This window comes from Telopea speciosissima, chromosome 5 (genome assembly GCF_018873765.1).
Source record: "Telopea speciosissima isolate NSW1024214 ecotype Mountain lineage chromosome 5, Tspe_v1, whole genome shotgun sequence".
Classification (NCBI taxonomy): Eukaryota; Viridiplantae; Streptophyta; class Magnoliopsida; order Proteales; family Proteaceae; genus Telopea; species Telopea speciosissima.
Window position 1 is genome coordinate 21,908,705 of NC_057920.1, and position 72,089 is coordinate 21,980,793.

Consider the following 72,089-nt stretch of genomic DNA (forward strand, 5'->3'; position numbering starts at 1 on the left):
ATTATCTTTACATAGACACTTAATATATCACATTCATCAAATTAAGTGTGTCTAATGCCGCAAATGGACTTACATAGGGATCAAGATATTTTTATATAAAATTAGTATCCAAAATGAATGTTTTTTCATTCATTTAAATAATGCACTCTTGCTATTGTAAGACTAGTTTTACAAGGAAATGAAATCTATTGTAAGGTTGGTTTTACAGGGGAATGAAATCATTTTCTATTTCATGCATTACATTCTCAATGCGACAAAGAGTAATGGCCTTACATATGAGACAAAGATATTCCAATTAAGCACAATCACTGTAAAAAATAAAAATACAAAGTTAAAATCTTAATATTGAATTATCATAAGATCGTCAAGATAAATTTCCATTTGAATACAATGTTCTTAAGGCCACATGACATGCATCCTTGGACTTTTATATGGATTCAATATATAACACATTCAAACATGATTCTTTAAATCACACAATTCTTTATCTTACATAAGAACATCAAGATAATCATCTTATTTAAACAACATTTCTACGATAAAAAATATCACTAGATTTACATAGGATTCATCCAAATTTCAACGTAAATCTTAACACCAAAATCATGCCATTACATTGAATTTACATAAGAATGTCATAGTGTATCCATCACATATCATGCCATATTCCTAAGGCCATAAGCATGGATTTTTATTAGAATATAAAATATTTCAACAAATTTCAATCAATATTCCAAAGGACATTAAGAACTATTATCCTACTGATACATGAGCAAGTTTCAAATCGAATATAGCCAACCATCCATCCTTGGACTTATCTAAGAACAAAAAAATGTATATATAATAATTTCTTAAGAATATTATTCTCAATGTCATACAGTAATATGCATCTTATCATGTAGCTCAAATTTAAAAGCAAGATACATATCATACTTTCTCATTATAATCCAACTTAAAACCAAAATAATAAAATTCTTATATTTAAAATTCTAATTATAATCCAACTTAAAATCAAAATAATAAAATTCTTATATTTAAAATTCTAATTATAATCCAACTTAAAATCAAAATAATAAAATTCTTGTATTTAAAACTAAAATATTGAGTTCATATAAACTAAGATCATAATCAGAATTGTAAAAATAAACTCACTTATATCTATTTAAAATATAAAACATAAGTTTTGAGATAAAAACATAGATAAGATGAAAACAAAATATAAATATTTCATTTACAAATCCTTTGCGATATAGAAATTACAATTATCATATTGTTCTTTTGCATAACTCCCTCCATTAAAGTTTTCTATTTCTGTTCCTTTTGTCAATCCTAGAAAATTTATTCTTTACTTTCTCCAGATCAATCAGGATAACTTCTATCTCTTCATTCATGCATTCATTTTAAAAAATAAGAGTATTATATTCATTTTCAAGAACTTCATTGCCTATAGCAAGCTCCAATTTTGCATGGTAAAGTCTATCCAAATGATTCATCATCCTCGAAATCTTTTCCCTTATTGTTCTATAAATGTTTAAGGGATAATTTCTTAGATCCACTAGATAAAAACGAAAATTATAAGATAAACGGGTTTTAAATTTATTTTACATCCACTATTTTTCATTTTGAAAAGATTTACTTAATCCCCAAAGTTAATTAGTACTCATCCAAACTAAAAGCAAACTTTCAAAATTGTCTTAACCTCATTTATCTAAAAGTAAAAAACTGTTTAAACCACATTAAAGAAAACAACCGTGAAGTCCATAAAAAAAGAGAAAGATTATAATAAAGTGGGATAAGAAGATTACGGGAAGAGGTAATACCTTTACTGTATAATGGTAATAGAAGATTTTAAAATTTAAGGTGGTAATACGTATTACGGTATTACCCAAAAAAGATGAAAACATATTTTATAGTGTCATAGTCCAAAAGTAATGGAATTAAAAACAAAGAAAACGCAATACCGAAATTCGAGATCATAAAAAATAAAAAATTAAAAAAAAAATTCTAACGTCAAGTCCAAAGGGCGTGTGGTGGTCAATGTCTCCATATGACGGTGAATGTGATCCCAATTCACTACAAAGCGGGAAAGGATAACAGAAGGGTATTTTGGAACATATTAAAACCCTGGGAGGAGTTTGTGAATCCTACGATGGTAGGTGAACCGTCCTCTATGGGTAGATGGAAACCTAGTCCTAAACAGAAAGCTTAATTTTTGTCCAAAAAAAAGAAGAAGAAAGAAAGCTTAATTTCAATTATTATATTACTATTTTTTAGAATATCTTTACAAATATCATTGGGTGAAAAGTGAAAGAGATACTTTGCAAATTTTTTAAAACAGTTTTTTATTTTCGATAAATGAGGTTGGGCCAGTTTTGGAAGTTTGTTTTTATTTTTTTCTTGTACTAATCAATTTTGTGGATTAAGTAAATCCTTTTGCAATGGTAAGTAGTGGATGTAAAACTAATTTGAAGCCTATTTATTTTGTAATTTTCGTTCTTATCTAGTGGATCTAAGAAATTTTCCCAATGTTTAACCCATAGCCTTGTAAAACACAAACTCTATTAATTATCATTTCTTTTAAGAGCAAGCTTTTTGAGTGCTCCTTCAAGTGTATTTTCATAAAAAATAATTTCATCAAGCTTATTCAAATCATACTCTTGTGATATAGTTGAGTCATTATTACTTTCAGAATCACTTTCTATTTATTGATGAAAAAATGCTAGGAAGAAGGTGATGAGAAGTGGTAAGAAAGGTAAATGAAGAATGATGACTCTGATGATTAATTTTAGATATTAGAAAGAGACATTAATAATTCATTCCTAGAGAGTAAGCAACAAATGCTTACCTAGAAAATATGCACTTTGTGAAGTTAAAAAGTTAGCTAAGTTTGGGAGACTAAAAATTCTATCAAATTTAAAATCTCCCGACACCTATTGACACATTCGATCGACTACCACTGTCTAAGAAGCATGGTTCAAATATTCTCCTAAAATAATTTTATTCCAAACATCATAATCCTATCCTTGAGCATAACTAAAATTGCTCAATGTATAAGATATATATATTCATAAACTCTTATTGACACACCATTAGTTAAAGTGATCATGAATCAATTTTATGAAATATTTAAATAATTGATTGGATCACTCGTAATGTACATGTATAAGAATGTATTATATCACATAAATGCATAGATTTTGCTAAAATTTCTCTTCTAGTATACGATGAACATGCGCATTCTAGAAATAAGCCCCTATAACATTTCTAATTAAATTGGAATGTGAATCATTCTCAACACCAATTCTTTCTCATAAATTTTCATTCATTTTGATAAATCCATTGTTATATACAAAAAAGGAGTTATGGCTAACATATCTTGTACCAATGTGTTTAACCTTAACATCAATCCTTTGCTTCGCAAGGTTCCTTTGATTTCTTTCTTTGAAATTTTTTTTCTGATGAGGCAATTTCTTATATGTTTTTTAGAATAACTACGATTCTATTTTTTCTTTGCTTTCATAAGATTTCTTCCATTTAATTTTTATGGTTCGACCAACAATTTAATTCCCTCTAGACAATGATTTTGGCTTGAGATAAATTTTTAAACTTGTTGAGTACACTTCTGAATTTCCTTTCTTATGCTAATTCTTATCTCTCTTACGAAACCTTATATAGAACAAGTCTGGCCTTTCGATACCTATTTATGATTGGGTCCTTACCGATTAACCTTAAGAGGATATTTATGCTTTGTATGTCATCCACAAGCAAAGCATACAACATATGGTACATAACATAAAATACTTTAAGTTTCAACTTTTTAAGCCCATCACTTGAACATAAATTCTAATAGGCTCTTATGTCATGCCAATTGAACCAAAATAAGGTCCATTAGGATTACCAAAGGTCTAAGTCAATGATCATGATAGATGTAAACTAATTTGGTCCAATTGATTTAGTCAATTTATACTAGAGTCACATATCTTAGGCTATCCAATTTAAGTCCATAGGTGATTGAGCTTAAGCATGAACATTTGGATCATCACATCCTATGTTCATCTAAATATTACAAATGAAACACATGACCTAGCATATATTCAAGCTAACTACAAATAAATCTTCTATTAGTTGTTTAAAAAAGTCATATATAGCTTGACTTGATCATTCAATTTGAGCTCCATCAATCCATGACAAAGTTTCTGGAGTAGCTTTTAGCTATTCTAGTATGATGCATGGGCCTAAGGACACACTTTTTCAATACTTAGAACCTGTATACTCATGAAAGCACAAGGAAGAACATTAAATCATTTTCATTTCATAACTACAAATAAATCTTCTATTAGTTGCTTAAAAAATCATATCCAGCTTGACTTGATCATTCAATTTGAGCTCCATCAATCCATGACAAAGTTTTTGGAGTAGCTTTTAGCTATTCTAGTATGATGCATGGGCCTGAGGACACACTTTTTCAATACTTGAAACCTGTATACTCCTGAAAGTACAAGGAAGAACATTAAATAATTTTTATTTCATAAATAGAATGTAAACACTAAAACATAATATCCATTTAAAAGATTGTACACATGGCATGGTTTGCCTCAACACTTTACAATATAATATGAATGCTTCGAATAATCATATATGGTTGAATGTCATTGTTTATATGTTCTTCAGAAGTTTTATACCCCACTTAACACAGATCTAAACCTGTCTAACACAGATCCTATTTTGTAACAAGAGACAAGGTCTCCAACAACTTTGAAAACATAGTATGTAGAGACTTCTGCTGATTTTAATTTATATTAATATTTAAATGTCACTCTCAAGAACTTTAGACCACAAATATGTGATCTTGTAGTTTTATTTTGGCTACTTAATGATGTAGTTGGGAGATTAAAGAATTAATAATCTCAGCTTTCTAGTTTGATTTTTGATTTTCTTAGGACATTTTTTCGTAAAACCACCTTAGCCACTCATGTTTGTTCTGTAGGCAAAGTTGAACTTCCATAATAAACTAGTTAAACTACGGACGAGACAATCAAGATAACTTTCCTTGGAGAATTGACCATGTTTTTTTTTTTTTTTTTTTTTTTTTTTCTGTTTTACTTATTTACAACAAGAGAGAAAAAAAGAAAAAAGAAAAAAGGCTATGAATGGTTCTGAATGGAAAATGTTAAATGTTTACTGTGAGTGTGATTGAGATGTTTCATAATTTTGTTCTCCACCCTCCTTGGCCAGAACCAGAGCTCACCCCATGATCAAATCCTTAAATTTTAAAAATCAATTTTTATGAATACAATCTGTTTACTCTTTAGCAGTATTTGGAAGAAAAATAATGATGTCCCACAGATTTGGAGCCTAATAAATCCGAATAGTCGTCAATATAGCTACAACTCCATTTGATGACATTCTTGCTTTCATATATGTTAAAGAATTGCTCTACTTTTTTTTTAGCTATGTTGATCATTTTTTAAATTATCCACAAAAGCATTGTGCTACCCTTTTTTTTTTCTTTTTTTTTAATTTTTTAAAGATTCTAGGTAACTTGTTATGCCTTTGAGTGTAGATTCAACATAATGTGTTGGTCATTCATTGTTTTTATTTTAATTCAATGTTCAATTGGAGAGATATGATTGACAAAACACCAAAGATGGAATTGACACAACACCACCATTTTGTGACTGTGGAGGTGGAAAGATGATTTATCTTATATCTCAAACTGAAAAGAATCATGACTGCCCATTCTATAAATGTCCTCAAGGTGGTCGACATCGAGGAGACTTCATTTGGGTGGATGAATATTGGGCAAAGGTGAAGCAAGACATAGATACTTATCAATTTCTTCTAGACCATCTCATCCAAAGGCCAACCATATCTGGACATCTATATGCACCTCCAAAGCAAAATGCGCCAACAAAGCCAGCACGAGATGTGAAAGAGGTGAATATGCCTTACCTTTATTTAGACTCATTTTTTTATTTTGATTTTTTTTGTGTATGTAAGATTTAATCATTCTTTGTATTGATTAATGTAGGATGGAACATTTGGTGAGGATGAGACACAGGAAAGCCGAGACAAAGTATTGGACAACACTATATAAAACAGTTTTTAGTGTTTAATGAATCAGTTCATTAGAAGAAGTTTATGGCTTAGATATTATGAACATATTATATATCTTGTCCTATAGAATTTGGACTCAAAGTAATATTTGAGTTTGTCATTCAAACACTGTTGAAATTTTGTAAGACTCCACCTCTTGAAATTTGGTATCTGCAATTTCTTTTGAGTGCTTGTCAAGTAGATTGGAAATATGTAGAATTCTCTTGACTTTTGGTACCTTTTAGATTGTTTTTAAATGATGATTTAAATATGTGAATAAGACTTAAATAAGCTGATATGTGCAATAGTTTTTTTTAGGTAGAAATATGTGCAATAGTTTGAGAGTTATATAAACATTGTGCAAATATGGATCACCTTTTCCAAAATTTTACGCTACATATGGATGAGCCCTCTTTGCTCGAGGATATCCAATATCATTAATATACTTCTAAAATAATTTTTTTCCCTTAAAATATTTTCATATCCTTACAGTACTCTCCATACATCTCTCTCAAGGGCCAAAGACTACAATGGCTTGCTATTTATATTCAGGAAAAAGAAAAATCAACCTATGAACCTTAGCATTCAATGTAGCCATTTCAAAGAGGTATGAAGAGCTCAGATTCTATTCCAAGTTTCAAACATTGCACACCCACAACCCCCCTCCAAAAAAAAAGAGAAGAAATAATAAAATCTGTCAACCATATTCATCTGAAAAAAAAAATCAACCATGACATTCATTACATATTCGGATGCACCTACCCACAAAAAACTACAACAGTTTTTTAATGGAACAAAGGGTACTCCTCCATAAACCATCACTTAGTTAAAGTATCATGTCGGATTGTTTCTATAGATGCAACATTCTCCGGTGGTCTTTACATTTCATAATACCCAGTACCTCAGTAGGTGGGCAGGCAAAAATGTTATCAAATTGACATGTAGAAAACACAAAACATAGAGTAACTATAAAGCTAGCCAACTGTCAATAGGAACTCTATAAGAACTCCCTTGACTGAAAAAACCTTAACATTAGGCCATGGCACATATAGGCTATGTATGCTAGTAAAAGATCCCACATTGGATAGGGAATTAATGAATAGAATAGATATCTTATCTCCATTTTTAACTCATGCAGGCCACAACTAATAAAAGTGAAGTCATCTAACTTTTGAAGTTTCAACCATACTAGAGACATGAATCACTTGTAAGGGTTAGAACTTTGTCCTAAATCCTGAATTATCACTCATCCTAAACTACATGGAGTTTCATCATTGACCATCCAATAGAGTATTTTCATTTTTTTTTTCTGATAGAAAACAGTGGACCACCCAATAGACTTGTGCATTAGTAGACTAACACTTGCAGTTTTGCATTATGCTTTCACATTTTCAGTAGAAAGAACTTCATCTTTGGTCAGTGATCAAATCCTCCAATTAGTAAACACGTATCAAAGATAAAAATCAAGCTATCAATGCCATGATAGCAACTGCTGCCTGGTGGTCTAGTTCTCTCATCATAAAATACTTGGTAAGAAAAATCAGGATCATAGCACAGGACAAGAAGAAGAAACAAAAAAAGTGTGCTGGCTGTAGAACACTGCCATATCAACTATGTCAAGAAGAAAATCAAGAAAAATAGAATCTTAAAACAAACCTTGGTTGGTTCCAAGAAGAACCTACATTGGAACCAAGATTATGGGCCTTTCCTTCACATATAAGATAAACTTCAACATAGAGGAAGGAACCATTTGATGGCAAAAGAATTCAAAATATGTCAGAATAACATTGGAACCAAGATTATGGGTTTTACAGATGCGAGAGACAGGATGAAGAGAAAGAATCGAACCTGAGAAAACTACTTCGCGTTCGTCTCTATCCGGAGTACCTGAGTATTGTGAGAGAAAGCTGTTTGTCTCTGTTGGGAGGAGTGGAGAGAGGTTCGCCTTTGCGTTGTTCTCCTTCGCGTGGTTTGCCTTCGTGTGGTTCGCCTTCACGTGGTCCGCCTTCGTTGGAAGTTGTTGTGAGAACGATGTAGCTGGAAGTTGCAGAGCTCGCCCAAGGTTCTTTCTTCGTTTTCGAATGGAGTGAGGAAAGTGGAGAGTGGAGAGTGGAGTGAGAGAGAAAGTGGAAAACAGAGAGAGGAAAGAGGAGAGAAAAGGCGAGTTAATGCATCATTTTTGGGGAAATGTGAAAAAGAAAATTTTAAATTCAAAGAAGAGAGAGGAGAGAGAAGATGAGTTAATGAGGAGAGAGGAGATGAGTTAATGAATGTATTTTTTCAAATTTCAACTTCATCCGTGGGATTGGAATAAGTCAAGTGTCATTCATCTAGCTAAGGAACAGGACGAACAGGACGGTGTCAGAACAGGAGAGGATAAAAATCCCTCCCAGGACGTATTAAAGGTAATTGAGTGAGGTTTTTTCATTAGAAACCCGTGAACAACACTCGTACTCGAAGTTGAAAACCCAAGAATTTCCACCTGACAACCTTAGGTCGACATTGGATAGAAGCCAGTTGATTGGCTGTTCGTTGACGACCAGTCAGTGGGCCCCTCTTGGGTGTCAACCATGCATAGACTCCCATAGTATAGTCCCATTACCCATGTTTTTGGTCGATTCCAACCCAGATTAAGTCTATACCAAGTTGGTATGCCAAAATTGAACAAAAATTATTAATTTAATGACATGAAACATAGATTAATGACCGACTAACTTGGCTTGGACCTAGCAAGAGCCTGTCAAGGGAATTTTAGGTTGTTGATATTATACATTCAGAAAGTGTTTCTAAGTGAAATTTAAGGTGTGAGAGAGCACAAAGTTACTTCACAAAGCTTAAACCATGTCCATGGGGACTCAATTGTCAATGCCATGCACGCCGTCTAGGGTGAAAAAAATGAGGTGTCTACACCCTTCCCTCAACTCCTCTGACTTATCTCTCTTATTTTGAGTTTGTCCTCTTTTTTATTGGATTGCTCTCAATGCCTCTCTCATAGACATACTTTATAAGTATCCATAGTTCATAATAAGTAGTCCCCTTGGGAATTCTCATATATAGCCACTTTGACTTTTGGTTCTTTAGGCTTATGGTACTCATCTGCTTTTTTAAAGGATTATAACAACTAGAAATTTCATGGTCCTACAGATGTGCTTTATGATTTGTCTAGCCATGGGTAGTTTTCTAGGAAGTGTTTTTTTTTTCTTTCAAAATTCCAGATTGAATGAATGATAGAAACCATCATTGAGTAGGTCAGTTTTATTTTTTTTATATTTTTTATATTTTTTATGAATTTATGGGTTTTATTTTAAGATATAGTTTTCCAATCTTTCTCTCTTTTTTGTGAAGTGATAGTTGGATGTTTTATCGATATCTGAAGAAAAATTATAGATGAACGGGATTAAGGATATTCATGAGGAGAAGTACTTGGGTTTTCATTAGCACTCCCATGAGTCTATCTTTTTCCTCATATGAAAAGACACCTTTGTCGAGAAGGAATAATTGAATGGAAAAGAAAACAAAATTTGAATTTCTTCCAAACCAATTAAAAATGATTAAATTTGGGAAGATGAATAAATGACTTTGTCATGTAAGACTAAATAGCCATGATTGAAGAAGGTTGAAGATGTTTTGATCAACGTCTCCCAATGAAAACCCTTTAGTGCTTAAGTAAATGAAGGCGTGAATCAGTCTAGTTTGAGAGAGAGAGAGATGCGAACGTCCAAGAGAAAAAGTGAGAAAGAATAAAAATTATATATCTATCTATTTATATACTATGATAGGATGAAGTGTGATGTGATTATTGGTTCTATTTTGCTTATGGGAAAAAGATGCTACTTGGTCGCATGGCTCTTGAACCCAGGTACAAGAGTGAGCGAAGGTACCATTTTTCGGGCGAGAGGATCATTGATAGAACCAAAATTCTTCTTCTCATCAGTTGGATGACTAGCCAGTCAAGACAGATTTGTCAATACCCATCCTCTCCCTTCCGAATTCTATTGTGTGGGATCTTGTCCACTATGAAATAAAAAAAAGGCATCTATATTGATGCCTATGTGTGCAGCATCATTAGCTCCTGCACTGATGCAAACACTATACAACTAGACAACGATCTCTTGCCCTTAGAAAATGGGTAGGGTATTAAGTTCCTTTATTAATCTAAGATTTCTTTATATCAATTTTTATATGATTATAATTACTTGTTACTAATAAGAATAAGACCCAATTCTTATGCATGACTGTATACATACACAATCGTGCCTTTCAACCGTTGGATAGAGTTAGGGGTAGAAGTGTAACAAATCATCCCCATCCATCGGCTGAAAGCGTATAAACTTTTGCCATAAAAATAATACTACATGCATGCAAGCAAGCTCAAAATGCGAAATGTTATAATGGATTCAAATAACGCTGGGCTTTTTCTTATGCCCAAGCCCAAGCCCAAGCCCAAGCCCAAACCCAAGTCTAGCCTAAGTTCGATCTAGATAAGTTTGGGTTTTGTTTACTTACCTTAGTCTAACCGTTTACACATAATTATGATGAATTGTGATCCATTGTTTAATTAGTAAAATTACTATTTTTATGTTGTCCAAAAGGAAAACATATCTGAAGATGTTTTTCCCACACAGGATCGATTAAAACCCTTTTTTAATAATCCAAAAAATTTGATAAGATGGTATATTAATATTATGAACAGTGACATGGTAGTTAGATCTTGAAATTTAAGATTATTAATGGGTCGATATTGGTCAAATTTTGTTCTAGAAAACAATCTAATAGGTTATAAGCCATATGAGAAAGAGTAGCCTTAAAAGTGATTTTGGTACCTTCTGATATTTGACTCCTTTTTTTCACCGTCAATATCAAATAATATTAATTTAATCAGGTGGTCTGTCTGAGAATCTGTGATCGTCCATCAATTTACTTGATAGTTCGAAGAATGATACTAAATTATCACAACCGCAGAACGTGGAGAGTTGAACATCCTCCTTTTTTTCTCTGACGTCCAAAGTCTACTCTCGTTAATTCTTCTCTTCTTTTTTTCTCTACAAAAATTCAATGAACAAATGAGACGGAAGGAAGGGGAGCTTCTCTGCAGATGGGCTGTCTCGCTTCTTACTCCTCTTTCTCCTCTTTGCTTTTGTTCCTGGTTCTTCTGCAACTTTCATCACTCGTTAATGGCAGAAATTTTTCTGACCCTTCTTTTACTCCTATCAGACACGATCTCTACCATTCGAGGTACGCTCGTCAATACCCATTTATGTATTTTCAAATAAGTTGCCGTTTTGCTGTTTCGGATACATTTCAAACTTTTTGTTTTTGGGAGTATAGAAGCGAAACCTGTTTCTTCATTCTGTTGCCCTTTATTTGCTTAATAGATTGAACCGCATTTCCTTTATTGACTATTGAGTTGGGTTCATCGTTGAGGTCGACAAGATATAGAGTTTATTTATTTATTTTTTAAACTTTCGTTTTTAACAGATCCTGGAATATTGTCGTGGAGAAATTTTATGCTGGCTTTTATCAAAATTTTCACTTTTTGGTTTGTTCTTATGTAATTTGGCAGTGAAGATTTGATTAAGGAAATTAAGGCTTTAGTGGGTCGTCACCCAGAGAGACTAAGTGTAAGTCATAGATTATTCATTAATTTATTATTGTTGTTCTAATGTTAGCCCAGTCATGTAGGCATTAGCTTTTTGATGGTACCAATGTATTGCTACTGTTAACAGATGGAGGCAATTAGAACTGGAAACAAGGGCTACCATGCTGAGGTCTTGGTAGTTACTTATGGACAATTTAGCAAAGAGATCAATGAAAGTTCAAAGTTTCGGATCCTTCTTGTAAGTTTTTCTAGAGCCTGCTTGTCCTGGATTACTATTTAGGCAGATCAAGCAGGATTTTTACTGCAATATGACATGGGGTGTTGGACCTCAACGCTTTCCAATTGTACAAAAAAACAGTAGGGAAAGAAACTGGGTAAATTATTTGCTTGTCTTCTTAGAACCATTGAAAAACTTTATGATTCTTGGAAAAGAAATAATTTTGATATTTATTTTACATTTGGTTGTATGTCTGAGATTGGTAAATGGCTGATGTTTTTGACAGAGGATTCCTTGTCTTCCAGAGTTTTGGTCAGCATGGAAGGGAGCTTATTACCTCTGAAGTTGCATTCAGGCTACTATCCATCATAAGCGGAGAAAAATCCATTCCCAAGATAGATCCAATTTCTTTAAACCGCACACTTGAGAAGCTTGTGATAAAGGTGGATGGATAACAATTCTTTACAAATTTTAATGAGTTCCTTTGAAAGTTCTATTCTCACCGAGTTTTACTTGCAATTACTCCATTTTTTCCATATCTGCTACCACTTGTTAGTAGCCTAGCTTTTTTTTTTCCTCCCCCCTCCCTTTTTTTTTTTTGGGGGGGGGGGGTGTTGAGTTGGAGTTAGATTTTCTGCTGCACAGGAAGCGAATAAATTCATTTTTTAAATATTGGTGAGCCAGCTTCAACACTGGACCATATTGGTCCCTTCGTGCCTGATCCTTTAATTCCTGATTAGAGCATCTGCCATGTTGCCTTCTCTGCACACTTCTTTTGCCTCATATATCATAGATTTAAATCACTTTATAAAGTTCATGTGATCATGAGATGTTACTCTGTTGTGACTGTTGAGCTTAGGCAACAAGTCCTCTTTTCTGTTAACTGCATTTGATATTGTTTTACCAATTTTCCTCATGGAAAGGATTGTTGGAGTATTGTCTTGTATATTATAGTTGCACACTTGCCCTATAATCTTGATAAGGATATGAGATATCGCACTGCAATTGTAGAATCCGACATACTGAGATATAAGTGAGTTAGATGATAATATTGAAACTCATGGTGCTGAATTTAGTATTGTGGAAAGCATTAGATGAGGATAACCAGTGCCTAGATTTGTTTCAACACATTGTAGTCGTAATTTTATTGGTAAAATTGAAAAGTTAAAGACTAGCCTTTTTAATATTTGGTTAGGGACCAACTAGAAGAATGCACTAGGTAATGACTTGCATTTATTATTTGATACATATGGAGTGGTAGTAATGTAATTCTAGATTGGTAGGAGACCAACTAGAACCAATAACCAGGATCTGCTATGGATTAGGGAAATCGGCTAGGTCAAAATATGTGAAATTGTGAAATTAGGGTTAGGGTTTGATGGTAGGGTTAGGGTAAGTTGATGTAGGGAAGTCTTCCAGTGAAGGTCTTGAGATGTTTTGTTGAGGTTGAGTGTGTAAACTAGAATGAACAATGAATTAGGTTTTGGGTTTCTAGGTTTTGGGAAAGTGGAAGAAGAGGGAATCTAGGGTTTAGGGTTGGAGTTTAGGGTAGGGTCTTGGGTTGAGTTTCCCTAAGGGTGTGATGGGTATTCGGTCCAAGTTTGGGTAGATTCTGATGGTTGGTTTGATCTGGGCAGAATTTAGGGTATGGGGAATAATGTTCAGATATGGGGGAATGTTAGGGTTTGGTCAACAGGATTAGAAGAAGAAGGGTTTGGGGATTGCGATGTGAACTTACTTGTTGACTGAAGGATTCTTGACCTTTACAGCAGAAACCAGCAGCTGATTATGAGTTTTCAAGATATTGGCTAGGGGAGAACTGGAACTAGATTAGTAATTGAATGCAGTTCGAAGGAGAGAGGCAGTGAAGGCTATCTCAGCCTGGGTATCTCACCCTCACAGCCTATCTCAGGACAGTGTTGTTTACAGAAGCGAAATTGTGTGGTAGTATGATTGGATTGGTACCTCATTGAGCAGCAGTAAGTGTTGGTTTGCCTCTACGGTTTGCCCTGTAGTTATGGCCCCAAAAGCCTTGCTACAAAGCTAGGGAGGGAGGCTTGTTCTTCTTTCAAGTGAAGAAGAAGCCCACCTCCCACAGGATAAGCCCCTTAAAGTACACTTACTGATTGACTAGCTTGAACTTCTCTTACTGCGGAACGCTATGCTCTCACTGCCAATCGCCTCTGGTTGCCTTGGAATTCCCGATAGCTTTTATCCGCGTCTCTCCCCAAACAAGCTAATTCCCACCAGCAATAGACTATTCGTGGGGGCTCAATGTGAGCTCTTAGATATTTATAGCCTTATGGCCAAAAAGAAAACAGACTCAAACTATGACTCAAAACAGGACTAGGACTTCTAACTAGGATTCAAACTTGCACTAGGAATCCTAATTAGAGATACAACTCAATAAAAGACTAATAAAAGAAATACCAAATGAAAATCTAATTAACCCTAACTTCAGTCCACAATTAATGCTGGTGTAGGGAATCTCTACACCTACCCGATGGCTACTCTACTGCTGGTGTAGGGAAGAATCCCTACACCTGTGGCTGGTTTTAAACAGCCAATTTACATCAACTCCCCCCTCTTAAAAACATTTGTCTCCAACAAATGGATGAAAGACATGTAATGCTCGTAGAGATCCGGATCAAGACGCTTGGAGTCGTTAGCGTGAATCCAAATACTCTCACTATCAGGGCGGTCCTTCCATTTGACATGGAAGGAGTAATAACTACGACCACCACGCATAGTAGTGAACTTGTTACTGCGGGAGCCAGAGAACATGCTCAGTGTTACCTTTGTCAGAATGGTGGCCTACATAAAGAGTGAGATCAACCACGTTGAAGACATTACTAATCTTCATGGATGGAGGAAGTTCAAGCATGTAGGCATTGGTCCCTATGCATTGCAGCACTTTGAAAGGACCCATCTTGCGGGGATGGAGCTTGTGATTGGCGCTAGAAGGAAGTCACTTAAGAGAAATTCGAACCATCACCAAAGCACCTGGTTGGAGCTCTACATACCGATGATGACGATCAGCCGCTGCCTTGTACCCTTCATTGTTAATAGCAATTCGTCGACGAACGTCTGCATGTACCTCTGTGATGTGCCTCTAAAACTCAACAGCTTCCACACTAACACGAACATGAGGAGGAAGAGGAATCAAGTCCACAGGGCATTTAGGTTGCAAACCCAAAACAATCTCAAATGTTGTGCGTCCAGTGGTACGATTGACAGAGCTGTTGTACGTGAACTCTGCAATATCAAGGATAGAAGCCCATGAATACGCACCACCACTTTGAAGAAGAGTTTGGCTATATGACACACATCAAATGTCTTCCGGCAGGGAATAAAATGAGCCATCTTTGAAAACCTGTCAAATACTACAAATATAGAGTCATGGCGCTCCCGTGTAGATGGTAAACCCAAGACAAAGTCCATACTGATATGCAACAAGGGTGCATGTGGCACTGGTAGAGGTGTATATAGGCTTCTATTTTGTTTATTGCCCTTAGCAAGCTGACAAGCACAACAACGTTGTATCACCTGCTGTACATTGAGCTATAGATGTGGCGAATAATATAAATCAGCAACTGCAGCATACGTCTTGCTGACCCCAAAATGTCCTCCCATACCAATGCCATGTAGTTCCCTAATGAGGTGCTGTCGAAGGGAAGTCTTAGGGATACATAAACGTGTCGCTAAGAAGAGGTATCCATCATTTAAGGAGTACTTCGGGTCAGTTCCACCTTGCTGTAACGTAGCATGAATAGGTGAAAAATTCAGAATCAGATGGGTATTCATCATCTTTAATATGTTCAATGCTGGCACTGTGAGTAGTGGAGCTGGACATGGTGAGTACTTTACGACTTAGCGGATCGGCGACCTGATTCTCTTTGCCTGCTGTGTATTTTAAAGTGAAGTGGAACTCCTAGAGATGGACAATCCATTTAGCATGCCAGTTGCTTATGGATCGTGAATGTAGATACTTGAGGGCTTCATGATTAGAGTATAGAATAAATTCCTTGCCCACAAGGTAGTGTCTCCAATATTTCAGGATCTGGATTGCTGCATATAGTTCCAGATCATGGGTAGAATAATGCCGCTTGGCTTCATTTAGTTTCTCACTGTAGAAGGCAATGGGGTGACTTGATTGCATAAGAACTCCTCTAATCCCAACATGGGATCTGTCTGTAGCTACCTCAAATATGATATCAATGTTGGGAGCCATAGAACTGGTGCCTCGGTCATCTTTTGCTTTACAAAATCATTGGTAGCAGCCGGTATCCAATGGAATTTGCCTTTGCCTTCCTTCATTCATTCAGTAATGGGTGTCATGATGCTACTAAAATTCCAAATGAAACGCCAATAGAATGATGCTAGGCCGTGGAAACTCCTGACCTTTGTAAAGGTTTGTGGTGCTGGCTAATCAACTATGCTTTGCACCTTCGTTGGATCAACTTCAACCCCTTATAAAGATATAATAAACAGGTAATAAGCAGTAATCACCCCAACGAAAAATAAAAGTGCAGCATCTAACAGTTGCACCATAAGCACTTTCCAATGAAGGCAAGTAGTAAGTAGTAATCTGCTCAAACAAAGACAGATAATAGTGCAGCTCCAACAGCAACATCAAAAGCGCTTCTCAAGGAAGGCACTTCAATAGCCCAAACCAAATGTCTCAACTAAAAAATTCCTTTGATAAATAGGCAGTATAGATTACTACAAACTAAGTAGCAGCATCAGGTTGTTGGGGACCAAACAGTATTAGGTTGTTGTAAACCAAATAAATATGCAGTGTTGTTGAATACCATCCTGTACGTGACATAGTTATCAAGGCGGGAAGGCGTCCATGGCGTTTCAGAGGGTAAAAAATCAAGGCGACACAGCCATGGCGCCAAAGGCGGCACCTTGATAACTATGGTACGTGACACTCTCATCACACGCTTCAGATGATCAAGATGCTCCTCAATGGTGTGACTGTAGATAAGAATATCATCAAAGTAAACTACAAGAAACTTGATGATGAATGGACGGAGTCCTTGTGTCATCACACGCATGAAAGTGCTTGGTGCATTTGTGAGGCCGAAGGGCATCACTTTCCATTCATATAGTCCATCCTTTGTCTTGAATGCAATTTTCCACTCATCTCCTGGGCGGATCCGAAGCTGATGGTATCCACTAAGTCAATCTTCGAAAAGATAGAAACACTAGTGAGCATGTCTAACATATCGTCAAGGCGTGGGATAGGAAACCTGTACTTGATGGTGATCTTGTTGATTGCCCTGCTATCAATACACGTAACACACCCGCCATGTACCATCTTTCTTTGAAGTAAGTAGTGCTGGAACACACAGGCTCATGCTCTCAAGTCTCAACAATAAATCCCTTTTGAAGCAGATTATCCACTTGCCTCTTGAGCTCGGCATGCTCAGTGGGGCTGAGGCGATAAGTGGGCAGATTAGGTAACACCGAACCTGGCACTAGGTCAATGGCATGTTGAATATCTCTCATAAGAGGCAGCTCATCAGGAAGATCGTTTGGTACTAGATCTGAAAAATCATCAAGTAGCTCCTTTATGGGCTTGGGATGAGTAGCAGTAGTAGCTGGCGGTACTTTTTTCATGACCAAGGCTAATATCAGTCCTGTTTCCTCGCTGGTAGTAAGGAAATCTCGGTGGGGTAAGGCAAGAAGTTGTGGCTCCATGGGTTTTGCCTTATTGGTACCTGTACTAGCATGTGGTACCTTGCTGCTTGCTCCTCCTTTCATTGGCTGCTTCTTATCAATAGTCTTCAAAATCTGATGTCGCTTCGGTTGGGCAGCTCTAAGCCTTGATTTCATCATTGGTATGTTGAGTGGATTGAGAACCAGTGGTTTCCCTTTGAATCGAAGAAACGCTGATTTTTTGTACCTCCTACCAACACATTGTTATATCATACAACCATGGCCTCCCAAGTATAACATCAGTCAAAATCATGGGAATCACATCACACCAAACATTTTCCTCGTAACAAGAAATCTTGAGTGGTACCGAGCATCGCTAATTAACCTCTAGAGTATTGCTATTGAGTAAAGATACCTTGTAGGGTTGCGGATGAGGTTCAGCTTTAAGCTTTCCTTCGATGATAAAAGCCTGAGAAACCACATTGACAAAACTCCCACTGTCCACGATCACTTATGATGTCGATGATCTGCTATCCATCAGTGTATAAAAGATACAATGTTGACGCCAATACTCCCCTTTAGATTCAGCAACCAGAATGCGTGTCACTATGTTCACCTCATAAGTATCATCAGTATCTTCCAGGGTGTTGTCATAATCTTCTCCCTCAAGGGCAGCATGAACAGCCAAATTGTCATTAAGCTGTGGTTCACACAGCTGGACATCTGGATTAGCTTCCATGGCTGCAACTGAGTTGGATTTTCCCCTTTGCGGACAGAACTTTGCATAATGACCCTCCTGTTGGCAATGGAAACACTTGTTGGTGGACTGACTACCCATGGGTGCCTTACCCCTATCCTTTGTGGTTGGTGGAGCTCAGGTAGACTATGGAGTGATCCTTCGTGGGGCAGCTTTGACTAAATCTTCAGCATCCATGGCCTTCTCAAAGCAGTGATTCAAGTTGTATATCTCAACCACACCCATCTTGTCCCTAATATCAGCCCTCAATCCCAATTTGAAAGGGATATAAGCTAATCATCACTCTCATCTACACCAGTGCGTGATAGCAAGTCATTAAATTTATCAAGATATTCCTCAACAGTTAAAGTACCTTGTCGAATAGTATTGAGCTGATCATGCAGGCGCCTCCGATAAGAAGGAGGCAGGTACTTCTCTTTGAGAATTTCTTTCATATCTGCCCAAGTAACTGGTTCCATGTGACGACGGATCAATCTATCTTCATGTGTACGCCACCAATCTCTAGCCCCTCTAGTTAGTCTAGTACTGGCCAGCTGCATCTTTCGGTCTTCAGACAACCAAAACCACTTTAAGTAATCATCTAAAGCACTCAACCAGTCATGGAAAGCAATGGGGTCTTTCCCATTATACTCTTTAAGATCCAGCTTCACCTTATGATTATCATCACAGTAATAGTGATTTCCATCATAGTCTTCTTCTTCTTCTTCAAAGGCAGGATTGTGAATGGTCCTATGTGTCTACTGTGTTGGGATCCTCTGTGGTAACCTTCGTGGATACCGATTGTCAGTGTGAGAAGCAACAACCTCAATTTGTGGCATCTGATGTGGAGGGTGAGTAGGACCTTGCTGTGACAGAATATTAACCTGTTGCTTCATTGTCTTCATATCTTCAGATAACCCTTTGACTATCTCAGCCAGTTGTTGAAGAGTGATTGGGTCACTTGTACTTGGAGTACCCATAGCTCTGATACCAAATAATGTAATTCTAGATTGGTAGGAGAGTTAGATTTAGGTTAATGAAGTAAGTGGAAGAGGAGAGGAGGTTGAAGGAAGGAGAGGAAGACAAGAAAAGAGGTTAGAGAAGGAGAGAGCAAGTTTTGGTTGTAATCGATTGTGATGGAGAGAGTTCTCCATTCACCTATATTGATTCAAACATAATAATAAAGAGAGAATTACAATCACCTCCCTAGGGAGGTACTAGAGAAATAAAGAAGAAAAAGAATTACATAATAAGACAACTAGTAAAGTAACTAGTTCCTAAACTACCCCTGTTACATGACTTCTAACACTTCTAACACTCCCCCCCAAGCTGAAGAATATATATCATGCATTCCTAGCTTGCTTAGGAGAGTACTAAACTGAGGAGAAGCAAGAGCCTTGGTGAAGATATCTGCCAACTGATCACCAGTCTTCACAAAGGGAGTGCAAATGCAGCCAGAGTCAATCTTCTCCCGAATGAAATGTCTATCAACTTCAATGTGTTTAGTCCGGTCATGCTGAACAGGGTTGTGAGCAATACTGATGGCAGCCTTGTTGTCACAGTACATCCTCATGGGTCCTTCAGTGTCAAACCCCAATTCTTGAACAAGTCTCTTGAGCCAGATGAGTTCACACACCCCATGTGCCATAGCTCTAAATTCTGCCTCGGCACTAGATCTTGCAACAACATGCTGTTTTTTACTCCTCCATGTAACTAAGTTACCTCCCACAAAGGTACAATAGCCGGAGGTAGATCTCCTGTCTGTAATGGAACCAACCCAATCAACATCTGTGAAGCCTTCCACTCTCAAGTGATTGTGTCTTGCATATAGCAGTCCTTTCCCTGGAGAGGACTTCAAATACCTCAAAATGCGATACACAACATCTAAATGGCCACTCTTGGGAGCATGAATAAATTGGCTGACAACTCCTACTGCATAAGAGATATCTGGCCGAGTCATAGAGAGATAGATAAGCTTCCCCACTAGCCTTTGATACTTCCCCGCATCAACAAGAGGAGGACCACACTCATCTCCTAGTTTATGATTCTGCTCAATAGGAGAACTTGCTGGTTTGCAACCTAGCATCCCTGTCTCTGTCAACAAATCAAGAATAAACCTCCTCTGGCATATGTTGATTCCTTTCTTGGTCCTTGATACTTCAATTCCTAAGAAGTACTTCAAGGGACCCAGATCTTTGATTTCAAATTGCTGTGCCAAATAGCTCTTCAAATTACCTATCTCAACAGTATCATTTCCTGTGACCACGATGTCATCAACATAGACAATAAGAGCTGTGATAGTACCATTACTCTGCTTGGTAAAGACGGTGTGGTCAGCTTGGCTCTGGGAATATCCATTCTTCAAAATGGCCTGTCGGAAACGCTCAAACCATGCCTTTGGTGATTGTTTGAGACCATATAGAGCCTTCTTAAGGAGACACACTTTCCCTTCAGCTGAAGGCATCTTAAAGCCTAGAGGGGTTTGCATGTACACTTCCTCTTCCAAGTCACCATGAAGGAAGGCATTCTTCACATCCAACTGATATAAAGGCCAATCTTTATTGGCAGGCAAGGATAAAAGAACTCTTATTGAGTTATGCTTGGCCATAGGAGCAAATGTCTCCTAGTAGTTAATCCCATAGACTTAACTGTATCCCTTAGCCACCAACCTTGCTTTGTATCTCTCAATACTGCCATCAGATTTATACTTGATTGTGTAGACCCATCTGCATCCAACTGGGACACGTCCCTTGGGAAGATCCACAAGTTGCCAAGTACAATTCTTCTCAAGTGCCATCATTTCCTCAGACATGGCTTGTCTCCACTTTGGGTCAGACTTAGCATCACTAACATTCTTGGGTATAGAAGCAGTAGAGAGGGCAGTAACAAAGGCACGACCTGTAGGAGAAAGTGCATCATAGGAGACAAACTGGGATATGGGATTAGTATAAGTTCTCTTCCCTTTCCTAACAACAATAGGAAGGTCCAAATCAGGTGGAGGAGAAGGAGTGTCACCTGATTGAGAGGAGTGGATCTCAGGATGTGGATCTGGATCTGGATCTGAGGAGGACTCTTGGTAGGTCTTCTTCCTTGTATTATGCAAGCCTTTACCCTTTTGGTATGTAATGTGGTAATCCTTTTCCTTACCAGAACCACTTTCAACAACCAACTCAGTATTTCCCCCTGGTTGATCATCAATCTCAACCACATCTATAGTCCTGTGTTTTCCAATGTCAAGCATAAAGGGAGATGTAGATAGAGGGGAAAGAAAGAAGTCATCAGCAGCCTGTTCACTCCCACAATGCTCCCCCTGAAGAGGATGCTGGGAAGGGACAAAGAAAGGTACAGACTCAAGAAAGGAAACATCCTTAGAAATGAGACAGCGCCGGGAGGATGGGTGATAACATTTGTAACCCTTGGTAGTAGAAGAGTACCCGAGGAAGAGACACTTGAGAGCTTTGGGATCAAGTTTGGTGCGAGCAGATTTATTGACATGCATATAACAGACACAGCCAAAGACTCTCAGAGGAAGAGAGAAAGCAGAGACCTTGGGAGATAAGGTGTCCAAGGGAGATTTGAAGTTAAGAAGCTTGGTAGGCATACGATTGATGAGAAAGGAGGCAGTGAGAAGAGCCGCAGACTGAAGGTCTTGGGAACATGCATGCCAAATAAGAGACTACGGGTAACTTCCAATAAATGGCGATTTTCCTCTCAAGAACCCCATTTTGTTGGGGCGTGTCAACACACGCTAGCTGATGGATAATGCCATGAGTAGTAAAAAAGGATTGAAGACCACCAAACATGTACTCCCCCCCTTTGTCAGATCTGACAATTTTAATTTTCGTCTCAAATTGGGTAAGGATCATTTGATAGAAATTCTGAAAGGCTTCACAAACATCACTCTTATGTTTCAGAAGAACAGTCCATGTGGTACGTGAATAATCATCAACAAATGACACAAAGTAATGATAGCCAAATAGAGAAGTAGTAGGGGAAGGTCCCCAAACATCAGTGTGTATAATATGAAAAGGAGCAACAGTTCTATTACCATGATAAGGATAGGAAGACCGACAATGTTTAGCAAACATACATGGTTCACATTGAAAAACATGAGAGGGGGCAATAGAAGAAAATAAGTGAGGTAATTGTTTCCTCATTACAACAAAAGATGGATGGCCAAGACGCCGATGCCATAACATAACAGAATCCACAGAACTACTATCATGACGGCCACAGACATAGGATTGAGCTGTGGGCAAAAAAGGGTAAAAAAAAGTAAAGGCCTTGCTCCTCATGTCCACTACCAATAATCCTCTTTGTCACCAAATCCTGAAAAAGGCAATGAGAAGGAAAAAATGTGACACAACAATTGAGAGATTTCGTCAAATGACTCACAGATAAAAGGTTCAGTGTAAGGTTAGGGACATGAAGAACAGAATTAAGAGAAATAGATGATGTCACAGGGATATTACCCTTACCAGAGATGGAGGAAAGGGAGCCATCAGCTACCCTAACCTTATCCTTACCAGAACAAATGGTATAGGAATCATGATAACAAGATGTACCAGTCATGTGGTCTGTGGCACCAGAGTCAGTGACCCAAGACGGTGCGGCAGAGGAAGACGAAGTGGAGACCTGTAATGCTGAGGAGGATGAGGAACCAACCACACTAGATGTAGAGGACCTGCTCAACTGTGAAACAACCCTGCGGACCACTGCATCCATAAAGGTAGAGTCATCCTGTGGAGCATCAGCCTCAGTCGTCGCAGAATGAGCTCGAGCTCCCCCTCTACGGCCACCACGACCACGGGTACCGGGGGGGCGACCATGAAAAGACCAACACCTATCCTTGGTGTGGCCAGTTTGCCCACAATGATCACACTTGAATCTGTCTCTGCCAACTCCACTGGCACTAACTGTCTCTACAGTACTGGCTTCTTCCCTGTTAGGCCCTTGGCCTCTACCACCTCCACGGGTGTCCCGAAGAGAGCTGGAATTAAGGGCAGATCTCTCATGAGAAGAAGCAGGTGCTGCCATAGTAAGCCGCCGTGTCTCCTCACTCTGTAGGTGACTGCAAACCTCACTAAGAGAAGGGAGAGGAGACCGGCCCAACAGTTGGAGTCTAACTGGCTCATAATCAGGATTCAGACCACTAAGTAAAGAAAATACACGCTCTTTTTCAAGTGTCTGATACACCTTAGCCTCATCTTCTGGGTTGGTCAAATGAAGGTCCTTGTAGTGGTCATACTCCTCCACAAGACCAAGGAACATACTATAGTACTCAGAAATAGTCCTATCACCTTGCTTCAAGGAGTGAATTCTTTGATGGAGCTGATAGACTTTGGCAGTGTCACCAACTCTATCATAGGCTACAGAGACACTATCCCAGATAGCTTTGGCAGTCTCCTTCCTTATAAACCTTCTCCCAATCTCAGGCTTCATGGAGAAGATTAACCATGTCATAACTGTGGAATTTTTGGTTTCCCATTTCTCAAAGGTGGGTGAACTAGCCTCAGGAGCCTTGATAGTACCTGTGATATATCCAAGTTTTCCCCTACTCCTAAGAGAGAGTCTCACAGAGTGTGACCAATCCAAGTAATTGGTACCATCGAGCTTCACAAAAGAAATCTGTTGGTGAGTGTTCTCATAAACCAACTGAGGAGCTATTGAAGGGGGCTGTGAATCAGCCGAACCAAGCTCAGAAGACTCAGTACCAGGCATCATGTAAGGGAAATGGTACTTGACCATAAACCAGATAAACAACAGCAAATGGGGAGTATAAACTCAACCCAAAAAAAAAGTTCCCAACACAAAAAAGAGGACTCCAGCCAAGAAGAGCTTCACCCTAACACTCTCTCCAGAGTAAAATAGCTCACACAAGCTTCAAGATTGCAAATACAGATGTGCATAATCATCTCTCAAACCAAACAAGGAGTCCAATGTACCCTAAATGTAAGAACAACAGGGTTTACCTGAGTAGAGGAAGAACACCATAAACTGAGTTGTGCTCAACAAGGAGATACAACCATCAATGAAGGACACCAGAGGCTGAGAGAGGATCCTTTTACGATTCTAATAGGCCACTCCAATCACCAAGTTCATCCCCAAATAAGGAGAAACCAAGGTCTGCAGCCTGCAGCAGCGGAAAACAGAGCAGAAACTGGATCTCGCGAAAAGGAGCTGTGCTCAGATTGGGTCTTCAAGCAGCAAGAGGAAGCACAAGGTACTTAAAGAACATCCTTGGGCGATTCTAGAGAGCTATTCCAATGCTCAAACACATGCTGGAAGAAGGAGATACAAAGGCTGCAATGGGAAGCTGGCGGTAATCCTAGAGCAGGCCAGAAATGGCTTCAAATCTTCAAATGAGCTGCATCAAGGCTTAAACAGCAGCTGTAATGGCTAGAATAGATCACCCTGAACCTATTCCATAGTATTATCACAGATTCTTTACATAAGAGGCTTCTCCTTGAAATCCTTTATGACCTAGGATATCAAAGAGAAGGAAAGAATGGAAACAGGGAGGTGGATTCGACTCTCTGATACCAAGTTAGATTTAGGTTACTGAAGTAAGTGGAAGAGGAGAGGAGGTTGAAGGAAGGAGAGGAAGACAAGAGAAGAGGTTAGAGAAGAAGAGAGCAAGTTTTGCTTGTAATCGATTGTGATGGAGAGAGTTCTCCATTCACATATATTGATTCAAACATAATAATAAAGAGAGAATTACAATCACCTCCCTAGGGAGGTACTAGAGAAATAAAGAAGAAAAAGAATTACATAATAAGACAACTAGTAAAGTAACTAGTTCCTAAACTACCCCTGTTACATGACTTCTAACACTTCTAACAAGGAGACCAACTAGAACCAATAATCAGGATCTGCTATGGATTAGGGAAATCAGCTAGGTCAAAATATGTGAAATTGTGAAATTAGGGTTAGGGTTCGATGGTAGGGTTAGGGTATGTTGATGTAGGGAAGTCTTCCAGTGAAGGTCCTGAGATGTTTTGTTGAGGTTGAGTGTGTAAATTAGAATGAACAGTGAATTAGGTTTGGGGTTTCTGGGTTTTGGGAAAGTGGAAGAAGAGGGAATCTAGGGTTTAGGGTTGGAGTTTAGGGCAGGGGCTTGGATCGAGTTTCACTAAGGGTGTGATGGGTATTCGGTCCAAGTTTGGGTAGACTTTGATGGTTGGTTTGATCTGGGCAGAATATAGGGTATGGGGAATGATGTTCAGATATGGGGGAATGTTAGGGTTTGGGGATTGCAGTGTGAACTTACTTGTTGACTGAAAGATTCTTGAACTTCACAGCAGAAACCAGCAGCTGATTATGAGTCTTCAAGATATCGGCTAGGACAGAACTGTGGAACTAGATTAGTACTTGAATGCAGTTCGATGGAGAGAGGCAGTGAAGGCTATCTCAGCCGGGTATCTCAACCTCACAGCCTATCTCAGGACAGTGTTGTGTGCAGAAGCAAAATTCTTAATTCATTAAATCGTGGGGGCTCAATAGGAGCTCTTACATTTTTATAGCCTTAAGGATGAAAAGAAAGCGGAAAAGCGAACTCAAACTATGACTCAAAACAGAACTAGGACTTCTAACTAGGATTCAAACTTGCACTAGGAATCCTAATTAGAGTTACAACTCAATAAAAGACTAATAAAAGAAATATACCAAATAAAAATCTAATTAACCCTAACTTCAGTCTACGATTGATGCTGGTTTAGGGAATCCCTACACCTACTCGATGGCTACTCTACTGCTGGTGTAGGGAAGAATCCCTACACCTGTGGCTGGTTTTAGACAGCCAATTTACATCAGGTAGATATAATTTGCTCACTAGGCTAGCTTCTGATGATGGCCCTGGAGGCTGGAGCCAAAAGAATACAACAGCAACTTATCTTTTTTGACCCTACCTTTTCGTAAATTTAACTTTGCAACTTATCTTTTCTGACCGCACTTTTCCGTAAATGTAATTTCTTGTCAACTTTCATTTTCCTACTCTCAGTTCTTATGAAGGACGTCTGTTGTTTCATTTTTATTCAATTATCTTATGTATCCTGCTTGATTCTGTTTCTGAAGCTTGTTCAATTCTTATACTTCAGTGTTTGACAGTTCCCAAAATAATTTGTGACATAAAACATTTGGGTGTGGCTGAACCATATCTGGCATGGATGCAGTCCTGTTGTTTCTTGTCAATACAGACCATAAAATTTGAACAATTTCTGTGCCATAGTCTATATTTTCTGTCATTTTATTAAAGAGTATGCTTTAGGGCACACAGGTGCTCCAGGAATCCTCATATCTTTCAAAATTTCAGGTGGTGCCAATGGAAAATTTGAATGGCCGCAAACTTGTTGAGGAAGGTGACCTTTGTGAGAGAAGAAATGGTTAGACAATCCATTTCATTGATTTAAATACATACAATATTGTGATTGCTTGTCAAGATATTCCAATGCTTAATTTTCTGTTGTTTCACAGGAAGGGGGGTTGACCTCAATCGAAATTGGAGTGTAGATTGGGGAAAGAAAGAGAAGGTTAGTTTTGCTCTATTACAATCATTTTCTCCAATTGTTTGCTTGCCACTTGGGTTGGTCCTACACTTACGTAACAGGGTGTTTCATGGACCAATTGACTTGAGCTACAGTGAGCTTGTTATTTGCCACTTGCTCAAGAACTGAATATTTTCCCTCTTTTGCTTACTGGTCCACTTCCTCATTTGGATTATTTTTTTCATTTCAATACAATGGAGGAATTATTGAAGGCAATACATTTATTTTTCCTTTTTCATCTTTTGATTTTATTTTTAAAATTATATATTTGTTTTAAATTTAGGATTATGATCCATATGAAGAAAATCCAGGAGTGGCTCCTTTCAGCGAGCCTGAGACTCAGATAATGCGGGAAATCTCCAAATCATTTAATCCACACATTTGGATTAATGTGCACTCTGGAATGGAAGTAAGTAATGCTTGCTTATCTTATACTCCTTTTCTACTGATTTTGTTACATGTTTCTTACCGGTTTTTTCAATCCAACTCTTGTGAGACATTGAGTTACTGAGTTAAAGTTAATGGAGTTTTGTAGGTTAAACCCATCACATCCATTGCTAGAATGTACTGTAGATATGAAGCAAATTTGGGGATTTATATTCATAGTTGTCATGGTATCTCAGCGACCCAAGGCGTTGGAGAGGGTCCAAATTTTAGGCAACCAAGGCATTCATGGTGCCCGCCGAGGCGACCAAGGCACCCAAGTCGGCCAAGGCGCCTGGACGCCTAGGCGACGCCTAGGTGATGCCTTGACAACTATGTTTATATTATCTGAGTCCTCCTCCCCCCCCCCCCCCCTTTTGTTTTTCCGTTTCTCTTTTTGTTTCTCTTTAATTTCTGCACTTGTTTGACTTCTTTAATCATCACAGATAATTCATTGTTTAAATGTGCTCTCTCTCTCTCTCTCCCCTGATGAATTTCTCATTTTTCTTAATCATGACAACCTATTTGGAGTTTCCAAAACACAGAATGGCTCAAAACAAGAAAAGGGAAGAAGAAACTTTTTAATAAAGTGTCAATGGAACGGGATTTATTCCCAAGCCTCCCCCCTCCCCCACAAAAAAAAATGGAAAAAAAGAAGCATTTATTGAGTAAAGATACCTTAGTGAAACATTATAGGTAGATGCATTTGTATTTTTAAAGATAGGTTCACCAAGATAGGTTGATGAATGAGTACCACCAATTGTTTCCTTGAAGCTAATATTGTCTGCCTACTATAAATTTCTAATGTTCGTATATTCTATGTATTTTTTAGTTTTCAAATATATATGGACAGTAGTGTTAATGGTAGCATTGCAACATATGATCCAACCAAAGATCCTGCTAAGAAGGCCAACTCAAAAGATCCTAGCTGGAAGTATGGATATTGACTAGATGTTACAAACAAGAACTTAGTTCGATGTTTACTTTGTGGGAAGGATGTCAAAGGAGGAATTAAAAGATTTAAGCAACACTTGGTTGGTGGCTTTGGAGATGTAGCCAAGTGTACAAAAACAAAAGCAGAGATTAGTAGGGAGATGCATGAGGCTATAGTACATTATCAGAAGAGGAATCTAGATCTTTTAGATTATAAATTACGATGTTGATCTCCATCACCACCAAGGAGAGTTACCTGTAGAGCTGGAAAGTGGAGGGGAAGTGCAGTTTGATGCCAGTAAGCCCCCAACTAGAGAGTCCTAAGCTTTTGGAAGATGTAACCTTATCCCAAGGTCTGGGACAGCAGCTAAAAGGAATAAAACTGCCGTAGATACATCAGTTAGGGGACCCATGGATGCTTTTTTAGATGGACTCCTGTAGAAGTGGTTACTGAGAGGCGGTCTAAAGGTCTTACACTGACAACAATAGAGAACTACTTAAGATCCGATGCAGAAAGAAAGAAGACTTCTTATATTGCAAGATGGTTTTGTGAAGTTGGCATCTCATTCAATGCAACAAAATTGATGAGCTTTGAGTAGATGGTCGAAGCCATTGGGCAGTTTGGGTCAGGACTTAAGCTTCCTTCTATCATGAGTTGAGAGTATCATTTTCAGAGGATGAAAAGAATGGAATTAATGAAATCAAGAAGAAATAAGAAGAGTATTGGAAAAAAGTAAAAAATATGGATGTACTCTCATGTCTGATGGGTGGACTGACAAAAAAGGAAGACACCTGATTAATTTTCTTGTCAATTGTCTGCTGGAGGACTTATTTTATGGGTTCTGTAGATGCATCTAGTGAGGTTCAAAATGCACATATGTTATTTCAGTTGCTTGATAGCAAATTGAAGAAATAGGCTAGGACAATGTGGTATAAGTAATGACAGACAATACAATTAATTATGTTGCAGTAGGTAGATTGTTGATGGAGAAGAAGCTGTATTGGACATCTTGTGCAGCTCATTGTTTGGACCTGATATTGGAGGACATTGACAATTTGAGAACATATAAGGGAGTAATAGTGAAGGCAAGAAGAGGCACAAGCTTTATTTATATGTATACTAAGCTTCTTGATGCTATGAGGAAAAAAAACAAATGGGATGAACCTAGTGAGGGCTTACAAGGTTTGCCACTTCATTCCTAATACTACAAAGTTTGTTAAGACAGGATGCCTTAAGGCAATTGTTTTTTTTTCCTGCTGATTGGAAGAATTCCAAGTTGTTTTTGATTCTCGTTGCTTATCAAGAATCAACACTTTAAGAAACATTAAGAGACCAGAATAAATACTTTAAATTCTTTCAATCATTATAAACAAATTGCCAATGTCCTAACACAAGATGCCTAACTACCTATACTAGGCGTCCTAGGCACCCAAGGCGGGCGCCTTTTCATGTTAGACCAAGTTGGCGGTTGCCCAAGCTTCAGACAACCACCTAGACACCTTGGTGACGCATTGACAAATATGTTCTTATGTCTTGAATGTTGCTTAAAGCGTTTATTCTTGTGTCTTGATGTTGCGTAAAGCGTTGATTCTTGAAAAACAACGATAATCAGAAACAACTTTGAATTCTTCCAATCATCAGAAACAAACAATTGCCTTAAGGCATCCTTGTGCCTAACAAATTTTGTAGTATTAGGAATGAAGTGACAAACCTTGTAACACTAACCTTCACTAGGTTCATCTTGTTGGGGAAAATGCAATCCTACCCATTTAAACCTCTAGTGATGTTTTGATGACAACAAACAAATGAATTGATCTAACGTATGTCTTCAAGAATGCTTATAATGCTTAAACAAGTCAAATCAAGGAGACAAAAGAAAGAAGGCTAAACAAGAAGTTCAAAGCCAAGTCAAGTCAAGATTTGCAAAGACAAGCCAAGACAAACCAAGACAAGGCAAGACAAGCCAAGACAAGAAGATTGAAGAATCAAGGCTTAGCCAAGACTCAAGTTAAGAATGAAGATGTCCGAGTACACCTAGCTCACACAAAGCATGCTTGTAATTGCATACATATTGCATTTAATTCATGATCATTAGAGACCATAGGAGGTGACACTTTAACCTACAAATTGACCTTAAAATACTGGGTTTTTATTTTAGAACCAACGGCCGAAGACAGACTGCCAAAAATAGTCAAAACAGTCTGACGGTCGCACCTGATGGTCAACCATCAGAGATAGGGCTCTGCGATAGGCAGTTACAGAAAGCCTGACGTTTTAACCGTTAGAGCTTAAGGTTGACTGGGAGCTGACGATCGCCAGTTGGTCGACTATCAGTCAACCGTCAGACTCCAACGGCTAGTTTTTCCCAATGGTCATATTTTGAAGGTCGACCGTCAGAGGTCAAAAAATAGCCGTTAGAGCTTTTTGTCACATGCTCAAATGCACACTTTTTGAGGCCTATAAAAGAACACCTTGCCTAGCCTTAATGAAATGGACTACAGTCCAAAAGAGCACTTTTTGAAGTGAAAAGAAGTCAATATGAAACACAATTCCCTATGTTCTTGAGTCAACTTTGAAGAGAGAAGTCTCCATCACATCATTGATTCAAGCTTTCAAGTCTCATATTCTCCCAAGGAGTGCATCATCAACTAAAGCTTTACTTATCAAAGGAGAATCATTTAGAGTGAGCATTCATTGCATTCATCTCATTCTCACTCGCAAGGAGTAAGTGTCACACTCCTTGCTTAGGTAATCCTAAACTTTTTATTGTAATTGTTTTTGTTTTTCTTACTCTTGAGTTTGGTGAAACTCTTGATGAGCAAGGTTTTGCATTGAACCTAGACTGTATTTTTTTTTTTGGATGAATAAATATTAAAGTACGAAGAAAAAAGAAGGAATATACAAGCCCAAAGGCAAAGTTGAAGCTAGGAACTAGCTAGGGCGCAAAATGGATAGAGGGAGACCCCAGGAGACAACAATGAGCCTGTTCCTTGGGGTGTCATTCACATCCGAGGGGGGGAGGGATTTGATCTTAGATGAAACATCGAAGAAGATGGCTAGACTGTACTTAGGTTGTGCAAGGATCCTCTTATCCTTAAAAGAGATAGGATTCTCTTATCCTTAGAATAATGATTGTTCTCCACCTATTGTACTGAAAGGGAAGCTCTAGTGGAATTCTCTCAAGGTTGAGAGGAGTGGATGTAGATTTGAAGAATCGCATCACTATAAAATCTTTGTCTCTATTTGTGTGATTGTGTTTATCTCTTCACTTGATTTACAATTGTTTTATATTCTAACTTCAAGCAAGTCTAAATTCACAATTAATTATAAAGAATCGAAAAAGAGGCAAATTCCGCTAGAATTAATAGGTTAATCTACACATCTCATTTGTTTTTTTTTCTTTCTTTCTCATAGTATCAAAAAGCTTAGTGTGCCTATAAATAAAGCTTGTAACTCTTCTTGCCTTTACTATTTCTCCCCTATATGTTCTCAAATTGCCAATGTCTTCCAATATCAGGTCCAAATATTGAGCTGCATAAGGTGTCCAATACAGCTTCTTCCTCTTCTCCATTAACAATCTACCAATTGCAACATAATTAGTTGCATTGTCTGTCACTACTTGTACCGCATTGTCCTTTCCAATTTCTTCAATTTTGCTATCAACCAATTGAAATAACATATATGCATTTTGAAGCTCACTGGATGCATTTACAGAACCCATAAAATAAGTCTCTCAATGGACAATTGACAAGGAAATTAATCAGATGTCTTCCTTTTTTGTAAGTCCACTCATCAGACATGAGAGTGCATCCATGTTTTTTCCACTCTTCATATTTCTTCTTGATTCCATTAATTCCATTCTTTTTATCCTCTAAAAATGGCACTCTCAACTCATGATAATGAGGCTTAAGTCCTGACCCAAACTGCCTAATGGCTTTGATCATCTCCTCAAAGCTCATTAACTTTGATGCATTGAATGAGATGCCAGCTTCATAAAATCATCTTGCAATATAAGAACAAGTCTTCTTTCTTTCTGCATCAGATCTTAAGCGGTTTTTTATTGTTTTCTGAGTAAGACCTTTAGACTGCATCCCAATAACCACTTCTTCAGGAGTCTGCCTAACAAAAGCATCCATCGGACCCTTGTCTAATGCATCTATGGAAGCTTTATTCCTTTTAGCTGCTGTTCCAGAGCTTGGGACAAGGTTACATCTTCCAGAAACTTGGGACTCTCTAGTTGGAGGCCTACTGGCATCAGACTGCACTTCCCCTCCACTTTCCAACTCTACAAGTAACTCTCCTTGGTGGTGATGGAGATCAACATCGTAATCATCATCTAAAAGATCTAGCTTTTGATTACGTATTATAAACTCATGCATCTCCCTACTAATCTTTGTAGTTGTTTTTGTGCACTTGGCTACATCTCCAAAGCCACTGACCAAGTGTTGCTTAGGTCTTTTAATTCCTCCTTTGACATCCTTCCCACAGAGTGAACATCGAACTAAGTTCTTGTCTGTAACTTCTGCCCAATATCCATACTTCCAGCCAGGATCTTTTCACTTGGCCTTCCTAGCAGGATCATTGGTTGGATCATATGCTGCACTGTTACGACTAGCACTACTATCCATGTATATTTGAAAACTTAAAAAGGAAAAAAAAAAGAGCAGAGAACAAGCATATGAATGTAAGAAATTTATGGCAGGCAGACAATATTTGTTTTGAGGAAACAATTGGTGGTACTCATTCATCAACCTATCTTACTAAATACAGATGCATCCACCTATAATGTTTCACTAAGACATTACCAACAAACAGAGGAGAGAATACATAAATTGGTAGTCTAGTACAGAGAGGGTGGGTGGGGAATTTCTTTCTATTTTCTGTTAAACAAGTTTTATAATAATGAGGAATCCCACGCCAAACAATAGAAGTTGTAATGAACTAATTAAACAAAAATCACCAATAAGAAGCAAACAGAGAACACAGACAATGACAAGAAGCAAGAAATAAAGTCATACACACATGGGGGTGGGGAGCACTGAGAAGAAGGAATAAATCAGGAAAAAAAATGACAGTTGAGAAAAAAAGACAAATAAAAAATAGGGGGGAGGGAGCATTGTGAAGAAGACAAGAAGTAATTAAAAAATGGAGATGGGGACGCGGGAGAACAGACAAGAAGGAATTAAAAAAAAAGAATCGAGTTGGGGAGAGCTGACAAGAAGAAAAGGAATGAATAAAAGAAGGTGGGGGGGGGGACACTAAGAAGAAAAGGACGATGAAATTGAAGAAGGTGGGGGTTGGGTCTGTAGGAAGAATGAATAGAAGGGGAAAAAACATGGGTGGGACTTGGTACGAACATAAACGAGTTGAAGAGCAGAGGAAGAAGCGAAAACAGAAAAAAAAATAGGTCCAACCTGTGAAGAACCGAGAAGAACAGCAGCAAAGGAGGAAGAATAAAGAAAGAAGAATGAAAAAAAAAAAAAAAAACTACTGTTAGAAGAAATGTGGAGAAAGAGGACAAGATGTAGCTCAGACTTGGAGGAAGAAGACAACGCCGGTCGGAGAGGACTCTCGGAGGAAGAAGATGCCGCTGGACGGAGGACTCTCGGAGGAAGAAGATGCCACTGGTAGGAGGAATCTGAATCGCACAGACGCAGTTAGGGTTTTCTACTTCTCAACTCCCACTTCTCACTTGTACTGTTTCTTCATTCTTTTTCCTCTTTTTTAGGATTTTGTATTTTTTTTCTATTGCAGTTGATGATTCAATGCTTCTCAGTAATTCTACAACCTGTACACAAACCAATAGAAAACTAAGAAACAACATTAATAATTATCACACAAACACACACACACAAAAAAAAAAAAACATAAGAACAAAAGATCCAATACATCTCAGAGCTTTGAAAACCTGTATGTAAAACCAATATGAAAATTAGAAACATTAATAATAATTATTACCCCCCCAAAAAAATTACCAAATAACATAAGGCGCCCGACTACCTATACTAGGTGTCGTAGGCACTCAAGGTGACACCTTGGAGACCAAGGCATGCGCCTTTTCATTTTAGAGCAAGTTGGCGGTTGTCCAGGCTCCAGAAAACCGCCTGGACGCCTAGGCAATGCCTTGACAACTATGAACTCATGATTTAAAAAGAAACAGTAGATATATCATGTGCAGGAAAGGTGAAACAGGAAAATTGATTTGGAGAGAAAAGGAAAGAGAAGAGTAGAAGAAAGGTAAGATTAAGAGAAGAAGATAAGAAGAAGGGAAGGCTCAAGGGATATGAGGATATAACCTTGGAATGAAGACCAAGGCCTGCAGGAATGGCTTAGCCACCAATCCCAACCTGTTGAATCACCACAACAAGGATGGAGCTTCATCACCACTGTCCAAGGAACAGCATCACCGCTCTACCAAAGTGGCAAAAACCAAATTTCTCAATACTCAAATTTTATGGGAGGTATTTGGCCCCTCTCCTTTATAACTAACACTAATCCCGTATAGACCTTAAATCCCTAATATTTGGGCTTCATAATATTGGCCCATTACAATGGTTAACCCAAAAATACCAAGTCCATGACTCATATAATCTATTAGACACTCAAAATTAAACATATTGGTCAGTCTTGGACCAGTCCAATGTCCTGGTTTACTGCTGGCCTTTTTGTTCTTTTTGAACTGCATCAATTAAGGGTGACAACAAACATATTTTTGCATGAGGTTGAAGGGTGAAACGGGTCTATATATCCTTGACCGCATTTAGTTGGTACAAGGCTTAATTGAGTTGGGTTGAGTCAAGTTCATTAGTAAGTAAATTCTCAATTTGATATCCTATCAGTACTTGGATATGGGTCAGCTAGTATTGCGAGTTTCTGATAATCCAGTTTAAGATTTCACTGGCAAGAAACCAATGCAGGGGTTGGTATGAATGAAATTGATTAAAAATTGTTAAAAAGATGGAGAAAAGAATATCATTAATTGAGAGCAGAAAGTAAAGGAAAAAAATTGTTTGTGGAAGGCGGGTTGCATAAGCGTGAGCAAAGTGAAAATTTAAAATATAGATTTTAATAAAAGTCTGATGAAGAGAGAGAAAGGTGATCAGTTTGGAAGAGGACAGTGCTGGTGAGAATGGGAGAAATCACATTTGTGGAAGGAACTCTATGATTATATAAATATAAAAAGGAAATTTAGGGGATGCATACATGTGTAGTCCCCTTATTTTGATATGGATTCTGAATATAACTGTGTTGCTCAGAGGTTCTTTATTTCTAGATTTTCTCTTTGTTTCTTGTTATTCTTTCTCTTTCTTTTTCCCTTTGATTCTCTTCTTGAGATTATCTTTGAATGATTACATTCTTATGTCAAAGTTGCTTTGCCCAGGCTCTCTTCATGCCATATGACCACAGAAACACAACTCCAGATGAATCGAGTTCAGATATAATGAGAATGATGCTCAAAGACTTAAATCGTCTCCACTGCCACGACCGTTGCATAATTGGGTCAGGAGGCGGCTCTGTTGGGTTGGTATCAATTATAATGAGAATGTAGATAGTAAGATGATATTCCGATAATTTAAAGTGATTATTGAATAAAACTAATAATTTGACTTCCATTTCCTCGACTTCCCATGATAGTAAAATGATCAGAATGGATCCGGTGCTTTGACCATTTACTCAAAAATTTGAATTTGTCTTAGCATTTGAACAGAACCGAAACCCTTTTGAAGAATCCTTATTCTTCCTTTTGGAAAAATAAATAAATTTAAGAGCAGTAGAAGACCATGTTCCTATTTATTTATATTTGACAAGTATTTGTTTTTTTTCCTTAATTCAAGATTATTCCAGATTTTCCCTCTTGTTTTCCTTAAGCTATGCCTCCATCATTCTTCTTATTTCTTTTCTTATCAAATAAATGGAAGTATAGAGTTCGGCATTCTTTTCATACATTAGTGTAAATCTGTCATTCAAGTTTTTGTTCAACTGTATTAGCAAGTTAGCATTGCAGGCCTTTCTAAAATTTTGCCAAGAATTGGAATTCAGAAATAATGGATAATCCTAAAAACAAAAACAACATAAATATCTCGAATAGTGATGTTAATAAATTCAAGTTTCAGGTCCAAGGAGTCAGCAATCCGTTATGTTTTAACCAGGTTCTATTTGCAATCAAGAGTGTCTACATTGTACACCACTGATTGCAGGATACTAGGTCTTGAACCCTGGAGCTACCCCTTGGGTACCCAGTTCCATTATTTTGGCATTTTGCCCTCAAGTATTTCTTTCTTCATTTTCATATATATTTGGGAAAAAGAATGCTGCTTGGTTGTGCGCCCCTATGCCCGGATACAGGGTTGACAAAATGACCACCCCGCCCCCCCATGTTGGATGCCTGGGCATGTGTTCCTATTGGCCCCCACAATGGCGCAGGAGCTATGCGACCAAGCATTGTTCGCTCTCCTTTCATAGTTTTAATGGATTCTCCGTGGGCATGTGTTTCTAAGTCCTACATAATTTCAGGTATCTGGCTCATGGGACTGCCACAGATTACATGTATGACATAGCCAAGGTGCCCATGGCATTCACGTTTGAGGTCAGAATGACAGGCACTTTCTACTTAGTTGCTCCTTGAGGGATTCATCCATGGAGAACTTATCTATTTATGTCTCTGTTTTACAGATCTATGGAGATGGAGAGGCCTCATCAAAAGACTGCTTTAAAATGTTCAACCCAATTGACCTGACCACGTTCAATGTATGTGATTCATTTTTAAAACAGATGCTCATGCTTTCCTTCTAATTGCCTAACAGTCTCATCATATTTTCCTTTGCGGCTTCATGGGTTTCAGAGGGTTATCAACGATTGGTGTGCTGCATTCTTGACGATTTTCCAGAAGGGGCCGCGCATTCTAGGATTCCTTTCAGGGTCTTCAGGCAGTAATTTAGAGGAATGGATATCCATAGATGATTATTTAGATGGGTACTTGATGGAGAGGAGCAGTAGGTATGGGAAGAAGAAGGAGGTTCTTGAACTTGGGATGCAGGAGATAAGGACTTATTTCAGGCTCTTTCTACTATCTTCAGTGCTCTTGTTGTTCATGTTCTGTTCTAGGATTTCAAAGACAAAGTATAGCAGACCAGTAGTTTCTGGCTTACCACTCTGATTTTTTCTTTTTTACACAGGCTGATTTATTTGACTGATGACTTGGATAGTGCAGGGAAGAGGTGGGAAGGGGAAGGATTTTGGTAAAGTTTTTTCTTTTTCAACAGTAGCAGAATCTTGAACTTAGGGCTCTGCATGTTAAGTTCATATTGTTGTAGCTTACACACCAGATATTAGGATAAACAATTGTTCACCCATAATGAAAATATTCTGATTTTGTGTTCATAAAGTTCAAAGCAGGGATTGTTGTCTATACTTGTCAATAACCCAAGATTATCATCCCATTTACATTGTTGTAAAGCTTTTACAAACATGATCTGCAAGCTTAATTGTGTTCTTAAGATAAGCTCATTAAGTAAATCAATCTTGGCCTCTGGGTTGTATTTCATAGCTTATTATACCATTGTTTCCGAGGGCGGGCCTTGGTGCAACGGTAAAGGTTGCTCCATTATGACCAAGTGGTCATAGGTTCGGGTCTGGAAACAGTCTCAATGCGAAAGCAGGGGTAAGACTATAGACCTTTTGACTCTCCTCAGACCCTGCAGTGGCGAGAGCATTGTGCACTGGTTACGACATTTTTTATTATATCATTGTTTACATGAATTCTTATACATTTGGGGGAGTTTCTCTAGTTTCTGCTTGTCAGATTCTGAGTATCCAGTTCTTCAGATTTTGCAAGTTAAAAAGTGCATCCAATAAGATTTCGCAGTTTGGAATCTTGGGCTCCAAAATCTGGAGAAGCTGGAGAATCCCCCCCCCCCCTCTGTTCTTGTGACCCAAACCTGCCTTTAGTAATAAACCAGGAAATATACGGCGTTATAGGCTAGGTGCTTGGATTTAATCTGTTATAATTTTTCTTTTTCGTGGTAGAGATTTTCAACACAGGAGAGAGAGAGAGGTTTTACGGTTCTCCTGTATAGGTTTTACCCTTATGCTTTTCTCGTTTCTTGTATCCCCCAACCCTAATAATATTCCATCCACACATGGTTTGAGGTATGGGTGCTCGATACGTAACGGTTTTTTAGTTGCTGATCTTGATACCGTGTGATCCTGACAGTATGAACAAGTAATATAAAACAGTAAAAAATCTTGTTTTTTAAGGAATGTCAGAGCCATAAGTGTTCCATGCGATTGATCAATGCTGATACCATGTCGATATCATATTGGCTTTATAGGTGATCGATACCCAATTGGATACCATGCAATAAAATATGTGAGAGATTTCTAATTCACATCCTTCAAGGCGTTAAATAATTTATAATTTTTACACAAAAAAAATAATTTATAATTTTATCTTTTTGCCAATTTAGTATTACACAGTTTTTTCCAATGAGAGTAAATATTATTATTTCACATGTATACTCAAAATATGTACATAACAATAACATCTTTTGATAATCACGTAATGATGTCACTTTCAAATTATTTTTAAAACGCCTTTTGTACCTTTAATTTAAAAAATTTTTAAGAGCAAAAAATAAAGAGACATTAAAAAAAGAAGTTAAATTCTAAATACATATATAGAGATGCCATTTAGACACTCATGTACATCTAAATGGAAAAAAGAACATTGCATGGTCACATGGTCCTACGTCAAAAGCCCCATGAATCCCCACCCCACCCCACCCCTACAAAATTAAAACCCCACCCAAAATCAATGTTCCTTTTTCCCATGATTTATGCAAGTTGGTTGAGATGGAGTCGGGTGATGTAGGTGAATTATGAAATTATTATTTTACTTTTTTTTTTATCCCTTGTCTTAGTCTTAAAAATTATTTAATGAAAGAGTAATGGTGTCATTTCATATTGATAATGACAATTTTTGAAAATATTATATTGATAAATCAATTTTAATTTATTTTGAAAATTCATTTTTATCCGTAACTATAAATAATTTTTGAGAATAAGACAGAGACAAAAAAATAATGTTACAATTGTATTGCAATTCACTTGTAAAAAAGCAAAGACTACTTACAATACTGTTTCACAGAAGATGAAGAAATCCTGATTGGGCGAGAGGACAACTCCAGTGGCAAGGTAGAGGTGGCGTGCAAGCACTCGGGTCTCATTGATGGACGGATCAAAGCTCATCAGCCTACCGTAGGGTCTACCCTCAAGGACATCCACCATGAATTCTTCTAAACTATACTTGTACGATATGTTCGTGAAGTATATCACTCCATCTCTCCCCACATCCACGCCGTCCGTAAATCTAAATTTCAAACCCTCTGCCTCATCTGTCAACAGCTCCACCTCTGCTCCTCTACTCATTCTCAATAATCCCTGCCATAGCAACAGTTAATCTAACTGTTTCAAAGAAGATACATGCTTGAAGGATTTTGACACCACTGAATCTACGGAACTCCCCATGTAGAACAACAACCCAACTTTGGATTGGGTCTCAGAGATTGACATATTGGTATGGAGATCCGATCCCGTATCGATCTGGATCAGTCAATATTGGACTTGATCGGACAATTTTACCTTTACTTTTTATGAAGGGATTTTGCTAAATGACAATATAGAGATTTAAAAATCTAGGACTATGAGAGAGTGCACAGTGGTGACCAGAGTAATAGGTATGCATGGATATATACATGGGATGCATATCTACACATAGCAGGTATTTGATTGAACAAAGCTTTGAAATTTGATACATGGTTAGTTCAGATCATATCCCTTCTATTCAATGGTCGGAATTGGTGCATCGTCTACTTGTGTGACTCAAAAATGATTGACCACATAGGAAGCCCTTCCAAAATGGGGCTTCTGTGGCAATTTTCCCATACAAAAGACTTTACATTATAAATGAGGCTGTATATGTAAGATATGAATTTACATCATGGGATAGGGTTCTCAGAGCAAGCAACATAGGGAAACACACCAATCGAGTGTGACAAAACGGTATCCTACATTGGAAGATAGTAGCTAGGGTCATTTCATGTGAATGAGGAGACAAAGATAGAGGTATCGCGGAGAACCTTTTCCCTTGCATTATAAAGCAAGGTTGTATATTATATTATATGGCAGAAAATTCTCTATGGGAGAGTGCACATCCTGCACCCAAACACAAGGGGGGGGGGTGTGAAATTATTGCCCTACCTCCATAAAAGGTGGTAATGAAGGCCCTATTGATACATTTATAAAAAAAAGGACCCTATTGATACCAGTGCGTGCTCTCATTGACCCACTGTACATGTAGGGGCTACGCTGCCACAGTAAACTCTTGGCCCATATTCTATAAAGATGTTGACTACCGACACCGACACCGATACCGACACCGACACAATCTATGTGGGAGAATCTCATCCATCACATCAGTCGCATTAATATGTACAGAAAACAATTTTCTCAGGAGGGAACCCAAAGCATGATCACAAAAAAGAGAGTGAAAAGGAATATGAGAGGGGCATGGGAATCCACCCCTACCATGGTTTTAGTGCATGGTTTCGCATAGAGTATCGGTCAACTGCAAATACTAATACGGTATCGATATCCTGGGTATTGGAATGGATTGGCCATATTAGACAGATTTATCCGAGTCTTCTTTAAAAATGGGGTTTTGATCATTTTACCCTTTGTCCATACTGTGTCACCGATATAATATCGGCACAGTATCAAGATCAATTACTTACAAAATTGGTATGAATCGTCCCGATACCTCAAACTATGATCCCCACAATGGCATGGGGAATCTTTTTCCCGTTATATAAAAAGATATCCTGTAGAATAATGTGCAAGTAAACATATAAAGCATGGGGTGATTTCAAACTGGTTTGTGCTGGCCCAGTTATCAATTAGCCCAGTCGAAACCTAAGCTTCCGTTTAAATCCTTGAAACGGAGTATATCAGATTTAAGGCTATACAAGGAGCATCGATGATTTGGAGTCGGCCATGACTACTAAGGATTAACTGATGGATTAGATTAGGTTAGAAAGAAACATCACTGAAGAATCAACGGAGTAGACTTGAAATTCTTCCCAGATCCCAGTTCTCAATTATAAAAGAATATTCTATTTTTTTAATACGAATTTTTTAACTTATTTTTATTAGTCCTAGATTCTTTTTTTGGGGGCAGGAATATACATAGATTCATTTTAAATCACACAAAATATGGGAAAAGGAAACTGTGTGTGGGCGTGTACCTGCGCCGAGACACATACACAGACACATCACCAGTTATAAAATTAAGAGAAAAGTACACTCCCCTCCCTTGTACTTTGCTTGAATGACACCTCCCTCCCTTACATATTGACTAATGACAACAATCTCTCCTAATATTTAAATATTCTATCAACTGTACCAGTCCGTGAGAAGAACATTGTTAAGTGATTACCTATTTTGTACACCTTATAGAGTGGTGAAGGTGGGTCACCTAGCCTGATGAGCAGAGTTAATGCGATTTATATTTTAAAGTTGTAAAGACAAACATGCCGGCCTCAGTGACTAAAGGTTATAAATAGAAGCTTGGACTCAAATTTCATTTCATTTCTATCCTAATTTAGAAATTGAGTTGTGGACAAGAAGGTAGAAGAGAAAGGAGGTGATCTGGAGAGCTGAAGTGAAGGTTCATGCTGCCATCAATTGCTACCGGCTATCATCAGTGCTTGGCAAGAACTCTAAACTCCAGTTTAACTCTTTCTTTTGCTGTATTTCAAGACCTAAAGTGTAGGAACTTAGCTATCGTTAGTTGAATCCCTGCATGTAGAGCCAGAAAACTCAATGTGCTTCTTCCTTTGTGAATCTTACACCAAATGAACCTAATCCATATGCGTCTAATTTAGGATCTATGGGATTTATTGTACAAACACCTCATAAACCCAGATTTTTGGTTAACTTGTCTAATTAGATGTTAGATCTTATTAATCAGTGGGGATTAGGTTAGAATCAACTATTCATAACATGTATTTGATTTCCCCTCTGCTATTCCTCGAAGTTCTGATTCTTGAATAAACTTGGGTGAATCAGAACTTCAAATCTGAGCTGTGCATCGACCACCGGTCGATCAGAACGATTGATGGGACATCAACCAGTTAGACCATCCGATGACCCCTACAGACTCTGTTTGTGTTGATTTTGTTTGGGTACTTGGGGTTCAACCTTACACTAACAACGCTATACTTACACTCATATTTCATTAGAGATAACTTGATCGACGAGACCTATACGGGTTTTCTTATTGGGTTTGATTCCAAGATTGTTCACTGACTTTGCAAAGTTAGGTGAGTGGGAAGTCTGGTTTCTTTTATGAATGTTTCTGAATTTTTATTTTATTGAATGTTGCATCTATATGCTTATGCATCATGTGTAAATTGCACATCATCTTTAATATTGTAAGTTATGCTTGATAGTTGAATAGTGAGTATGAAGTGGGAATGTATGAACTGTTATGATGCATATTGGGATGTTGATCACTATCATGTGTGTTTGTATGACCGTAATATGGACACAGATTATACCCCCACGCATGCGCATTCATCATGAATAGGAGCATGTGTTGGATATGTGTGTCCATCAAATCCGGTTCAATCCGGTTCGACCCAATTTATTATGTATTAAACATTTCATACATTTTTGTTTGATATGATCACATGTGATATAAACTTTTGAGCAATGTATGGCCATAAGTATTACTTTAAATTGGTAGTCACGACCAATGTTCTAAAACTCGGGTTTCGACTAGGTTTCGACCAACCAGAAATTAAGTTTGTCTCGGTTTTGACCATATCTCGGTCGAAACCTAGGACTTTCTCCAAGCTAACTCGAACCTTGGTTTCAAGTTCCAGAAGTTATTTTTTTGCCCTGATTCTTGTTGTGTTGCCTATTTTTGACATTTTAAACCCAATCCATGCATTAGTTTCACATAGAGAACACTAAAACTATTACTTGTGATTTTGATCCAAGTTTGATACTGTATACTGTTCTTGGACATGATATCGAATAAGGTTTGACCGGAACATAACTTATTCAATATAAATTAGATTGAAGCAATCTTGGATTTGTTAGAAAGCTTTGTTTTGATAGCTTTCCAACAAGTTCAAGATTGCTTAAATCTGATTTATATTGAAGGAGTTATGCACCGGTCAAACTTAATTTGGTGTGCGCAAATGCTGTCAAAATCGCTCTAAATGAAAATATTTTTTTGGATATCAAAACAAATGAATATTTTATTGCACCTTTGGTTTTTAGCAATGTTTTACCATATTAAGATTTATGAAATTTTTAGATTTGAGATAAACCCTAGCATAATAAAGTTGAAAATTGCACTTACCGGCGAAAATTCAGTTTTTGTTCTTTAACTAGGGGGTTGATTTTTTTAACTAATTTTATTGGATTTAAATAGGGGGTATTTGCTTATTTATGAATAATATCTTAGGCTCTCTTTGGTATAGTTTAAATTTATGTTTATCTGACACATAAACATAAATAGATGTCTTTGGTATGATTTATGACCCCTATTTCTCATTAAAATAAATCAATATAAGCATAAATTTATAAACAGCTCGAGAGTTATTTATGATTTATCACCGTAAATTGTTAATGTTTGTTTATGCGGCACCATTAATGACCATGTGCAGAATTGCTATTTAACTGGAGGGTAAAATAGTAAAATTAACAAAAATTAGAACAAAACCTCTTGTTTGCTCTCTCTCTCTCTCTCCAACCCCCACCCCATGGTTTTAGTGCACAATATCAGATCAGGTATCAGTTACTTGCAAAATCGATACAATACTGATACGGTATCGGCATGGATCGGCAGTATCAGACAAATTTACCTGTGGTTTCCCTTAAAAAATAGTTTTTTTTTTTACTATTTTACCCCTTGTTCGTACCGTGTCACCGTACAGTATCGAGATCGAAAACTAGTAAAACTGTCACGTATTACCCAATACAGGTGATACGGATACCTCAAACCATGCCACCGCACCCTCTCTCTTAACATATATCATATTATATATAATATAAAATAATATAATATTTATTATTATATATCATATAATATATATATCTTATGAATAAATATAATATATAGGGTATAAATTACACGTCACCCCCTGGTTTTCAAATAAAACTTAGATCACCCCTGGTTTCTCAAAAAACTCAAATAACCCCCTGGTTTAGACCCCAATATGACAAATTAGTCCCTATCGTTAGTTTTATGTTGTTAAGTGATGATGTTAGCCAATAAAATAAATTTAAATCCCTAAACTACCCTTGACCAATGTTGAAGATGAAGGAAGGGTAGTATTATAAATTGGGTAAATTACACGTTACCCCCTGGTTTTCAAATGAAACTCAAATCACCCCCTAGTTTTGAAAAAACTCAAATCACCCCCTGGTTTAGACCCCAATATGACAAATTAGTCCCCACCGTTAGTTTTATGCTGTTAAGTGATGATGTTAGCCAATTAAATAAATTTAAATTCCTAAACTACCCTTGACATCCAAACATAGATTTTGAAGGGTAGTATTGTAAATTTAATTATAATGTTTTAGTACAAGGGTAAAATAGTCCTTTCACACCAATAACTAACAGCAGACTAACACCGTTACTGTAGAGGGGGTGATTTGAGATTTTAAAAAACTAAGGGGTGATGTGTAATTTACCCTTATAAATTTAATTGTAATGTTTTAGTACAAGGGTAAAATAGTCATTTCACACCAATAACTAACAGCAGACTAACATCGTTACTGTAGAGGGGGTGATTTGAGTTTTTTCAAAAACCAGGGGGCGATCTGAGTTTCATTTGAAAACCAGGGGTGACATGTAATTTACCCTAATATATAATATATTCTTCTCTTAAGCATACCAAACATATTTTTCATTATATAATCTATTATGTCTAATAGTATCCAAATGATTATTGTTTATAGCGCATAACCTGTTATCTTAATTGATTATTCATAAATAGGTCATAAATATAAATATAAACTATGCCAAAGAGAGCCTTAAGTAAATGAAATATAAATACAAAAACATTTACTTAAATGATGTTAGGCATAAATAACTGTTTGTCCTAGTTTCTGGCCAGTTACTGATATACTTAAGTATCTATACTGGTTTCGAGCCAGGTTTCCTCAAGTTTCGATGGGCATAAGTGTCGAAACTTGCAAAATTACCAACATCTCGTCAAAACTAGTTGAAACCATCAAAATTTGATCGAAATCCTGGATTTTTTAAAATCATCCTTCAACTCGTCTCGGAAACCTACGAAATCGAGTTAACTCGGTGATTTCGACAAGTTTCGATTGAGTTGTTCTTCCATGGTCACGACTAGGGTTTGGGTTGGGCAGCCCTTATCACATGGTAGTCGCATTGGGTATGCCTAGACAGGTTTGATGTTGGGGTACGAATGCGAGTACGCATATGTTGATGTGTGTATTGGCGAAGAATCTTATTTTGTAGATTCCCTCATGTATTATTACCAGATGTAGATTTGGGATAGACATGTGTCATCGAGACCCAGTACCTGAGAGGGCCTTATAACTGCATGATGTGAGCTTATTCTTTGGTTCACCAAAGATTACGGTTCAAGAGAACTAAAGTTGGTGTTCTGGGAATGCGTAAATATTATGTGAGTAAAAGAGTCACTCAACATGGTCTCCACTGCTCGATTCAAGAGAACTAAAGCTGGTGTTCTGGGAATGCGTAAATATTATGTGAGTAAAAGAGTCACTCAACATGGTCTCCGCTGCTCGATTGAGGAACATTAAAGGGAATTAGTCTGTGGATGGTCGGATTTGAATCAAGATCCTATACCATTTTGTTAAATGGTTTTTACAAAACATATTTTCACACAAAATGATAATTATAATTATGTATTTGATTAAAGAGTTTAATCGTGTTTTGCGGATTCCGATCACATACACAGATGCTCCAATACGAACATGTTCCATGGAATGGGGTTTAGCGATACGAGTGTACATGCCCTAGATTCTATGACGATGATGTTGTTTAGTGGAGGGTTAGTGCATAAATTGATATGTAGGTGTATTTCTAGGATTTACTAATTAGTAATTAATTTATTTAAACTAGTATGGCTTGATGCTAATTAATTAAATGCTCATTAATGTTTAAATTAATTAATTATAATTCTTCCCTTTTAGATTCTACTTCTTCACTAATTAGAAGCCCATCACATAAGCCCATTAGGGTTTTAAGTTAAACTTGTCAGACTCTCACTGGGAATGAGGAGGCTCTTTAGAGCCTCACTTATTTAAACACACCAGGGGGTGCAGATTCTAATCCAGCCTTAGAAGAATTTTTCTACCGCCCCCTCTGAAAAACCTGTCCCCTAGCACTCTCTCTTCTCTTCTCGTCTCTCTCTCTCTCTCTCTCTCTCACTCTTCTCATTTGTTCTCTTGCTCTCTGGAGTTGTGAGATCGGTTAGGGTTTTGGAAACCTTGGAATTTTTTATTAGATCTAGATTTTGGAGAAGAAATTCTGGTTTGGCTTAGGATCTTCTACTGCATCAAGGAGATCCAGATTAGAGCTTGGTTGATCGGCTCGTTAAGGGAAGAACCATTATCTGGAGGAGGAGAAACACTTGAGGCTCAATAGGTTAGCAGATCTTGATGTTTATATTTACGTTAAATGTTTTTTAATTATTTGATAATCATGGAATGTGAAAGAAATTCAAATCGATCTATTTTCCACTACGCATTCGGGTATGAGATGGATCCCTCTTTGCATGGGATGGAAAAGAGATGACTTGCTCTATTCTTGTGGATCCCATAATTATATGTGACAAGAAAAGAGCGAGTTTGTTAACAATTTTTTTTTACCAAACCCTAATAGGGATTCACTAGGGTTCCCATGGGCAACCATGAGATTGCTTTAGGGTTACCATGGGAGACCATGAGCTGACCCAGAGATTCAGATGCTTGTGAACCCAAGATGATGATCCCATGGATTGTAATTTGCCAAAAGTATAGTATCAGAGCCACCTTTCTTACCCATGGATATCATATAATTAATATTTTGATGCAATAATTATGTATGAGATGCAATTTGTTAAGATTCTTTCTTGAATGTTGTTATGGTTTCTTGTTTTTCTTTTAGAATCAAGATTTCTTTTATGGATGGTTGCACATGGGTAGTTATTTTTCCAATGATTAGGTTGTTATTCTTTGTAACAATTTGCCCATGTATGTTGGTTAGTTTTAACCATGATTTTTGAAAAACCTAGTTTTTCCAAATTTTGAAATATTGTACCCAATGCAAGGGAAGAAGAAAATATTTTTTTGGAACATGAGATGTGGGGGTGGAGTGCACACTGCTAGCCACCCTTGCACGCCCTGCCCCTTGCCCCCTGCCCATGGCCACACCCGCAGCTTGTACGTGGTATGCAGCCAGCAGGCCACGACCAACACCACACACGAGTGCGGTCTACCCTACGCAGGCCGGGCACAACCCGTGGGTGCTGTTCACGGCCCCCTTGTGATTCAATTTTCATATGTTTTATTTTCTTGCATGGTAGTACCCATGAATAATGTTGTATGGATTATGTGATTGGCTTTCTAATAAAATTGATGGCGTGTTTATGCATGTGATGTATTGGTTTTTTTATGGGATTATGGGTGGATGTGATGCTTCTCTCTCTCTCTCTCCCTCTTTCTTATTTATAAACAAATATACTCCATCCCATGGGCAACCCAAATGGTTGGTTGGTTTCTTCATGTGAGATTTCTTTATTATGGAAAGAAAAGTGTATAGAATTTTTTCCTAGGTTTCAATTGTACTTTTAGCGGAGTTAGGACTCCCAGGACATGTTGATGTTGATTCACATGTGGTGCTCAAAGCTTATGGAGATGCAAATCACCAACTTTGAAGACTTGATCGGGAAGAGGAGATGGACGAGGCATGGCATCTGGAACATCCTGGCATGATGATGCACCCATGATTCATAGAAAGTTATTAGATCTATTTTGATTTTTTATGGGAGGGTTTAATTATCGCTTCAATTTAAAATTGTTGCCATCCCATAATCACTTTAATTGTTGCTAACGGCATATTGCTATCCATATATGATGTGAGAGTTGTTATTATCTCTTTTTAACTGTAATACATGTATGATATAGATTAATCTAATCTGGTAGATCAAATCCATGGTCTTCCATTGAGGATATATATAGAAGTTGTGTCATATCGTCTCACTGATGCCGACAGGATAATGCCCTGTTAGTGTTCGAGGCAGTGTTGTCATTGTTGGCAACAAGGTTTGACAGTGGCGGTCATCATCATATGGTTGTAGGCATAGTATTATGTTGGTCAGCAGGGTGTAATGCCCCCAAGAGCCTTGCCCGAGCGGGGGTAAGGCGGTTATTGCGCCTGACCTCATTAGTGCACTGCTATGGCCGTTACGGGCAGGCAGACCATAGACGATCTGGATACACACTCCCATAGTCCCATGTATCTATCTTTCTCTTCCTCAAAACAAGGGGCTGAGATGTCTTTTCACTTAGGAGGAGAGAAAGAGACATGGGAGCCCTAGCAGCTAGCGTAAGAAAACCCAGTATTTATTTATGAATCTTGTAGCGCAACACCGCCAAGCAAGACTCCCGCTACTTCAAATAACTTGAATCCACATTATCTTCCAAACACAACAAAAACCCTAGAAAAAATCTCTCTTGAATGCAACAACCAAGGAAGTAGAAGAAGATAAAGAATGGTTGAGATACCGAACCTCCCAGTCGATATAATCAAGGATATCTTCTTAAGGCTACCCGTGAAGTCTCTGGTTCGATTCAGGTGCGTATCCAAAGATTGGTTATCTTTATTTAGGGATTCTTTCTTCATCACTCTTTACAACAATCAATTAACAGAGAAAAACCCTTCTCTCATCTTAACTAATGGAACAACCTTTTACACAATAGAGAACGAATCAAGCAAAAAACTTGATTTGCCTTTCTTGTTTAACAAATTGGAGAATTCCCAGTATAAAATCTCAATCTTGGGTTCGTGTAATGGGTTGTTATGTTTTCAATTGTCACCACCGCTTCTTAAGAGTCATTACAAAGACCCCATATACCTTTTGAATCCAACCACTCGAGAACTCAAGAATCTTCCAAATGCTCCTCGTGAAATAATTCATTTCGTTGCCACAAGTGTTGGATTTGGATTTGATCCCATCAGTAAAGATTACAAAGTTGTTATGCCTGTACCTTATTATGAATATGGAACTGGAGAAAAATTAGAGATATCCCAGTCCCATGCCTCTCTCATGAATCACAGCAACCAATTGTCAATGCTGCTATTCATTGGATTGTATCGAAGAAGAAGAAGGGTTTAGATTCTTTATTGTGTTCGATCTTTTGTTTTGATCTAGTACATGAGGTGTTTAGAGAGTTACCGCAACCTCCTGATTCTGAAAATGGTTGTTTTGACCAAGATATTGGAGTGATTGGTGGATGTCTTTCTGTTTTCTGTAAATTCAGTGAAGGATTTTATGTTGGCCAAACAACGGTCTAAGGATCAAACCATGGTTCCCTAGGGAGACCAAGATATTTATTCTTAGGGTTTTGCACGCCCTGGGTTAGCCCATGGTGTCCCATGGGTGCCCCATTTTAATTTTTAGGGCTTCCCATGGTCGCCCATGGGAACCCTGGTGCATCCCTATTAGGGTTTCTCCTTCCCTCATGTGTCCCATAAAATTTATTATTACAGTAGGGACGAAGAAACTCATCCCTAGTCCATCACATGGCAAGGGGGATCCATCCCTAACTCGAATGCGCAGCGGAAAAGGTCGATTCGAGTTTCTTTCGCATCCCATAAATATTAATAATCAATAAACTGAAGGAATTAATGAAGAACTGCTAACCTGGTGAGCCTCAAGTGTTGCTCCTCCAATAGACAGTGGTTCTTCCTCCAGCGAGCGCTCCAAGCAAACAGATCTGAACCTCCAATGGTGCTACCAAGGTTCTACACGCTAGTCCGAGATGCCCTCAAACTCCTCAGCACAGATCTAGGGTTTCACAAACCCTAACTCTCAAACACAGGTGAGAGAAGCAAGAAGAAGAAGAGAGCTCACAAGAGGGAGAGAGAGAAATCAAAAACGTAGGAGAGAGAGTGTCAGCTCCAAAAATGTGGAGAGCTTCCTCCTCTGCGTTTTTTGGTCCCCTATTTATAATAATAGGATTTAATTAAATCCTAGATAGATTTAATAGAGCCCTAGTGAGAGTCTGACTCTCTCTCTCTCAGTCTGGCAGTTCTGTTTAAACTCAAAGTGCTACACAGGTGAAGAAGCAGAATCTAATAGGAAAAGTATTAATTAGATTCTTTATTTAATTATTAATGGATAATTACAATTAGCACCAAATCCATTAATTAAATAAAGAGCAAATTAAATTAGCAAATTCCAAATAACTCCCTATATGATAACAATTTATCATAAACAACCCCCCCCACTAATCAACACCATCATTATGGAATCTAGGGCATGTACACATGTACTGCCAAACCCCAATCCATAGTACATGTCCATATAAGAGCGTCTGTGCATCCGATCGGGTCCCACAAAACTCGATAAAACACTTTAATTGAAATAACTATAAATAATGCATCATTTTATGTAAAATAAACTTTGCAAAACCATTTCCAAAACAGTACTAGATCCAAATTCTGATCCGACCATGCACAGACAGTCTCTATCTTGGTGTTCCCCAATCGGGCAGTGGTGACCGTGTTGGATAACTCCTTCACTCACAAAGTGTTCACGCATTCCCAGAACACTGGCTTTGACTCGCTTGAGTCGCAGTCATTGATGAACCAAAGAATGCGATCACACTTTGCAATGACAGGGTTCCCTCAGGTACAGGGTGTCGGTGACACATGTTTATCCCTTCCTACATCTGGTAGTAATACATGAGGGAATCGACAAAGTAGATTCTTCGCCAATGCACACATCAAATATGTGAGCACTCGCATTCGTACCCTGACATCACATGTCTAGGCATACCCAATGCGACGACCATATGATACGGGTGCCCAGCCCAAACCCTAGTCGTGACTACCATTTTAAGTATAACTTACGGACACATAATGCTCAAAAAGTTTATATCGCATGTGACAATATTAAACTAAAATGTATAAATGTTCAATACAAAGGTGAACCGGGTTGAACCGGACCGAACCGGATTTGATGGACACACACTTGTCCAACAATCTCCCACTTGTACATCAAAACCAATTCCCCATACATTTTAAACCCATGCCCTCCATGTGTTTCTCAAACACACCTGGTGACAAACCCTTTGTCATGGCATCGACACATTTTCGATTGTGTCCACTTTGGAGATACTCACGTCACCTTTGGATAATCTCTCCGATGAGGTGATACTTTATTGCACGTGCTTGTTCCTCGATGAGCCCAAGGCTCCTTAGCTTGTGCAATGGCCCCTCTGTTATCACATAACAGGGGAATAGGGCCCTTGACAAGATCAGGGACTACCTCCAAATCTGATAGGAATTTCCTCAGCCAAACACCTTCTTTTCCTGCATCAAAAGCTGCAAGGTATTCTGCTTCGGTAGTAGAATCGGCTGTAGACTTTTGTTTCGCACTCCGCCACACAATGGCACCTCCACCCATTAGATATACCATCCCGGACGTGGATTTTCTGTCATCCTTGTCAGTTTGGAAATCCAAATCTGTGTATCCCAATACTGACAACTGATCAGATCCAAAAACCAAGAAATATTCCTTAGTCCTTCTCAAGTACTTGAGGATATTCTTGACAGCACTCCAACGCTCGCGTCCAGGGTTAGATTGATAACGACTTACCATGCCTACTGCATAGCAAATATCCGGCCTCGTACACAACATGGCGTACATAAGACTCCCTACTGTTGAGGTATAGGGAATCCTCTTCATCTCTTCAATGTCTGTCTGAGACTGAGGACATTGAGATCTGGAAAGACCGACTCCATGTCCAAGGGAACACTTTCCCTCTTGGAGTTCTCCATACTAAATCTGGCCAGGACTTTATCTATATAGGTAGCTGTGACAAGCCTAGCATCCTTTTCTCGGCGATCTCTTACGAGTTTGATCCCAAGGATATAGCTAGCTTCACCAAGGTCTTTCATAAAAACGTTGTGGATAACCACTTTTTTCTTGATGAAAGGAATCCTACATCGTTACCAATCAACAATATGTCATCTACGTATAAAACAAGAAAACATACTGCCCTCCCACTGATCTTCTTGTAAACGCATGGTTCATCCATGTTTTGATCAAAACCAAATGATTTGATTGATTGATCAAACCTGATGTTCTAGCTCCTGGAAGCCTGCTTCAACCCATAAATGGACCTCTGCAATTTGCACACCTTTCTTTCTTCCTCCAAGGAAGAGAACCCCTCTGGCTGTTCCATGTAGATTTTCTCTTGAAGGAACCCATTTAGAAATGCGATGCGACATCCATCCGCGATCTCATAATCAAAGTGTTTGCGATAGCCAATAAAATCGATGGATTTCATCATGCTACTGGTGAAAAGGTTTCCTCATAGTCTATACCCTCTTTCTGGGTATAGCCCTTTGCTACCAGTCTTGCTTTGAATCTTTCGACCTTTCCATCTGCGCCCTTCTTCCTCTTGAATATCCATTTGCATCCAATTGGCTTGACGCCAAGTGGTGGATCGACTAGAGTCCAGACCTTGTTGGAATGCATTGAATCAATTTTAGAGCGCATTGCCTCCAGCCACCTAGTGGCATCAACATCCTTTAGAGCCTCAACGTATGTCATTGGATCATCATGTGATTCAACCGATACCATGTGGAACTCTTCCACAGTTTTCTCTACGGTTAGAAGAGTTAGCCTGGTGGGTGGTCTAATAGTCCTCCCACTGCGTCGAGGTTCCTCAGGTGTTGATATTTCAGCGGGTATGTCAGTTGGTCTCACTTCTGGAAGTGACGTTTCTGAGCCATCTGATAGCTCTTTTATGACTACTGGTTCGGACCTCTGGGTCATCATTTCTTCCTCAAAAAATGTGACATGTTTACTTATAATGACCTTTTGGTCAACTGGGTCATAGAAATAATAGCCTATCGTGCCTTTGGGGTAGCCTAAGAAATAGCATCTCGAGGTCCTGGATTCCAACTTGTCTGTCTGTTGCTTTCGCACATGTGCTATGCAACCCCATACCCTAAGGTGTTGAATACTGGGCTTTCGCCCCTTCCACAACTCAAAGGGTGTCTTGGCTACAGACTTAGATGGAACCCTATTCAAGATATATATCGTCGTCTCTAAAGCGTACCCCCAGAAAGAAAGAGGCAGCTCACTATAAGTGAGCATCGTCCTGACCATATCCAATAGGGTCCGATTGCGTCGTTCGGATACACCATTTTGTTGTGGTGTGCCTGGATTAGTTAGCTGACTAACTATCCCTTGGGATATGAGATGTTCTTTAAACTCATCCGATAGATACTCCCCTCCACGATCTGATCGTAAGGACTTGATGCGTTTATCGAGCTGTCTTTCGACCTCGGCTTGGAATTCTTTGAATTTATCAAAGGCTTCCGATTTCCTACGCATCAAGTATATATAACCATATCTAGAGTAATCATCGGTGAACGTGATAAAGTACTCATATCCATATCTTGCTTGTATGTTTATGGGTCCACACACGTTAGTGTGTATCAACTCCAACAGATCTATGGCTCTAGCACCTTTATTGCTAAAGGGTTTCTTGGTCATTTTGCCCTGAAGGCATGACTCACAGGTGGGGAATGGTTCCACCCTCAGACTCTCTAAGGGCCCATCCCTCACCAATCTACTGATTCGGTCCATATTTATGTGACCTAATCTTAGATGCCACAGATATGTTGAGTTCACTGGAGCTGCTTTCCGTTTCAAATCAACATTTGAAACAACATTCATTCTAATAGGACAATCTAGAAAATACAAACCACTTTGCATTTATCCGGATGCCACAAAGGAATTATTAAAACGAATAATCAATTTAGAATTAAAGGAAAAACTATATCCGTCCAAAACAAGTTTTGAAACTGAAATTATCTTCCTCTTGAAAGAGGGTACATAATACCAATCCTTTATAACTAAACTAGCAGAACTAAAATTTAAAATAAAAGTTCCCACAGCCAACGCCATGGTCTCAGCTCCGGTGCCCATCCGAAGACGCACTTCATTTCTTTTCAGGTTCCTTGTCTCCTTGAACCCCTACAAATCATTGCAAATGTGAACAGTGGATCCACTATCCACCAACCAAGAATTGGTCGGTTCAAAAGACAAATTAGACTCATAAAGAACGTGAACATCACATGTACCTTCTTTAGCAGCCTCTGTTTCATCCGGCTTCTTGTCTTTCAAAGTTGCCAGGTAAGCACGACAGTTTCTTTTCCAGTGACCCTCCTTCTTACAATAGAAGCACTTGCCTTTGCCTTTATTGCCAGACTTCCCACCCTTGGTTTTCAGGGTCACCTTTTTCTTCTTCTTACCATTTGAAGAAGGCTTTGCCTCAGTTGCATTGACCTCAGCATTGTCCTTTTTCAAGGACGCTTCAGCCTCTACCAGCGCATTAGCAAGCTCGGTGAGCTCCATCTCCTTCTCGGACATCTTGTAGGACATCCTAAAAGGTGCATAGGCAGAAGTGAGTGACGCTAAGATCACATCAGTCTTGTATTGCAGGCTGAAATCAGTCCCCATGGATTCTAGTTTTTCAAACAGATTGATCATTTTTATTACATGATCCATCACTGGAGTCCCCTGGGACATCTTGGAGTTATGGATTTGACTCACCGCATCAGAATGTGCGTGTGTGAACTGCCTATTGAACAATTCAGCAAGCTTATCCATTTTACCCCCAGCAGTGCGTATATCCTTAACTGAGTCTACAACTGACCTTTCCAACGATCCTAGGATATAGAGTGATGCCTTGGAATCCCTCATGAGGAACTCTTGCATCTCTTCATTTGCCACAAAATCATTCGGTCGGGTTGAGGAGGAACTTGTTCATCTAGAACTCGTGTACATCCTTCAAGAATCGGGAGCAACTTAATGCTCCGGTACCAATCGACATAGTTTGTACCATTAAGTTTGTATTCGCTAATGAGTGTTAACAGGTTGGAATTAACGGCAGCCATCGTATATTAATCTACACATGCACAAGTAAATAACCACATGCTAATTAATAACCATTGAAAATAGTAAATTGAGCACACACACATCAATGGTCTTTCATGATTTGGGTTTTCCTCATAACCCAAAAGATGAATTGGATACCTATAACCCTTGCATGCATAACTTACCCTGTCGGGAGTCATTATACACACCATAGTAGTGTGGACTAAGCTGTCCGCCTCATGGGCTTCCAATATTTTTGGCCACCTGGGTGTCATGTCCAGATCCTGTCGACTGACATACACCCAAGTCATGTACTTACCTATTGCATTAGTTAGAATCATGGAATCATGAAAGATGGTCCACTATCGCAGTGCCCTCTCACTATCCATACCCTACCGTATCTAGATAGAGGTAAATATAGATAAATGTGTGACAGAGGTCCTGACAATGTCCTGTCGGCTTATGCGGGGTCATGTCACACACTTTCTACATTTATCTTCAATAGGAGGCCATTGACATGTCTACCGATTAAGACTAGTCCATATCATACATGTATTATGAATAAAGAGGGATTAATTAACTCTCACATACATGGATAGATTTAAACAACATAATTAATCAACATTAATTAAAAGTGATTATGGGATGGCGGCATTTTTATCAGAAGCAATTAAAGAACCCTTCCAATAAAAATAAAACTAATAACTTTGGATGCATTTATCATGCCATGGATGCCACGCCTCGATCATCTCCTCCGCCCGATTACGTCTTCAAAGTAGGTGACTTGCATCTTCATAAGCTTTGAGCACCACATGTGGATCACCATCAACATGCCCTGGGAGTCCTAACTCCTCTAAAATTACAATGGAAACCTAAAAAAAATTCTATACACTTTCCTTTCCATAATAATAAAGAAACCCCGCATGGAGAAACCAACCCACCATTTGGGCTGCTCATGGGGTAGAGTACATTTGTTTATAAAAAAGATAGGGGGAGAGAGAGAAAGAGAGAGAAGCATCACATCCACCCATAACCCCATGTATCACATACATAAACAATCCATCCATTTATTAGAATGTCATTCCCATAATCACATCATAATATAATTTCATGCATGGGCATTAAAGCAAGTAAACCAAAAATTAAAACATGGATTCCTTCAATTATTGAACCACCACATCGCATGTGATAACATGTATCCAAGCCCATAAAATTAAAATCGCATTTTAATTGCAAGTGGGTAAAGATGGAATCTCTTCACTCATCATCATCCCCCAAAAAACAAAACAAAATAATAAAATTCTGTTTTGAAAAATCTGTTTTTATTTTTTATTTTTTATTGTTAAACTGGAGGGAAAACAAGGGGGGTGCATGCAGCCCACTTGCGCAGGTTGCAGGTACTCCCTGCGCAGCCCATAGGCACAAGGCCCATGGACAGCAGCCTTGGGCTACAGGCCATAGGCCTGCTGCCCGTAGGCTAAAGCCCACGGACAGCAGCCTGCAGGCCCGCAGCCCGCAAGCTTGCTGCCCGCAGGCAGCAGCCCGCAAGGGGATGCGCACAAGGGTAGGTTCATGGGGGAGGGCGTGCACAGAGGCTTGGCAGCGTGCGCTCCCCCCCGCATATAGAATATAATTAAAAAATTTTAAAATTAAAAATTAGTAATCACAACCTAATTGGATACATGCTTCAATAATTGGAATAAATAAAACAAACCAAATCCATCATCACATGGGTAGATTGTTACACTAACAACCTTGTAACTACCCATGTGCACATGGGAAGGTTGTTACAACAACCATATTCTAACCACCCATGTGCTAACTTGCATCCCACTCATGATAATTACATTAAACTATTAATTATCTAATATTCATTGGTGGGAAAGGTGGCTCTGATACCACACTGTTGGCCAAACAACTGTCCAGGGATCAAACCATGGTTTCCTAGGGAGATCAAGATATTTATTCTTAAGGTTTTGCATGCCCTGGGTTAGCCCATGGTGTCCCATGGGTGCCCCATTTTAATTTTTAGGGCTTCCCATGGTCGTCCATGGGAACCCTGGTGCATCCCTATTAGAGTTTCTCCTTCCCTATTGCATTCCATAAAATTAATTATCACAATAGGGACGGAGAAACTCATCCCTAGTCCATCACATGGCAAGGGGGATCCATCCCTAACTTGAATGTGCAGCGGAAAAGGTCGATTCGAGTTTCTTTCGCATCCCATAAATATTAATAATCAATAAACTGAAGGAATTAATGAAGAACTGCTAACCTAGTGAGCCTCAAGTGTTGCTCCTCCAATAGACAGTGGTTCTTCCTCCAGCGAGCGCTCCAAGCAAACAGATCTGAACCTCCAATGGTACTACCAAGGTTCTACACGCCAGTCCCAGATGCCCTCAAACTCCTCAGCACAGATCTAGGGTTTCACAAACCCTAACTCTCAAACACAGGTGAGAGAAGCAAGAAGAAGAAGAGAGATCACAAGAGGGAGAGAGAGAAATCAAAAATGTAGGAGAGAGAGTATCTGCTCCAAAAACGTGGAGAGCTTCCTCTTCTGCGTTTTTTGGTCCCCTATTTATAATAATAGGGTTTAATTAAATCCTAGATAGATTTAATAGAGCCCTAGTGAGAGTCGACTCTCTCTCTCTCGCCAGCGATCTGTTTAAACTCAAAGTGCTACGGTGAAGAAGCGAGAATCTAATAGGGAGAGTATTAATTAGATTCTTTATTTAATTATTAATGGATAATTACAATTAGCACCAAATCCATTAATTAAATAAAGAGTCAATTAAATTAGCAAATTCCAAATAACTCCCTATATGATAACAATTTATCATATACAACCCCCCCACTAATCAACACCATCAATATGGAATCTAGGGCATGTACACATGTACTGCCAAACCCCAATCCATAGTACATGTCCATATAAGAGCGTCTGTGCATCCGATCGGGTCCCGCAAAACTCGATAAAACACTTTATTTGAAATAACTATAAATAATGTATCATTTTATGTAAAATAAATTTTGCAAAATCATTTCCAAAACGGTACTGGATCCAAATTTTGATCCGACCATGCATAGACAGTCTCTATCTTGGTGTTCCCCAATCGGGCAGTGGTGACCGTGTTGGATAACTCCTTCACTCACAAAGTGTTCACGCATTCCCAGAACACCGGCTTTGACTCGCTTGAGTCTCAGTCATTGATGAACCAAAGAATGCGATCACACTTTGCAGTGACAGGGTTCCCTCAGGTATAGGGTGTCGGTGACACATGTCTATCCCTTCCTACATCTGGCAGTAATACATGAGGGAATCGACAAAGTAGATTCTTCGCCAATGCACACATCAAACATGTGAGCACTCGCATTCGTACCCTGACATCACATGTCTAGGCATACCCAATGCGACGACCATATGATAGGGGTGCCCAGCCCAAACCCTAGTCGTGACTACCATTTTAAGTATAACTTACGGACACATAATGCTCAAAAAGTTTATATCGCATGTGACAATATTAAACTAAAATGTATAAATGTTCAATACAAAGGTGAACCAGGTTGAACATGACCAAACTGGATTTGATGGACACACACTTGTCCAACATTTTATGGATGGATTCAGATATGGATGATGAAGGAATATGGCGTTAAGGAGTCTTGGACTAAACAGTTTACAATTTCCAATCGAATGGTGTTTTAGGGATGACTTTACGCCAGTAGGTTTATGGAACGACGATGAAATTCTGTTCCCCAAGCTATTTTAGTACAACACCGAGAGCAAGGCTGCAAAGGATCTTAAAATTCATGGACAACTTCCAATTAACTTCAAAGCATTTATTTACACCAAGAGTCTTGTTATGCTCAAGGGTTTCCGAACAAGTGTAGGGTAACGGGCAGAAGGGAAAAAAGAGAAGGAGAATTTTTTGTTTTTTTGGTAGAAAAAGAGAAGAAGATGGGTAAAGGGTATTGTGCATCAATTTTATTTTTATTTTTCTGGATTAACAAAGAGTTTGTTAAAGATTTTATATTGATTCATGTCTTGCATAGTTGTAGTTTTTTTTTTTATTTTTTTTTTAATCTTTTCAATTATTTGTTTCCAGCTACGTTTGGTTGGAAAAGGAATTAAAGGGAAGGGAAGGGCCATGTGCGGCTGCATCATTAATATTAAATTATATATATTTGGTTATTAAATTTCACTTTACATTGCATACATTTTCCTTTGGTTTAAAATGTAAAGTAAAAATTATATTTAAAATATATCATTACTAAATATAGTAAAAAATTTAAATAATTTATACAATCACATGGGATAATGATTATAAAAGTTTCATTTTTAAGTATGAAAATTTTCCTTCTCTTCCTTTTAATTCCCATTGCAACCAAACGAAGCCTAAAGAAACGATTTTCCTAGCCATGACTAATCATCTTTAATTATTGTATTTTTTTATGGGTTAAATACGCATAACCCATAAAATGCACCCAATATTCCTCATGCCCCCCTAAGGTTCTAACAAGTCCACATGCACCCCTTGAAAATTCCACGTATCACCCCTACTTTACCCCCTAAAGCCATTTAAGTCCAAAATACTAAAAAATGGCTAAACTACCCTTTCTTCTATCTTTTCTAAAATTTGAAAAGGCCTAATTGCTCTGACCTATTTGCTAAATTTTGAAAAGACCAAAATGCCCTCATCTTCCCCAAATCATCATCTTCTTTTACAATGTAGATACCCAACAACACCACCACCATAACCACCACCACCATGGTGGGGTCCACCATGTCTGGGGGCTCAGGTATAATTCCGGGGCATAGGGTGTCGGCCCCACACAAGGAAAATACCCAAAAACATCAAACAATACGGACGGAACCAGTTTTGTGAGTCCGTCCGTGACTCCGTCGCTAGTGTAAAGGCAGAAACACATGAAAAGTTTTTGGGCTTTGGCCCACACTTCAAGGCTATAGAGGGGAGGGTACACTAACATACATAAGGGCAGTATCTTACCCCTCGACAGTCACGACGTGTCCTTCGTAATCCAGAAGAGTTTTTCGACCGCGATGCTAAGCTCATCGCTGAGTGAGGTCTGTAAATGTGGGGACACGGGGAACGCCTTCCGGTACTCTTCACTCTGAGGGCTGGTGCTAGGAGGATGGTCGACGAAATCACCATCAACAAATCTCCCCCACTGCCGGTTGAGGAACCTCTCTTTGACAGGCAGACCCGTGAAATGGTCAGTGATATTGTAACTGGGTTTGATCACAAGTGAAAACAGTTCCCCAACGTACACGGCAGTAGTATCTACATGTCACAAGAGAGAGAAACTATAATTAAATAGCATACCCGGGTGCGGATGTAACACTATGTCACCTTCCTCAAATCCTACATGTCGTCGGTGGGCATTGTGGCTTCTTTGTAACATTCATTGGGTTTGTGGAGTTGGGCTTGTACTTGCTCTTGGATCTCCCAAATGTGATTTGCAAGCTCTTACTCTTCCATGCCACTCTTGCTTGGGTTCAAAATGGGTTACAGTCTAAGATTTGATTTAGATTTCTCATATATATGATATCAAATGGGCACTTTTGAGAGGACCGGCATTTCAAACTATTGTAGGCAAATTCTGCTTGTGGCAAAATTCGATCCTATTGACGCGCATGATAACCTGCAAGACAATGAAGTAAATCATCAAGTGATCTATTCACTACCTTAGTTTGACCATTGGTTTATGGATGATGAGAACTCTTGAATTAGAGTTTGGTACCCATGAGCTTCCACAAAGTAAGCCAAAAAATCGAAGCAATTGTTCTTCGAACCCCATGTAGTCTAATAATTTTCTAAAAAATAATCGGGCAATATTTGCGGCATCAGAAGTATTCTTGCAAGGAATAAAATGTGCTATTTTCATAAAATCGGTCTACCCCCACAAATATAGAATTATACTGTCTTTGTGCTCTTGGAAGTCCAATAACAAAGTCCATGCTAATATCCTCCTGATAAACATAACTTCACCCTGACCAATCAGGGAGTGCCACGTGACAAAGCCCAACCACACATGATCACCACATACGCGGATCACGGTCAGACCATGGGCGCGGATCACCACAGGCACGGACCACCCAACCACGGGCGTGAACCGTGGTCTGGCCACGGGTGCGGATCGCGCTACCAAGGGCCTGGATTGTCACGAGCTTGAACTGCGGACCCGGGTGTGGCATGCCCGAAACACATCGTGCCCATACATGCCATCCTCAAGCACAAGCTCCCGCGGATTGCCGTCAGCAAGGCAACATGCCAAGGACTCTAGGCCACCGCCTATCGAGTCACGTAGTCTGAACGGACTCATTTACTAGGAACCTCATCTACCACGTAGATGAGGTCTATCCACCAAGGATGCCAAGTCTATCAAGGACACTATTTCTTACAGGGAGACAACTACCAGGTCTACCATGACACCACGTCTCATGGGAAGACAACCTATCAAGGAGGAGCCCTGCTACTCAGGGACTCAATCACCCACGACAAACACTCTACATAAACTGGGACTTTCTACCCTGCCATACACTGCTATAAAAGGCAAGGTACACAACCCTATAGGGGACATCTTAACTCATACTGAATATTACTATTCATCTATTTGCTCAGAGAGATCTAACTTAGGCATCGAAGAATCCTAGGCCGGAACCACACCGGTCCTCCTTTGTCATCCCAGGGTCTTTTGCAGGTTACGGCACTCGAAGGACCGCTGAGCAATTTCTTGACGCAATAGCTTGGCGCCGTCTGTGGGAACGACGCTAGCCATAACCTTTACTAGCTTGTTTTCATATTTGATCAACCATAGCACGTAGGAAGACCACTCCCTCAGCCAACAATGCCCCGAGGGAGGGGAACGGATCACCTCCTCTAAAGAGCTCACGTCTTAAAGCCGCAGACCATGTCTCTCAGGAGAGGGAGGTCCCAGAGAGCCAACAGGTTGAGGGAGTCAACCTCAACCCCGAAGCAGCCGCTGAAGGCATCGTGGAACCAGTACCTGATCTCAATGCACCAGCGACTGTAGGTCAGATTAATGACCTGCAACGTCAGATCCTCGATGACCAATGACTCTTTCGCGAATATCTAAGGCAGAAAGTGGTCACCCATCATCGTAGGCAAGAACAGAGGCGAGAGCGAAGCCCTAGGAGATCACCTCCCAGGGGTGATAGATTCGGAGGGCACACTAGGCAACAGGGAGAACTCTCCCAACATCCAAGGAGAATGGCAGACCTCCCAGCACGGTTAGATTGAGGAAGAACACCATCACACCGATCCGGGGTACCTAACCCTAACGGGTCCATGCGGAGGTCGGTGTTTGATGGTCGACTAGAAGGAAGTCATGTACCAGAGCGAAGCCAAACTTACCATGAAGGAAGCCCCTAGCGGTCAAGACAAGATTCGTCACAACGTGACCCTTCACCATCTCACCAATAGTCGAGACGGGAAGGGACTTCCAGGAGAGGACGCGAACGAGCTCGCAGCGAACGACCAGTAAGGCGTGGGGAACAAGCACTGGATGAAGAGTTAGACAAGAGGCTCCAAGAGTTGGACGAGAAACTGGAAGGGTTGAAGAAGCAAGCCAAAGGTGAGACACACTCAATACCTGGACAACACCCCTTCTCAGAAGAGATCATGTCAGCCTCACTGCCATTCAGGTTCAGGTTACGTACCTTTGAACTCTATAGTGGTACCACCGACCCTAATGACCATATCAACTACTTTAATGGCATGATGACTCTATATGGTGGATCGGACGTGGTATCCTGTCGAGCATTCCCTGCATCCCTCAAGGGCGCAGCAACTTCATAGTTCTCCCGACTGCGACCACGGTCGATTGGATCGTTTGCAGAGCTATGCGAACAGTTCGTGACCTGCTTTCAGAGCAGTGTCAAGTAGAAGAAGACCACGGTCAACTTGCTGAACGTGATCCAAAACCCTGGGGAATCTCTCAGGGAGTATGTCAGCAGGTTCATCAAGGAATCCCTGGAGGTCCGCGACCTAGATGACCAGACCCAGCATGCTGCCCTAGCGGGGGGCATCAGAGACATGGAACTAATCAAGGACTTGGCTCGTCATGAGACCAAGACCATGAAAGAGCTCCTGGAGCGATGTAACCAATTCGCCAACATGGTCGAAATAGTACAATCACGGATGAAGGCAATTGAAGGCAAAACTCAAGACAACAAGAGGTCAGCACCAGATGACCGTAAAGATAATAAAAGATCGAGGACTGAGCGACGACAAGAGAAACGTGATCAACCACCCGGAAGGGGTGACCATCTCTCAAAAAGAAGTGAGAGGGCAAGCAGCCCCGAGTTCACGCCCCTTAATACCACCAGGTCACAGATCCTCATGCAGATACAAGACCGTGACCTACTCAAATGGCCACGACCTATGTTGGCAGGACCTGAGTGCAGCACTAACAGATACTGTCTCTTCCACAAAGACTACGGGCATGACATGGAGGAATGCTACCAACTGAAGAGAGAAATAGAGAACCTTGTGAAAGCCGAAAGCCTAGACAAGTACGTGACGGGAAGGTGTAATGGCCGTTCGGGCTAAGGAGATCGAGATCGAGAGAGAGAAGAACCTAGGAGAGAAGCAAGGAGAGCGGATCAAGATAGAGAAAGAGACCGCACTGACGAGATAAGAGATGCAGCAGAACCAAGTGGCACCAAGGGAGCCCCCATCCTCACCATACTTGGAGGACCGGGGCAAGAGTCAACAAGGAAAGCCAAAGCTCATGGTAGGTTCGTGGGAGTAGCAGAGAAGCCAAGCAAAATAGCAAAGACCAAGACGGTGATCTCCTTCTCAGATGCATACTTGGAAGGCGCAAGCTTTTCGCATGAGGACTCCCTGGTATTGCAAGTGGAGATAGCCAACCGCCCGATACACAGGTTGCTGATAGACACAGGGGCATCTGTGGATGTACTCTCACTGGAAGCCTACCGCCAATTCGGGTTCGGAGACGATCAGCTCAAGCCAGAGGCTACCTACCTCCATGGATTCTCGGGCGCCACAGCCCCCATTAGAGGCACTATAGAGCTACCCGTCACCTTTGGGGAACACCCTCGACAGGTGACCATCATGGTAAACTTCATGGTCGTCAGGTCCGTGGTGTCATTCAATGGCCTCCTAGGACGACCATCCCTGACAGCCCGTAGGGGCGTCGTATCTCCAACTGACAATGGAGTGGGTGAAGTACGAGGCGATTAGAAGAAAGCTAGAGAATGTTATGCCACCTTCGTAAAGAAGAACAATGGCAACACACGAGGGATGGCACTGTGCATAGAGACTCTGGTCAGTGACCAGAGAGATGAATTGACAGAGAAGAGAGGAAGATCGATCGAGGACCTAGTTCCATGGCCACTCAGCAAGGATGACCCTTCCAAGGTCATATAGGTTGACTCACTTTTGAGCAACAAACAGAAAGAAGAATTGGAACACCTCCTACAGGAAAACATGGACATCTTCGCATGGTCGACCACAGACATGCTCGGCATACCCAGATCCATAGCAGAGCACAGGCTACGTTTGGACCCAACTAGGAAGCCCGTCCAGCAGAAGAGAAGGAATTTTGCCCTCGACCGACAGGCAGCCATCAAAGAAGAGATCGAGAAGTTAAGTCGGACGGGATTCATCAAAGAAGAAAAGTTCCCTACCTGGCTCACCAACGTGGTCATGGTGCCCAAGCCCAACGGGAAGTGGAGGATGTGCGTCGATTACACCGACTTGAACAAGGCATGTCCCAAGGATGAGTATCCACTCCCCAGGATTGACTTGTTAATCGATGCAACTGCAGGACATGAGATACTGAGTTTCATGGATGCCTACTCCGGCTATAACCAAATCCTCATGCATAAGAATGACGAGCCCTACACCGCCTTCCGAACGGACAAGGAGAACTACTGCTACCATGTCATGCCGTTCGGACTGAAGAATGTAGGGGCCACCTACCAAAGAATGGTCAACAGGATGTTCAAGGACCAGATCGGACCCAACATAGAGGTATACGTGGATGACATGCTCGTGAAAGCGTCCAAGCTCATCAACACCTGACCGACTTGGAAGAGGTGTTCACCATACTGAGAAGGAACCAGATGAAACTCAACCCTACAAAGTGTGCTTTTGGAGTGACGTCCAAAAAATTCCTAGGGTTTATGGTCTCAGTACGGGGAATAGAAGCCAACCCATCCAAGATCAAGGCCATCTAAGAGATGGCACCCCCAAGAGCAGTTAGAGAAGTACAGAGATTGAACGGAAGGATCGCCGCCCTATCAAGGTTCGTGTCACGATCAGGGGATAAGTGTTTACCATTCTTCAAGACTCTGAAGAACCTCCGAAGTCCAAAAGACTTTGCATGGACTGAGGAGTGTCAGAGGGCGTTTGAAGAGTTGAAGCTGTACCTAGAGAACCCACCATTGCTTGGGCGCCCAGAGCCCAATGAAGAATTACAAGTCTACCTCGCAGTGACTCCCATCGCGGTGAGCGCGGTACTGCTAAAAGAAGAGAGTAAAATGTAAAGACCCATCTACTATGTAAGCCATGTTTTAATTGATCCAGAGACTAGGTACACAAGAATAGAGAAGGTCGCATATGCATTAGTGATTGTGGCAAGGAAGCTCAGACCATATTTTCAGGCCCATACCATCACGGTCCTCACCGACCTCCCACTAAAGAAGGTGTTGCACAAGCCAGACATCTCCGGACGATTGATTGCCTGGGCGGTCGAGTTGAGTGAGCATGACATCAAATTTTAACCCAGGACAGCCATCAAAGGCCAAGCTCTGGCGGACTTCGTCGCTGAGTGCACTCTACCAGAGACAGAAGTACAAGAACCGGAAGAGCAGGATCGAGGGTCGTGGGAGATGTTCGTGGACAGTTCGAGCAATGCCACCGGATGTGGATCTGGTTTCATGCTTACCAGCCCTGAAGGATTCTGAATACAGTATGCTCTCCGGTTCACCTTCCCAGCATCTAACAATGAAACAGAGTACGAGGCACTATTGGCTGGACTCCGGGTAGCAAAAGCCATTCAAGTCACACAGTTATCCATCCGAACTGACTCCCAGCTTGTAGTGAACCAGGTGAACGGAGAATATGAGGTGAAAGATGAGCGCATGGCATCATACCTAGCACGTGCTCGGGAATTGATCGGGCAGTTTGTGAAGTTCGTGATGGTTCGAGTACCCAGGATCGAGAATGCCACCATAGATACACTGTCTAGGCTAGCCAACAACGAACTCAAGAACCTAGCCAGTGCAGTGTACGTGGAAATATTACATGAGCCAACGTACCAGGAGAAGCTGGTCAATGAGATCGAGGAAGGGCCTAGCTGGATGGACCCTATACTCAGCTACCTGCAGAACGACGTCTTACTAGAAGACAAGGTCGAGGCAAGAAAGATAAGGATGAGAGCTATGAAGTACACCGTCCTAGACGGAGTACTATACAAAAGGGGGGCACAGCACCACTGCTTCAGTGCCTAGGACCCAAAGGAGCACAATATGCCCTGGAAGAAGTACATGAAGGCATCTGCGGAAGCCACATGGGAGGAAGAGCATTAGCCTACAAGATCCTCCGTCAGGGACTCTACTGGCCAAGAATACAAGAGGAAGCCATCTAATATGTCAAAGCATGCGAGCAATGTCAATTGTTCGCCCCAGTACCCCATCTACCCGCCACCAAGCTGACATCAATAATCAACCCCATTCCCTTTCCCATGTGGGGGGTGGACATCCTGGGAGACTTCACAGCAGCATCAGGTAACCGCAAGTACTTGGTGGTCGCCATAGACTACTTCACCAAATGGGTAGAATCCAAGCCACTAGCCAAGATCACAGAGAACGAGGTGGAGAAATTCATCCGTGATGACATCATCTACAGGTTTGGGGTACCAAAGGTCATAGTCTCTGACAATGGGAAGCAGTTTAACAACCCCAAATTCAAAACTTTTTGTCAGAGTTACAACATTGACTATCGGCCCATCTCGGTAACATACCCGCAGGCCAATGGTCAGGTGGAGGTGACAAATCGCACCTTACTAGATGGAATAAAGAAAAGACTAGAAGGAGCCAAAGGGAAATGGGTAAAAGAATTGCCAAGCGTACTGTGGGCATACCGTACCACAATAAGGACGCCCACAGGAGAAAGCCCATTCCGCCTGGCATATGGCACAAAAGCGCTAGCACCAGTAGAGGTCCTCGCCATGTCCTACAGAGTACTACACTTCAATGAAAGAACATACATAGATGGACTGCGGGCAAACCTGGACTTCCTAGATGAGGTGCGCGAGAACGTATTGCTCAGGAACGTGGCCTATCAGCAGCAAACAGCCAAATACTATAATGCAAGGATACGTGAAAGGTTGTTCCATCAGGGAGACCTAGTCCTAAGAAGGGCAAGTGCATCACAACCAAGAAAAGAAGGGAAGTTATCGACAAACTGGGAAGGATCCTATATAGTTTCCAAGCAGATACGTCCAGGGACCTACCGCCTGAAAACTCCTGGGGTCAAGAAGGCAGACCGCACCTAGAACTCAGTAACACTTGAAAAGGTATTACCAAGAGAAGCATTTGATAGAGAAGCGCAGCCAAAAGAGCGACCAAGTAGAAGCAGAGTGGTAATAATAGTAGTAGTAGCAGAGCGTGAGATGAGATGGCATCCCCTGTTTCAAGTACAATTTGAAAATTTTCATTCAAAATGAAGAGGTGTTTTAGAAAATACGTGTCTTCTTCTACTACTTAATTGAATCACCGCCATGACATCAAGGCAGTCCGCCACCATCAAGGCTTTAAGCCTAAGGCAGTCCGCCACCACTGAGGCTTTATGCCTAAGGCAGTCCGCCACCATCGAGGCCTCATGCCTAAGGCACCATGCCACACCCGAGGCGTTATGCCACCAAGGTCCGTGGACCACCCAACCAGGGCATCCCTATGGACCACTAGCTACATGGGGTTACATAGTTAAAAACCATCAAAGCAAGAGGGATCAAATGCATGTCATATCAACATCACCAGGAGAAAAAGTCAAATACATATAACCCAAGGAAAACAAAAAGCAAGCACCACAATCTGGAAGTAAACATCGTCATCCAAAAAGTCACAATCCAAAAAGCACAATATCCAAAAAGTCATCATCCAAGAAAGAACATCCATAAAATCAAGGAACATCTGGGGGAGGAGCAGCCTCTGATCCAGAAGGAGAGATCAAATCAGCATCAGCAGAAGGAGCAACCCTCTCCTCTGGGGCGACCACACCCTCCTCTGCCACCGCCAAACCCTCCTCTGGGGAGGCACGCGCCACCGCACCTACCCCCGATAGCAACAGGACAACCTCTGGAAACCCTGAGAAATCATAGTCAGGGGTCCTCTCCAAGATGCCAACCGCCAAGTCCCTCATACCACCATCATATATCTCGTGGTTGAATTGGTGGAAGTACGCAGTAATCTTAGGAGACAGCTTGTATGCCACCACGGCTCACTCCCCGGCCTCAGACAACTCTGCCTCATGCCTCTGCCTCAACATGTGGAGCTCCTCCTCTAACTCTAGAACTCGGGAAGAACTCTGGGTAGCTGCAGCAGTGGCCGCCTCAAGCCCCTCCAACGCATTCTGCTCACGGGCCACAACATCCTTGCAGGCAGCCTTAAGCCCCCTGTACCTCCTTCTCCACATTTTGCAGTGCACACCGTATCTAATGATCACGGTGAGCATGACTCTCTAGTTGGAGCACCGCCTCAGTAGCACGGTGCTGAACCTACAATCAATGAAACAGGCAATAAACATCCTAAGTATAAAAGAAACGACAGCATGGAAGGAATGAGGAGAACAACTCACAGAAGCCATGTCATAATAAAGACTCTGAGCAAGCAGGGCGTCATTGATCTGGCGAAGGGTTGAACGCTCCGTGGGAAGCCTACCCTGGTCTAACCACTCTCGGCTCACACCCTGGGAGGCCAAAGTAGCTCCCTCTAGAAGATCCCACGCCAACACTAAGGGCGAAGAAGTCGGCGGATCGGCGGCAGAACCAGCAGGAGCAGAGGCCACTCCTTTCCCCTTAGCAGAGGGTGAAACAGCTGGCCTAGGGCTGAAAATAGGTGGAGATGTCCGGGGAAGAATAATGTGGGCTCTACTCCTCGTCGAGCTGGGGGGACTAGGACCCCCCTTCCTCTTGGTCCCGGCAACCGTAGAAGGAGAAGAAAAAGCCAGGGGTACAACACCCGAAGAACCACCCCCAGAAGCAGCAGCCATAGCGCCCCTCCTCTGCAGGTTGGAGTGAAAAGTACCAAGGTCCGGCCTGATATCCACTATACAACAACCAACAACATAGAGCAGGTCAAGCCATGAGTGCATATAAAGACAATATGTGAACAAACACCCAAGGAATCAAATATCTTACCAGGACTCAACTTCCAAAGGCATAAGAAGGCCTCAGAATCCAATAGGCGGACGTCGAACGGGTCGCATCCCTAACACTGCTGAAGGGAGTCGCGCTCAAAATCGCTCAACTCTAGAAGGCGATTCACCCTCTTGATATCAACAACCCCCCAAGTGGACCGCAAGACACATCGAGGGACCATGGCAAAAAAGAAACGATCCCTCCAATACTTCACCGAGTCCGTGATCCCCACTAGAGGATCAAGCGCGACAGGTGACCCCCTGGGAAGACGACAGGCGAAGTGGTAACGCCCCCCTTCCCCCTTCTTTAACACATAAAAGTAAGAGAACAATGGCACAGTCGCAGCACGCCCCAATCGGGCAAAGAACACATAGAAGCCCAAGATAACCCGCCAGGAGTTGGGCAACACCTGCCCAAGGGTAAGACACCAGTGCTCTAGTACCAACCCCACGAAGCGGGGGATAGGGAAGCGAAGGCCATGAACAAAAAAGATACGATACAAGCAAATCTCATCTTCTCCATGGGAGTAGGCACGGTCGTCCGGTTCGGGGACACGAAGCACGACCTTAGAAGGAATGTGGAACTCCCGACGAAGAGACGCCAAGTCTGCAGAAGACAAGATGTTGGCAATATGAGCCAACTTACTCCTACAGTCACCAATAGAAGTGGAAGCTTGAGAAGCTCGGCGACCTCTACTAGGAGCAGAAGCCCCAGAGACCTCTTCCCCATCACTGGCGCCAGGGGAAGGTGGGGGAGAAGAAGTACCAGGGGAGGACGGCCCCGTAGAAGATTCCTCAACAGATCCAACCTTGACTGAGGCTGGATTAGAGTCATCAGATGAAGACATGAAAAGACAAGGAAGTGAACTGATCACTTACTCAAAAAGGCGATCTCCCAAAACCAAGCAACCAGGAAGGAGAAGGCCCACCTGCAACCAACAATGCAAGGCCAATAAAAAATAAAAAAAAAGAAGGGGAATACAGAAGAACAGTACTCACCAAGGACGACGACCGAAGCTGGGTAGGCGAGGGCCGTCGACCAAGCAATAGGCGCGGATCGCCCACGGGCGCAGACCACCGACCAAGCAACAGGGCGCAGACGCCTATATGCGCAGACCACCGAGACCAAGCGATAGGGAGCGGACCGCCTGCGAGCGTGGACCGCCTATGGGCACTGATCGCTACCAGGCACGGACCGCCGTCAGACTACCGGTGCGGATCACCATGCACGGGCCTGGATCGCTACGAGGCTCAAACCACCCAGCCACAGGTGCAGACCGCGGTCTACCTCGGGCGCGGACCGCCACTAGGTGCTGGTTGAAGAGCATAAGAACACGACTTGAAGGTCAAACCCCAAACAAGGGAGCCACAACAAGGCGCCAAGCCATGGCAAGCAAAGAGTATATGGCACAATAGGAAAAGCCAAGGGCACCAAGCCAAGGCAAGCAAAGAGTATATGGCATCATAGGCAAAGCCAAGAGCACCAAGCCAAGCTAGACACCAAAGGCAAGGCTAAGTGACAAGTGAAGCAAATTTCGTTCTGGCCAAAAATCAAGCATGTGGGGGGCACAATCAAGAGACACAAAAGCCAAAGATCAAGTCAAAAGGTGAAAGAAGAAAAAGCAAGGGAAGAGAAAAAGTTAGAAAGAGAAAGAGAAGATGAAAAGCAAAAAGTAAAAAGTGAAATGAAGACAAAGACATATATATCTACAAAAAAGATGAGAGTGGGGGGTTTTGAACCCCCAACCTCCACATCATCAGATAACAACATGGACACCCCTAGCAAGAGAATTATTCACGAGACACCCTTCGATAATACATGAAGACATGGAATACTCTCTTGAGCACGTTGTTCCAAGAGAGTGGGGGGCAAGTGATAAACATAACTTCACCCTGACCAATCAGGGAGCGCCAAGTGACAAAGCCCAACCACACATGATCACCACATGCGCGGATCGCGGTCAGACCATGGGCGTGGATCGTCGACAGGCGCGGATCACCACAGGCTCGGACCACCCAACCACTGGCATGGACCGCGGTCGAGCCACGGGCGCGGATCGTCACAGGCGCGGATCGCGGACCCGGGCATGGCATGCCCAAAATACGTCGTGCCCATACATGCCATCCTCAAGCACAAGCTCCTGCGGATCGCCGTCAGCAAGGCAACATGCCAAGGACTCTAGGCCACAGCCTATCGAGTCACCTAGTCTGAACG

General features: G+C 40.3%; 1 protein-coding gene across 2 annotated transcripts; it reads left to right on the plus strand.

The window, feature by feature from the left end:
• Positions 1-11,057: 11,057 nt before the first annotated feature.
• On the plus strand, positions 11,058-37,588 carry LOC122662707 (mast cell carboxypeptidase A). Of its 2 annotated transcripts, none has more exons than XM_043858415.1 (11): positions 11,058-11,331; positions 11,660-11,717; positions 11,823-11,933; positions 12,218-12,355; positions 26,624-26,693; positions 26,785-26,840; positions 27,139-27,264; positions 35,594-35,733; positions 36,727-36,799; positions 36,886-36,960; positions 37,055-37,588. In XM_043858415.1, the coding sequence occupies exons 1-11, from the start codon at positions 11,192-11,194 to the stop codon at positions 37,367-37,369; spliced, it is 1,302 nt and encodes a 433-aa protein (XP_043714350.1). In that variant the 5' UTR covers positions 11,058-11,191; the 3' UTR covers positions 37,370-37,588. The 2 variants fall into 2 exon arrangements, with proteins under 2 accessions (XP_043714350.1, XP_043714351.1); XM_043858416.1 differs by having other exon boundaries at positions 11,248-11,331; positions 12,199-12,355.
• Positions 37,589-72,089: the final 34,501 nt, after the last annotated feature.

What these genes read in the sequence shown, in the direction of transcription:
- LOC122662707 (XM_043858415.1), top strand. Translation starts at nt 11,192, where the DNA reads ATGGGCTGTCTCGCTTCTTACTCCTCTTTCTCCTCTTTGCTTTTGTTC. An exon ending in ATGTGCACTCTGGAATGGAA is followed by an intron (nt 27,265 to 35,593) that starts GTAAGTAATGCT and finishes TGCTTTGCCCAG; the next exon opens with GCTCTCTTCATGCCATATGA. An exon ending in TCAGGAGGCGGCTCTGTTGG is followed by an intron (nt 35,734 to 36,726) that starts GTTGGTATCAAT and finishes ACATAATTTCAG; the next exon opens with GTATCTGGCTCATGGGACTG.